The 72,089-nt window shown below is 40.4% G+C and overlaps 2 protein-coding genes across 3 annotated transcripts in view; both read right to left on the bottom strand.

Annotated features, from left to right (window-relative positions):
- mcf2lb (mcf.2 cell line derived transforming sequence-like b) overlaps positions 1-29,535 on the bottom strand; it is a 29,599-nt gene extending 64 nt beyond the window's left edge. Inside the window, 34 exon segments of the mRNA XM_055153147.1 lie at positions 1-316; positions 414-517; positions 2,666-2,772; positions 2,857-2,966; positions 4,840-4,905; positions 5,081-5,140; positions 5,262-5,354; positions 5,478-5,581; positions 5,657-5,729; positions 6,118-6,196; positions 6,273-6,365; positions 6,547-6,768; positions 7,328-7,387; positions 7,389-7,454; positions 7,525-7,617; positions 7,698-7,790; positions 7,863-7,932; positions 8,037-8,152; positions 8,256-8,322; positions 8,433-8,518; positions 8,609-8,670; positions 8,775-8,934; positions 9,483-9,674; positions 9,754-9,945; positions 11,368-11,487; positions 11,564-11,678; positions 15,761-15,885; positions 15,980-16,129; positions 16,808-16,924; positions 17,388-17,507; positions 18,862-18,952; positions 20,282-20,396; positions 21,159-21,242; positions 29,379-29,535. The exon segment at positions 1-316 is cut by the window's left edge and continues 64 nt beyond it. Of these exon segments, the coding sequence (XP_055009122.1) occupies positions 237-316; positions 414-517; positions 2,666-2,772; positions 2,857-2,966; positions 4,840-4,905; positions 5,081-5,140; positions 5,262-5,354; positions 5,478-5,581; positions 5,657-5,729; positions 6,118-6,196; positions 6,273-6,365; positions 6,547-6,768; positions 7,328-7,387; positions 7,389-7,454; positions 7,525-7,617; positions 7,698-7,790; positions 7,863-7,932; positions 8,037-8,152; positions 8,256-8,322; positions 8,433-8,518; positions 8,609-8,670; positions 8,775-8,934; positions 9,483-9,674; positions 9,754-9,945; positions 11,368-11,487; positions 11,564-11,678; positions 15,761-15,885; positions 15,980-16,129; positions 16,808-16,924; positions 17,388-17,507; positions 18,862-18,952; positions 20,282-20,396; positions 21,159-21,242; positions 29,379-29,535 (3,642 nt within the window). The 3' untranslated portion in view covers positions 1-236.
- Positions 29,536-36,909: 7,374 nt separating this feature from the next.
- On the bottom strand, positions 36,910-67,385 carry LOC110170537 (phospholipid-transporting ATPase IH). Of its 2 annotated transcripts, XM_055151514.1 has the most exons (30): positions 66,925-67,385; positions 55,701-55,823; positions 55,507-55,596; positions 55,108-55,188; positions 54,452-54,559; positions 53,132-53,260; positions 52,087-52,190; positions 51,930-51,980; positions 51,795-51,859; positions 51,625-51,706; positions 51,389-51,539; positions 50,351-50,548; positions 50,102-50,275; positions 49,456-49,622; positions 48,971-49,042; positions 48,113-48,186; positions 47,933-48,036; positions 46,924-47,105; positions 46,359-46,592; positions 46,091-46,268; positions 45,909-46,011; positions 45,656-45,801; positions 45,223-45,282; positions 45,013-45,140; positions 44,802-44,937; positions 44,364-44,387; positions 43,446-43,511; positions 43,051-43,154; positions 42,116-42,281; positions 36,910-39,471 (listed from the first exon to the last, which is right to left on the bottom strand). In XM_055151514.1, the coding sequence occupies exons 1-30, from the start codon at positions 66,961-66,963 to the stop codon at positions 39,199-39,201; spliced, it is 3,612 nt and encodes a 1,203-aa protein (XP_055007489.1). In that variant the 5' UTR covers positions 66,964-67,385; the 3' UTR covers positions 36,910-39,198. The 2 variants fall into 2 exon arrangements, with proteins under 2 accessions (XP_055007489.1, XP_055007491.1); XM_055151516.1 differs by lacking the exon at positions 44,364-44,387.
- Between the last annotated feature and the right edge of the window lie 4,704 nt (positions 67,386-72,089).

Here is a 72,089-nt window from a genome sequence, read left to right as displayed (position 1 = left end):
ATTGTGAAAAAGAGAATTAACCGCAGGTTCAAAATGTACTCTGACACATCTTAACATTATTACTGTTATTTATGACCAGACAAATAATAGAGACATGTTTTTGTGGAAATTGTACAATGATCAAATGGTACAACCATAGACTGTATGGGTACAACGTTGGCAATACAGCACAGATAGTCACGTGATGCTAGCATCAAAAAGGGCTGTTTGGTCGAGAACAGAAAGTGCACATGATCTCAGGGTTTGATGTCAGAAAAACCAGTGTAGCTCTCACTGCAACTGGACGACGTGCTGAGGTTTCCAGAGCCACTGCCCTCTGTAAAGAGCATCAATACCATATAATATAACTAGGCCTCTTTATGCAAATTAGAATATGTCATACTTTACTCATATCAAATCATTGGATGGCATACCTGAGCTGTTGAGGGACTGGCATGACTTAGACTTCCTGATGAGTGATGTAAGATTTGAAGCAGCAATCCAACCCTCCTTTGAAGTGCTAAGGTTGCGGACAAGCCTACAAAAAACATAAAACAAATATTATATAAAAATTATGACAAAACATACACTATGTACATTACAATTAAAATCACATAAGATGACAGGTGCCTAGAGTCTCAGTGGGAGAAACTTCACCCAGAAAGTTTGGCTGTTCAAACTTGGTGTGGTTTTACATGTGTGTTTGAACAATGTCCCTTTATCTATTAGTATGGATGCATAAACACATATACAAATGAAGTATTGATGATAAATTAGCTAATAATATATTTCCTTCTTTATATATTTCTCTTTTTTATATTACACAACAAAAAAACAACACAAAGTCCACATCTCTCTCCACACTAAACAAAGCTACAAAAAAAAAAAACACTAGGAAAAAAAACATCAGCTGTCACTCAAGTCTATCCATCCCATCCATTTTCTTCCGCTTATCCGGGGCAGGGTCACGGGGGGCAGCAGTCTAAGCAGGGACTCCCAGATTTCCTTCACCCCAGACACGTCCTCCTCCTCCGGGGGGACCCTGAGGTGTTCCCAACCCAGCCGAGAGACATAGTCCCTCCAGTGTGTCCTGTGTCCCGGAGCCTCCTCCCGGTGGGACACGCCCGGAGGCGCCCAGGAGGCATCCGGAACAGATGCCCGAGCCACCTCAACTGGCTCCTCTCGATGTGGAGGAGCAGCGGCTCTGCTCCGAGCTCCTCCCGTGTGACTGACCTCCTCACCCTATCTCTAAGGGAGCGCCCAGCCACCCTGCGGAGGAAACTAATTTCGAGCATTTGTATCCGTGATCTCATCCTTTCGGTCATTACCCAGAGCTCATGACCATAGGTGAGATTAGGAACGGAAAACTGACCGGTAAATCGAGAGCTTCGCCTTTCGACTCAGTTCCCTCTTCACCACAACGGTCCGATACAGTGACCGCATTACTGCAGATGCTGCACACAGATTCCGGGGGAGGCTGGGGACATGGAGTCCGAGTGGGCTTCGTTCTTGGTCTCTATTGTTGATGCGGCCGCTCGTAGCTGTGGCCGTAAGGTCGGTGGTGCCTGTTGCGGCGGCAATCCCCAAACCCAGTGGTGGACACCAGGAAGTAAGGGATGCCGTCAGGCTGAAGAAGGAGTCCTATCGGGCCTTGTTGGCTCGTGGGACTCCTGAGGCAGCTGATGGTTACCAACGGGCCAAGCGTGCTGCAGCCCCTGCGGTTGAGGAGGCAAAAACTCGGAGCTGGGAGGAGTTCGGGGAGGCCATGGAAGAGATTTTGGCAAATCGTTTGGGAGGGGGAAGCAGTCCTTCACCAACACTGTTTACAGTGCGGAAGGAGGCTGTTGACCTCGACTGGGGACGTTGTCCGGTGGTGGAAGGAATACTTTGAGGATCTCCTCAATCCCATCGTCATGTCTTCCAAAGAGGAAGCTGAGGCTGGGGACTCGGAGGCGGACTCGTCCATCACCCTGGCTGAAGTTCCTGAGGTGGTTGGCAAGCTCCTTGGTGGCAAGGCTCCGGGGATGGATGAGATCCATCCTGAGTATCTTAAGTTTCTGGATGTTGCGGGGCTGTGTCCCTCGTAGTGTCCTGTGGGGGGTGCTCTGGGAGTATGGGGTCCGGGGCCCTTTGCTAAGGGCTGTCCGGTCCCTGTATGAGCGGAGCAGGAGCTGTGTTCGCATTGCCGGCAGTAAGCCAGACCTGTTCCCGGTGCATTTTGGACTCTGCCAGGGCTGCTCTTTGTCACCAGTTCTGTTCATTGTATTTATGGACAGAATTTTTAGGCGCAGTCAGGGGCCGGAGGGGGGCCGGTTTGGGGACCACAGTATCTCATCTCTGCTGTTTGCAGATGATGTTGTCCTTTTGGCTTCATCGAACCAGGTCCTGCAATGTGCACTGGGGCGGTTTGCAGCCGAGTGTGAAGCGGCTAGGATGAGGATCAGCTCTTCAAAGTCCGAGGCCATGATTCTCGACCGGAAAAAGGTGGCTTGCCCTTTCCAGGGGGGTGGAGAGTCCTTGCCTCAAGTTCAAGTTCAAATTCAAGAGGAGTTCAAGTATCTCGGGGTCTTGTTCACTCAAGTCTAATTTTGTCTAAATATTTAAAAAATGATGTCCATATCTGCTCATAATCTCTTCCCTTCACAGATTATGATAATATATTTCAACAAAAATTATGGGTTTGTACCACTGTTTGTCTTCGCCCTCTCGGACTAACTGAACCATGTCTCCACTCTTCAAGGACAAATCTTCAGAGCCATTGAGGTCAATATTCACAGTGTACTTGCCAACACACTGTAGACATAGAAAACAAATGATTATTGTTGGAAAATTATTGCTATGCTAGGCTTTACTTTTTATTTTAAAGTTATAATCTACCAGTTTCTTGTCAGTTTCTTCCTCATTGTCTGAGTTTAGTGGATCTTCAGCACTGGAGTATCCATCCTGCTCCTCAGAGGCGTTCAGGGACATAGAGGCCTTGTTCCACCCTGTAAAACACAAAATAAAATAAAAATGATTAAAGTTTGGCCTCATCATTTACTTTTATTGTTTCTAAAAGCAGAGAAGGAGAAAGGAGATAGTCACTTTAAGTGTACCAAGGAAAGTTTAAGCAAAATTCTGGCCAGAAAATGAGGATCAACACATAAAAACTGTTTCCCGACCACCATAAATTTACAGAAGATGGAGACTAGAATGATGCAAGAGACTGCAATTAAAGGGCATTTCCCAGGGACTGCAGGACACCCATGCAAATTATATCTGAAGATTTGTCTAAGGCACTGTCTGAGGAAAACTTGAATGGAAAAAAAGACATGAAGTAAGCCTTTTAGGTTGAAAAATAACTTTAATTTTTCTGAGCTGTGACCATTGTACCTCTCCATTTACTGTGTATGACACTAGTGGTGCTGAACCAATTGGCTCTGCTCAGGTGAAGGGGTGGGGGGCCTGCATCTGAAGCACATGAAGCAATGAAGACAACCAGTCATCCCCCAAGAGCGTTAAAGCTATACTAAATTATACCACAGATTTAAAGGTCCTAAATTATGCTAATTTGACTCTTGTGAGATTTAAACATAGGTGGGACCAAGTCGTTGTTTTGCAAGTGTGAAGTAAGTCTCAAGTCTTTGACCTCAAGTCCAAGTCAAGTCCCAAGTCAAATACAGGCAAGTCCAAGTCAAGTCTAGAGTCACTAACCCATAAGTGCAAGTCAAGTCCAAGTCATCTGCTTTGAGCTTCAAATCATTTCAAGTCTTTAAACCAAAGTACCAAATATAGCTTTGGTTTTAGCCATTTATATGAATTTTAAAGTAAATGGTACTTAAAACTCATGGTATATTTATATATGAACATTTATATAAGAGTATTTATATAAGAAATGTCTTGTCAAGATCTTAGTGTGAATCATTACGGTCAGAATAGAAAGAATTCAGATTTAAAAGTGCTAAATAATGGTTATTTTGTCATGAGTGATCATGTTCTCTGTAGTTTTTTGTAGTTCTCTCTGTTTCACTGTATTGTACTGTATATTACTGTAGTACATTTGAGGATACCATATCACAGTATTTGAGTTACAACCAAAATTTACAAACAGAAGTGGGAGGCACTATAAACTATAAAGACACAAGTATTTTCTAAAAGCATGTATGTTTTTTTTAGGAGAAGCATCAAGTCTTCTTAAGTCACAGGCCTCAAGTCTGAGTCAAGTCCCAAGTCACTGACCTTCAAGTCCAAGTCGAGTCCCAAGTCTTTAGTCCATTTTATCAAGTCAAGTCTCAAGTCCTAAAAATAATGATTCAAGTCTGATTCAAGTCCAAGTCATGACTCGCAAGTCCCCACCTCTGGATTTAAGAAATGTTGTAATGGTATTAGCTAATCAAAAACATAAAGTGTCTGGAATTGTATTTTATTTCATTCACACATGTTTGAGTAATCCTGGTTTATTACTCTGTCTTCATCTCCAAAGCTCAATATGCTCTTGTGATGTCACGAAGCATTAGTTTTCAAATTAACAGCTACAATTTACCTTTAGTTCAATAGAGATTGGCAATTTCAGGGCTGAAATTGTCCAAATGATTCTAGCGAAGGTGTGTGGGGTTTAAAAACACAGTGGAGCACTTCCTGTATTAATATATGAGATCACAAGATGGAACAGAGTGTTTTTTGTTTGAGAAAAGCCTTAATATGCAGAGTTTGTGTGTTTAATATGTGTGGATGAAACAAAACACAACTCCAAATATATTTGTGATGAGGAATCAACATAAACATAAATCAGAAAATAGTGTAATATGGTCCCTTTAAAGTTAAAAGTTGTTGCACTATTGCAAAACAAAAAAAAAACACATTTTAAGAAGTTGTTTTTACCTTTGAAGCCAAATGGTGTGGGATCACTCTGCCGTTTTGTCTTGCGATCAGGACTCGGTGGAGATTCTAAATGACAACGACCAAAAAAATAAATAAAGAAGAAAGAAGAAAAAAAATAATTGAAGTATGTTACAAGGCCAAAGCTTAAGAAAGACAAATTGAAGGGGTTCTTTAGTATTTAACACTTAGACAAAGGCAATTTAACAGACACAGTGAGCACAGGGTCTAACACAAATAATACCTGGAGGTGGTAGAATCACCATGGGTAATGTAAAACTTTTATCATCAGTAGCTGAGAACTCTGTGAAGGGAAGCATGCAGTATTTGACCTACTATTTCATTACCACAATGATAATAGTATAATATCATTCTATATTGTATGTTTATCACTACTTTTGGATCTGAACGTGTCTCGTATTTACCTTTCGGGGCTTTGAGGTTACTAAAGCCCTGTAAAGTAAAGCGTTTTTTAGCGACAGCTGCTCTGTCTGAGGTAGGACTTATGAGAGTCTCGTCTGAGTAACAGGAAAAACAGAGGGAAAGACAGACATAATGACAGGACAGTGAGTTTACATATAATAGAAAGCAGAAAGAGAAAAATAATCAGACAATCTAAGAATTATTTGATTTTGACAAACCTTTTCCTGCTGGTTTCGGTGAAGAACAGTTGATATCCGGGCTGCCTGGCTCTGCTCTCCTCTCTTCTCCCTTCTTCAGTGACTTCTGTCCAGTCTTAAAAGGGCTGTGGATTTTATCACTCAAAGTAACTATGAAGCCTTAGACAAAATTCAACATTAGCCAATTCATGAGACCATACCTGAGGCTCACAGCTCCTCCTGTGATTGGAGGAAACTGGAAAACATGATCTGGTGCCCTCTGTTGGCTGGCCTCTGAAAGTACCAAGACAAACAAAATCATACACTGGATTGTTTCATTTCACACATTAAGGGTGCACTGCACAACTTTTTTATTATTGCTTTGCTTGGAATGTTCCATGATATGACATTAAACATATCCATTTAGATTTTAATTCATTACGGGTGTTTCTGTTGCTCAAAAATACAATAATTCCTTCTGTGAGTAGGGATGACTCTCCACAGATCTAAACTGTAATGTAGCGTAGTACCCACTTGTCTCCCATGGGATAGATAGGTTTAATCAATATTGTGGAACATTCTAGGCAAAGTAATAACATTTCCATGGAGATAAGCAGGTGTGACACTAGAAATATTAATCTGTGCACCTTTAAGAAAAGTAAGAAAGACAATAATTTTTTACCTCTGCATGCCTCGAGCTGTGTTGTCAAGACCTTTCTGATTTCATTCACCCAAACAGTCTTCACTTCAGCAGTGGGGGCCTATTATCATGCAACATTATTTTAACAAATCATCATTGTATTGTTAATTAGACATCTATTACGCAACAGATAATACCTGCACAATATAGACTTCTTCTCTGGAGTTGGACCAGATTTCAAACTTCTTGTTGTCTCCCTTGGCATTTTCAGTGAAGCCAATAGCATTCATCTATTAAACAACACAGTGGGAAGATTATACAACTGAAATGAACAGTCTCAGTCTCAGCAGATATACAACTGTGTATAATTCCAGAGTAATATTTTTCATGCAAATATATGTTAAATTCCTTTCCGACTGTACTGTATTGTGCAAAACCTTCAATAAAATTACATGACAAATAAAAACATACACTGAGGGACTGTTTGAAGCTGTAGGACGGGGCTTTCTCGTAACCCTCTCCGTTCTCCTCTCTTCGTTTGCAGAAGAGGAGGGCTTTCTCGTGTAGGAAGAGATGTCTTTGCATGGGTTTAAAGCGGGCCAAGTCTTTCACTTTGGCATGGCCTTTCTTGTGCTCTGTCCACACACTGAAGGAGCCTTGCATCAGCAGTTTGCCCAGCTCACTCAGATTGCCCTATGAAAAAAAGTGCATCTTTTAGTTTTTAATAATTATTAGAGCCTATATTACTTATTAATGGATTCTTGAGAGTTTAAAGTCATGTTAGAATGTGGTTACCCCCTCAGACACATACCCAGAGTTGTGTTTTATTCCATTTACACATGTTTGAGTAACTCTGATTTATTAGTCTGTCTTTTTACAAAGTGCAAAATGCTCTATTCCACCTTGTGATGTCATGAAGTGGTAGTTTTCAAGTTAACAGCTCCTTTTACTTTCAGTTCAGTAGAGAGAATCAGTAGATTGGCCATTTCAGGGCTTAAATCACCCAAATGATTCTAGTAAAAGTACATGAAGTTTAAAGAGGATGGAGCACTATCTATATTACCACATCACATCATAGTACGTTTTCAGTTTGAGAGAAGAACTCAGGCTAAATATGCAGGATTTGTGTGTTAAACATGTGTGAATGAAACAAAACACAACTCCAGGTATTTTTCTGATGAGGACACAACATTATAACAGAGCCTAATATGGGCCCTTTAAGCATCCCTGTGCCTTGTTCTGCTAGTCTCACCTCGTATCCTGTGATGGCAATAAGGTGCATGGAGTCATTAACGGCCTTCAGGATGCCCACGAATGGAGGTAAGAGCGTCCTGGAGGTCTTCTGCTCCTTCACAGCCCTTACTGTACTTCAGCATTTCCTGTAATTTTTCATACATTTACATATGAGTATCAATAAAGAACACTGGTTTTATGAAATGAGAGGTATACCTTCAATAGCAGCTGATATTTGGTAATTCTTTGAACAGGTTTGAGCAGATAAGAATCCAGTCCCAGTTTATGTTCTAACTTCTTCTGACACTCCTGGTAAGCATCAAGAGACAGTTATTTAATTACACTGTTGTGTACTTGGTAAAACATAGTGGACCATTTCTTTTGATTACCTGGAAAAAGGCACAGTCAGAGCACTGCCTCCAAAGGCTTTCTGAGCGGGGCTTGTTATGGCAGTACTTCTCATAGATCTGTAGGTCAGTCATCTAAAAAGAAACAAACACTAAGAACACAGAACCTCACAATATTCAGAGAAAAAATAAACTTAAGTTACTTACACGTTGAAGAAAACATCTTCCGACCAACTCTGGACAGTCAGTGTACAGCTCTAACTCTCGGAGGAAAGTTCTACAAGAGACAAAACATACATAGTTTAGCAAATAAACATTGCAACTAACAGAAACACATAGCTGTGCAGTGATATCAAATTCCTGCAGATGGCGCCCATTCACCTCTTATGGAAGTGGTAGATTTCTGGCATGTTGCCAAACAAAATCTCCTTTTTGTTTTGCAAAGGAGCAGGGATGAGGGGGGCCATTGCAGGATTATCCATCTCAGAGGCATAGCCCTGTGAAACAAAAATAAATACATTCATATACAAAACAAACTAACTGTTATTATTTTAATATTTTGTATTAAATTTTACAAGGATGATCTGATCTGGAAAATACCTGTAGGACACAAAGCAGTTCTTCCACATAGGCCCTCTCAGTTTCTAGCAGCTCATTCATCACATGTCTACAATGAAGATAGGAACATAATAAAAGACATGCTTTGTGAGAAATTATAATAGTTTTCATGGTGGCCATCTGGTGTGTAACTTAAGGAGTTTATGGTTTCTTCCTCACCTCCGGAGAACTGCCAGGTTTTCCTCTTCCTCCGACAGAGAGGCATGTCGGCTCGTACTGTCCCCATTCAGCAGCTGTCCATTTCCCTGAAGGAGAGAGGAGAAAATACAGATTACACTGATTGATATCTACATAAAAAATACACATAACATTTAAATAACTAGGCCTTCACGCACCGTTTCACAGATGATACTGCAGGAGTCCACCTCTGAAATCTTCTCCTGTTGTACTTTGTGAGCTGTGGCAGAGTTTAGTTGAATTATTAAAGATAACAGATGATGATAAAATCTACTTGAAAAATCTAAATCTTTATTTTTGTTTGGACAGTACTGATAAAAGTACCAGGAGAGGTGAGGGGGGATTTGATGAAAGCCTCTGGTCTTGGGGCGACAGGCTGGACTGGTCTTGTCTGTTTTGCTGCAAGCTTTTTCAAACTGACCCTCCTTTTATCAAACATCTCCAACATCGACGTCTGCTTTTGGAAGACCTTTTCCACTTGATCCTATGGCCAGAAAAAACTCTATATAAGAGGATGTATATTATTTCCAATATACTACGGCAGTGAGTTGGTGAGCTTTAAGCCATATTATAATATTGTTACCTCATCAAAACATACCTGGAAATGTGTTTTGTTTCATTCACACATGTTTGAATAATCCTGGTTAATTAGTCTGTCTTCATCTCAAAGCTCAAAATGCTCTGTTCCACCTTGTGATGTCATGAAGAGGTAGTTTTCAAGTTCACAGATACAGTAGAGATGGTCAGTTTCAGAGATGAAATTATCGAAATGACTATTGAAGGTGTATCGAGTTTAAAAACACAGTGGAGCATTTTGAGTATAACACATAATATCACATTGTGAAAGTGAGTGTTTTCAGTGAGAGAACTCTGCTTAAATATGCAGGATTTGCGTGTTAAACATGTGTGAATGAAACAAAACACAACTCCAAGTATGTTTGTGATGAGGAAAAAACATTATAAAATGCTGAAGGATTTTTCCATTTCATTTATAAACACCAGGTGGCAGTGCAAACATTTTTTTACACTTACTCTGAACTGCGGGTTAAGAACAGTCTCATATTCACTCCATATTCCACTAAGGTCTGTCAACTGACTCTGCTCTGAATTGTCCAAGTGGCGTTCAAGTTCCTTCAGTGCTAGCTCCGCCCCCTCATGTGACTGACACTTGTCCACTGGCTGGGACGCTAACAAGTATATGCCCTCATCACACCACTTTGAAGCCTGCAAGAGAAACAAAAGAGTAAGATATTATACACAAAGCAAGGTAGTAAAGCAGTAGTGTTTTGTGTTGAAGACTCACCCCGTCCAGATGGTGGTGTAGCTCCAGAGCCTTCAGTAGATGAGCTTTCTTGGCTTTGAAATTGCTGGATACATTTTCACTGGCTGATCTCAGGTCAGTGCATTTTGGCTGAATGGAGTCCTCTGAATAGTGCGAGTGTTGCACCAGCTCCTCACCCTCATCGGCCAAAGCTGAAGCCCTGTCCACCACCTCCTATAAATCAGAAAGCAATTAGTGAAACTGAAATTCACTGCATTTTATTTAGAATTCTAGATACTAGGGGTTTTCAGATTCTTGAATGCAGTGATGTCTGACTCTCCAGTTTTTTTTACATTGTATTTTGCCATGAAATATCTAAAAGGTAAGTGCACAAATGTTGAACCTGATTGTTTATTTTAGTGTCTAGACCCTAGAACTCTCTAGCCTGATTCATCAACCAGTTTCACTTCGTAGAAACCGTCTGACCTCGCAGCATTGGAATTTGTTCACTCGACAGTAGACAGGAACTTTTTTATTTAACCAATCACTCTTATTTGGTTGTGACGTATGTAATGCATCACTAACGGGGCTAACTGGTATATTAAGTTTTTCCCAACTCCTGTAGGAAGAAGGGCAATAACGTCTTTCCAGTTGATAAAATTCACCAAACATTCTCTTTGTTCTGGCTTTAAATCCTTGATCTCGGGAATCGTTGCCAACACAGAATGTATGGCTCTTTGCTGATTGGCTGATGCCCGAACTCGCACTTCCAGGGTTTTCGCGAACTGTCTAGTGTATTCTGATTACTGACCTAGTCACTGGAGAGAAATGAAACTGAGCGGAACTCTCAGGATTACAGGAAAATTCTGATTTTACCAATATTCATTTTAGCTGCCCCCCATCTGTATTAAATAGTAGAGGCCTAGACAAAGTTGTGATGTAATTTGAAACCCAGGAATTCACACTTATTTCAAACAATTCTGGAAAAATCCCAATGTTCTTAAAATTAAGCTGGTTAACTGTCAGAGTGCAGATTTGTTGACCTGGTTTATGGTTAACATCTCTACTTACTGGGCCTATTCATATAAAAGAAAAACGGGTACGGATAGTTTGAGAATCTCTGAAAGTTGTGCCATTATTCAACCCTAAAAACATGATTGCTGTCAGTTGTCACTGTCCACAGACTGTATATAAAAGTGACTAAAGGAGTGTGACGTTGCCCACAGAGTTTGTTTTTTGTCAAATGAAACTCACGAGGCTAACAGTCATAGGGGCGAATTCGGAGCACAGTTTCATATTAAGAATTTTTTGTCATTTATTTACGGACAAAATAGCTAAAAAAAAAAAAAAATACTGGGTTAATGCAAATATTTTAAGATCAAGATGATGAGACTCACTCCAGCAGTTACAGAGAGAGAGGTGACAGTTTTTCAAAGTAAAGTCAATTGGAGCCAAGTTCATGAAGCCGGAAGCACCCCCATGGTCACTTCTTATTTGGAACATGGTAGCTCGCGGGTTAGCAACATCCATTTATTTATACTGTTTATGGGTCTGTCAGACAGTAAATCTCCCACAGAGTATTATTGGCCCCTGCCCTCCATGTAAAATTATGACAAAATCAATTCAAGAACATAAAAGTAGTCTATAGTCACTTACACAGACTTTCTTCTCGTAGGTGGTGAGTTCACTGTAGATATGGTCCGCATGTGCAGGGCTGATCCCCACCTCGGAGAACGTTGCCAGCTTCTCTACCACCTGACTCAGCAGAGCGCTCACCTAAAACACCAACATCCTCCTGAGTTTTAGGTCAAAGGTCAGTTATCACGATGAGAATGTGGATGTTCAAGCTCACCTCTTTGTAGTTATGCTCAAAGTGGCACAGCTGCAAACACTGGTTCAGTTTAGTTTGGTGCCTCACCCAGAACTCATCAAATGCTCTTTCTGTCTCATCCAGCTGGGAGAGCAGTCTGGAGGTAAATCAAAGTAGATGAAGATACAGAAAGTTATAGGGGTGTCAAAGCTTATTTGGTTAATCGATAACTGTGATTATTCAAGTAACAAAATCATTTTAGAAGCAAAATAAAATCACTTTGTTTCAATCAATAGTCCCAAAATAGTAAAGTGCTTATTGATTTGGCTGTTTATGTCATATAAATTTTATCATTCAGAAAGTAAACAAAGGATTTCACTGTTTCACTGGTCATGCACAAATTTTACAACAAGCCAACGTGACTCTCAGCTCACAGAGTCATGTTTTAAAGAACAAGTTTTCTTTATTGCCTTCAGGCCGTCGCAATGGTGTCCCCTATTAAAAACAAGATTTGAGCTGTAGAGAGTAGAATCAATAAGTAGCATATTGTAGCTTATTATTAGTTAATTCTGCTATTAATTTGATGTAGTGCAGGCTTTTTGAAATTATTCTGTATATTAAAAAAAAAGTTTACTGGGATTATCACACTTAATTGTTATTGTGTAGTGACATAAAGTAGTTTCAGTATTATCACTTATCACAATATTTCTCTGTATCAATACATCATGCTTCGAAATGTCTTATTGTGACAGGCCTATATTGATACACCCCAAGCAAGGACATAAATGAATTTGTGTGAAAAATAAACACACAAAATAAAAACTGTATATCCATCCATCCATCCATTTTCGTCCGCTTATCCGGGGCCGGGTCGCGGGGGGAGCAGCCTAAGCAGGGACTCCCAGACTTCCTTCACCCCAGACACGTCCTCCAGCTCCTCCGGGGGGACCCCGAGGCGTTCCCAGGCCAGCCGAGAGACATAGTCCCTCCAGCGTGTCCTGGGTCTTCCCCGGGGCCTCCTCCCGGAGGGACATGCCCGGAACACCTCCCGAGGGAGGCGCCCAGGAGGCATCCGGAACAGATGCCCGAGCCACCTCAACTGGCTCCTCTCGACGTGGAGGAGCAGCGGCTCTACTCCGAGCTCCTCCCGTGTGACTGAGCTCCTCACCCTATCTCTAAGGGAGCGCCCAGCCACCCTGCGGAGGAAACTCATTTCGAGCGCTTGTATCCGCGATCTCGTCCTTTCGGTCACTACCCAGAGCTCATGACCATAGGTGAGAGTAGGAACGAAGACTGACCGGTAAATCGAGAGCTTCGCCTTTCGACTCAGCTCCCTCTTCACCACAGCGGTCCGATACAGCGACCGCATCACTGCCGAAGCTGCACCGATCCGCCTGTCAATCTCACGTTCCGTCCTTCCCTCACTCGTGAACAAGACCCCGAGATACTTGAACTCCTCCACTTGAGGCAAAGGACTCTCCACCCACCCGGAGAGGGCAAGCCACCTTTTCCCGGTCGAGAACCATGGCCTCGGACTTGGAAGAGCTGATCTTCATCCCAGCCGCTTCACACTCGGCTGCAAACCGCCCCAGTGCACATTGCAGGTCCTGGTTCGATGAAGCCAACAGGACAACATCGTCCGCAAACAGCAGAGATGAAATCCTGTGGTCCCCAAACCGGACCCCCTCCGGCCCCTGACTGCGCCTAGAAATTCTGTCCATAAATACAATGAACAGAACCGGTGACAAAGGGCAGCCCTGGCGGAGTCCAACATGCACCGGGAACAGGTCTGACTTACTGCCGGCAATGCGAACACAGCTCCTGCTCCGGTCATACAGGGACCGGACAGCCCTTAGCAAAGGGCCCCGGACCCCATACTCCCAGAGCACCCCCCACAGGACACCACGAGGGACACGGTCGAATGCCTTCTCCAGATCCACAAAACACATGTGGACTGGTTGGGCAAACTCCCATGAACCCTCGAGCACCCGATGGAGAGTGTAGAGCTGGTCCAGTGTTCCACGGCCAGGACGAAAACCACACACTGCTCCTCCTGAATCCGAGGTTCGACTATCGGCCGGATTCTCCTCTCCAGTACCCTGGCATAGACCTTACCGGGAAGGCTGAGGAGTGTGATCCCCCTATAGTTGGAACACACCCTCCGGTCCCCCTTCTTATACAGAGGGACCACCACCCCGGTTTGCCAGTCCAGAGGTACTGTCCCCGGCCGCCACGCGATGTTGAAGAGGCGTGTCAGCCAAGACAGCCCCACAACATCCAGAGACTTCAGGTACTCAGGACGGATCTCATCCAACCCCGGAGCCTTGCCACCAAGGAGCTTGCCAACCACCTCAGTGACTTCGGCCAGGGTGATGGATGAGTCCGCCTCCGAGTCCCCAGCCTCGGCCTCCTCCTCGGAGGACGTGACGGTGGGATTGAGGAGATCCTCAAAGTATTCCTTCCACCGCCGGACAACGTCCCCAGTCGAGGTCAACAGCTCTCCCCCCGCACTGTAAACAGTGTTGGTGAAGAACTGCTTTCCCCTCCTGAGGCGCCGGACGGTTTGCCAGAATCTCTTTGAGGCCGTCCGATAGTCCTTCTCCATGGCCTCCCCGAACTCCTCCCAGCTCCGAGTTTTTGCCTCCGCGACCACACGGGCTGCAGCACGCTTGGCCCGCCGGTACCTGTCAGCTGCTTCAGGAGTCCCCCGAGCCAGCAAGGCCCGATAGGACTCCTTCTTCAGCTTGACAGCATCCCTTACTTCCGGTGTCCACCACCGGGTTCTGGGGTTGCCGCCGCGACAGGCACCACAGACCTTACGCCCACAGCTCCGAGCAGCTGCATTGACAATAGAGGCCGAGAATGAAGCCCACTCGGACTCCATAACTCCAGCCTCCCCCGGAATCCGGGAGAAGTCCTCCCGGAGGTGCGAGTTGAAGGTCCCTCTGACAGAGGGCTCCGCCAGACGTTCCCAACAGACCCTCACTACACGCTTGGGCCTGCCAGGTCTTTCCGGCTTCCTCCTCCGCCAGCGAACCCAACTCACGACCAGGTGGTGATCAGTTGACAGCTCAGCCCCTCTCTTCACCCGAGTGTCCAAGACACGCGGCCGGAGATCAGATGACACGACGACAAAGTCGATCATCGACCTCCGGCCTAGGGTGTCCTGGTGCCACGTGCACTTATGGACACCCTTGTGCTCGAACATGGTGTTCGTTATGGACAAACTGTGACTAGCACAGAAGTCCAATAACAAAACACCACTCGGGTTCAGATCAGGGAGGCCGTTCCTCCCAATCACCCCTCTCCAAGTGTCACTGTCGTTGCCCACGTGGGCGTTGAAGTCCCCCAGGAGAACAACGGAGTCCCCGGTCGGTGCACTGTCTAGTACCCCTCCCAAGGACTCTAAGAAGGCCGGGTACTCAGCACTGCTGTTCGGCCCGTAGGCCGACACCACAGTGAGAGACCTGTCCCCGACCCGAAGGCGCAGGGACGCGACCCTCTCGTTCACCGGGGTGAACTCCAACACACAGCGACTGAGCTGTGGGGCAATGAGCAGGCCCACACCAGCCCGCCGCCGCTCCCCGCGGCCAACGCCAGAGAAATGGAGAGTCCAGCCCCTCTCAAGGAGTTGGGTTCCAGAGCCCAAACTGTGCGTGGAGGTGAGGCCGACTATATCTAGTCGGTAACGCTCAACCTCCCGCACAAGCTCAGGCTCCTTACCCCCCAGCGAGGTGACATTCCATGTCCCCAGAGCTAGTCTCCATGTCCGGAGATCCGGTCGCCGAGGCCCCCGCCGTCGACTGCTGCCCAGATCTCTCTGCACCGGCCCCATATGGATCCTCCTGCGGGTGGTGGGCCCACGTGAGGACGGCCCCACGTCGCTCCTTCGGGCTGAGCCCGGCCGAGCCCCGTGGGGGGAGGCTCGGCCACCAGGCGCTCGCTGGCGAGCACCCACCCCAGGCCTGGCTCCAGGGTGAGGCCCCGGTGACGCCAATCCGGGCGACGTAACTGGCCTTGCTCGTACACTCATCATAGGGGCTTCTGAACCGTTCTTCGTCTGACCCGTCCCCCCGGACCTGTTTGCCTTGGGTGACCCTACCAGGGGCATGAAGCCCCCGACAACATAGCTCCCGGGATCATTCGGGCACTCAAACCCCTCCACCACGATAAGGTGACGGTTCAAGGAGGAGAAAACTGTTTAATTAAAGATAATAGTGTTCTGTTTACTCCTCTCACCTTTGCACAGTGGCCAGGTTTTCCAGCTCGTCTTGGTTCATATTGTGGTCTGGATCTCTTACTACTGGCTCATTGATGCTTTCTAAAAGCTGACTACCTTGTCCCAAAGTCACCAACAGGTCCTCCTACACACAGTAATGCAATGTCAAAGCTCCTGTTTTAGCATATGTGAAAAAAATGTACATAACAAAATAAAGCACAAAGAAAGATTGTACCTACCTTCATTTTGTTTTTCTTGCTGGTGTGTGTGTTGAGTAGAGTGGTTGTGGCCTGAATTTCATTTGGAAGTTCAGTTTCAGCCAGCTCCATCCCAAATGATTGAAGCGTCTGTGCCATCTTCTTCACCATCAAAGCAAAGCCCTCAATAGCCTGATGAAAACACAAGTGTATCAATATATCTTCATTGTACTGTGGAAGGCACAACATATATTGGACAGGTATTTATCTCATTGAAGTCTGAATACACCTTATAATCTATAGTATACATGCTCAATTTGTCTCCCTTATGTAAGACTTCTCAATGAACAATGCTATTTGAACTTTGATGTAGCACCTTGATATTTTAGCTCCTTAATATTTGTAGCTTGTTTATTTCACAGTGACATATGTAGTCTGTAATGATTGTCTAGTTTGTTTTGTTTTTTAATGTCTCATGGTGCACTTTTAGTGTTTTGCACATTTTTCCAATGTGTTTTTTAACTACAAATGGCAAATAAACTAACCTAACATTATGGGGACAAAAAACAGATCTTTATTATTTATTATTAGATCAAAAACGTGATTTCAAGCTAAGACATGGGTAAAATTTTTTGAAAAAGTTGAAAAATTAGGAGCGTTGCCTAAGTGATTAAAAATTTAGAACACAATATTAGATCTTTTTAACGAAAACACGTTGCAAATAGCAGAAATCTGAAACCCACAAACAGTTTAAAGTTAGTCTAAGGTCTGGCAACTAGTGACTATGGTTAGGATCAGTCTCCAGGAAATAAACGTATGTCAAAGTAATGTCCCTGTTCGACATGTAAACCCAGTGTGTCTGGTGCGTACAGTGCGATGGGAGATCCACTTCTCATGGCAGTACTCCTGAGTCCCCCCGAGCTCCTGTGTGAGCTGTGACCGGTCAATATACGAATGAAGCTCTGTCAGTGAGCTCAGCATGATCACCTACAGATACACACAGGAGGTCCAAACACAAACATTTCATTTAGATTTGTTGGTACAACTTTATAATAAGTACACTGTAATAAGCATTAACAAATCACATTTAATTTAATTATCTCCATGGAGACAAGTAAGCCACATCAGAAGACCAAGTTACAGGTCAGATCTGTGGAGAAGTAGACCCACTGACAGAAAGAATGCAGTCATTTTGAGTAATAAAAACATCTGTAATTGAATAAATACAAGACATATTTGTTTAATGTTATACTGTGGAAAATCTCAGGCAAAGTGATAAGATCACCATGGAGACAAGCAGATGGCGGACTCTCCACCAGAAAAAGTTACAGAGTGCACCGTTGAGGCTAATTAAAGTGTAATTATTATACAGTGTAAATTTGCTTTATCTAATTTGCCTTATATATTCAGTGAACAAAAGGTAAGTGGGGAATAAAGGAGCTGTACTCACCGGCACTTTCATTTTGAAGTCATCTTTGTTCATCTTGAAGAGGATGTCGGACAGAGTGCGCTGCAGGAGGGTGGTGGGCCTCAGGACCAGGACAAGCTGGAGGTTCCCAGGGAAGGCGCCCTGAGACATACAGCGTTCACATTTACACTGGTGTCATGGGAGATTTGGTCACTCTAGAAATTACTAGCTCAGCAGCATCATTGCACGTGCTTTTGATATCTATATAGAATTAATCTTAAAAACATTATATTACAATTCATAAATTTGACCAAGCCATCACTTGACCAGTATTGTGTCTTAAAACTACAATTAAAATGTCGAGGTGTATTTTCCTTTTTCTGCTGTTTTCTGGTAGTAAATGTGTTTAGTTTGGTCCCCCAGGGAAACGCATGTGTTACTGCATGTCTAATTAAATAATAGACAAATCATTACTTTGCATAATGGTTTAAATTTTAAATGCATTTCATTAGTATAGAATATCTTTTTAAGCTAACAACTGACTAACTGACAATATATACTAATGTTTCATTGCTAAAATGTAATATATACCCATTATGGAGCAACTAAACCACATTTTTTTTAATGGACAACAAGATAATGAACACAATCTGACAGAATATTTATTACTATTGTACTTACTATTTAATTACTTAATGCTAATACTATTTTGCAAATTTGCCGCTGTACTTAACAAATATATTTTTGGTGTAAATGGGACTCACTTCTAAGAGTTTCCTCGATTTTGTGCAGCTTATCCCCGTGGCCTCTGCTGGTCTCAGTCATGGTCTACTTATTTTCTGCCCTTTGTTCTTTGTCAGATTTGGACTTGACGTTCACACACACAGCCATGAGCCAAGAGTGGGTTTAGCAACTAGACCACGGATCTGTGTGTAAAAATTCTGCCATTTAGCTTCGCTGCTGAATCACCCCAACACCAGTTATTACAGGGATGACTGACTGCACTATATTACAACGCTGTCAGTCTGTAAAGCTCCCCTTGTGGGATTAATAAAACTGGATTTAATTTGAAATGAACGAGTGCTTTCTCCATGTGTTTTGGGGCCGTAACAGCTTTAGGCAGTTAGGCAGTTAATATGAACATTGTAATCACTCCACGTTCAACAACCCAGAGATATTAGCAAATTAATTTTATCGACCAAGTAAGGTTTTATGTGCATTTACGATATAAGGGAATTGGTATATATATATTTCATAACAGTATTACAGCATTTTTACAATTTATTTACACTATTATTTTTGTACATATGGCAAGCTTTACTGGTGATGAAGATTAAGCTTACAGTGTAAACAACTCCAGCTGTTGTTATATTATTCCAACATCTGTTCTCCGCGTTGGTATTTACCTTACCGAAATAGATATTGAGAATAATAAATGTATTTACAGTATGTATGTTTTGTGTATGATTAGCAGAAAAACAAAAGGACCCAGGTACATGCATGTGGTGAAACTTACAGCTATCCGGAGCAGGGTCCCTTTTACAGCTGCCCATTTGTCTTGTCTCCGATCAATGACGAGGATGAAACCCACTTCTGTTGGGGATAAGCTGTAACACAAAAACGTACAATAGTGTTCAACCCAAATAAATGCAGTATTTCCAGAACCAGTAAAGCCCTGGGTCCAAAGAGTCCAAAGAGTGAAATACCCAGCATGGTAAGCTTTTGTCTCAGGCTTTTTGTTATGCCGCGCTTTATCTCCTTAGACAGCTGCTGCAGCACATGAAAGAATATACAAGGATTCACTCCCAGATATTCCCCCCCTTTTAATTCAGTCCTAGATGAATTTAATTAAAACCAAATACAATGCACCTTTAAATAATTGTCCAGAATATCCTCTTCCTTAGTAACCATCACCTGCAACACTCTAGTCGATGTTACAAAGAAAAACCCCAGACAAAAAACCCTTGTTCACATGACATGGAAAGCATGCTCTGTGATTGTCATGGATGGAGCCTGGAAGACCCTCAAAGCATCGCTAGACATTGCCCCCAACAGACAGCATTTTAATTATCCAATCACAGACCAGCACTAGATAAAACGCCGGCCTATTGCACACATGTTATGGAGTGATGAGCAGCTTCAATATCCAGTCAAGTGGCTTCAGTTTATGGGGGAGGGGCAGATTCAAGGAGTCTGGCTGAGATATAAAAAAGAAAACACACACACAAACACACTGGAGTTTCTATTGCAATTGCAATTTAACAAATATTTAATTACAGTATTTATATTATCAGTTTATTTGCAGATTTTTTATTTTTCTTATTTGCTCACCAGTTCTATTACATATTTTTGAAATGCTAATTTGAAATCCAGAGATTTATGGCTGAAAACCCCCAGAGGCAATAGCACAACACCAAAATATGCAAAATCTGCTTTTATAATCAGTGTAAAGCATTTCAGAATGCATTATTTATGGCGCATTCTTTGTTTTTTAGAAGCCAGCATTATGGACTTTATGATATGGTGTCATTTTTATTCAAACTCATTGGCCTCAGATGTCGGACACTGGCTTCTGGCTGGAGGCTACATGTGCCCTGTGAGGGGTGTGGGTCCCTCAGGTAGCTCAGCCATCTGTTGTCATGACAGCCATGAACCTAAATTAGTAAATGACCATCTAACTTTATGTACTCCCAGACAAGAAAAGCTAAGCCAAAAATATTTCACAACACATACATGTGCATTGATTTATATTTACATACCAATGCAATAGGTTCGTGTCTGTTGCCCTCTACAGGCAATATTTGATGTCTGGGTTTTGTGCCATTGGAATTAGGCTGTCTACATGACTAATGGTAAACTGCAGTGCGCTACCCAGGGCTATAGTGTGCACTGTGCAGTAACAATAGGCTGATAAATCCACACATGCTCAGATGTACCTGGGCACGCTGGTCAGGTAGGTGAGTACATTGTGGAACTCTCTGTCTGTTATCTCTCCAAATGAAGGAAACTCTGGAAACACGATGATGGGGCTACCATTGTCTCCTCTGCCACCTATAAAATAAAACACATACACTATTAGAAACAGTAATGTTTGCTGATAAACACTGATTTCAGCATCTTTTATTATTAAGATGTGCTATTTAATACTATCTGTAACTGACCACTGGATGTCACTGTAAAAATGTAAATTCAACATCTATTATCTCAACTTCAGTTTATTAGGACAGAATATAAACATAATTTCTGCAAATTGCATAATTATATTTCCAAATAAAAAGCATAACAATCCTGGTTAGTTCTCAGTGGTTAATGGTCACATTTTCTCTTCTGTTTACTCTGGTCAAACATACTGTACACATACTAAGCCCTCTTTGTGAAACAGCTGTCTGTACCATGGCCAGAATATCAATCTCTCTTTCTCCGCTTGTTGCTATAGCAACAGCAAGTGCACAGTCATGCTTCAGCGTCTGCTCTGATCTGAGACTGCAAAATGGTGCCGGACTCCACTGCAGCCCCAAGGTCAGCTCCAGCACGTACACATTTCACACATGTTTCACATATGTTTCACACATGTGTCTAGCTCAGCAATAGTCTGATGACAGCTGCCTCAGATATTCTGATCCAACACAAGGCTGCAGTGATGATGTGAGATAAGATTATTTGAACCATTGTTGGATTTTACAAATACATTAGACAAGCAAATATAATCAATGTCCTGAACAGCCATACACACATACACAAGAGAAACGCACATGCACATCTGCATGTGCACACACATACATGTTACACATACACACATACACACACACTCACCTGAGAGAAAGGCAAATCTCTTTCTGAGGTCAGGAGTGATGTCTGCAGCTCGGAGTGGACTATTGTCCAGTTGCATTATTTCATCTGAAAACACCAAACATGCCAGAGTCAGACACAGGTCTAGACATAAGTCTACCCAAAAGGACATTTAGGACATACAAAGACTAATTCTTTGTCAGTGGGGTCTTGTTTGGTAAAGGGTCACATTTTTATACAGCACATTTTCACCTTAAAGGCACTTGTATTTGCATTTAAGCAACAGGTAGAAATATGCAGCAAGTAAAGCACTCTCTAACATTTAAATGGTCAGATAAGCAAACACTGTAAACTTCCAAACTAGTACCTGTCTTGTGACATCTGGCAATGCCGTGCACCCGGCGCTGTGTCTAGAGCAGCTTTATTTTGAGAGCAGTATTTCTCTGTCAGTCAGTAAACGCTACATAGTCTCCTCTGTCCACTCTCTCCAGCTCTTCTTTGTGATAAGTTGGATGTCGGCTTACAAACTTCCCTATTCAGCTCTGGACCTTCTTTTGATTCCTGGTTAAACAAACCAAATGTCTGACAGTGAGTCTTTGTGACTGCTGGGAAAGCTATCAGGTGACTTGGCCTTAGGCTATCATTACACATTAAACTCTCTCTTGCTCCCTCCACACACAGATACTCAAACAAACTGTATCAACACTTGGAACTCGGGCTCAAACTTGTGGAACATGTCTGCCCGCTTCTTTGCCTATAAGCAAACATTAAACATAAATGTAAAACTTGAATCTGAATTACATTCCTTTTCTTCAAATAATTTATAAAAAAGTAAATAGTGTTTATTAGCATTAATAGAGGAAACTTAGTGACCTATTCTAATTTTCTCATTCAAAGGTTAAATGATAAACCATATTTATTCTAGATTTAAACCTGCATAAATTATTCATATTAAAATGAATTACAATGTATTTAATTCATGTGATACTTTCTATTCACTCCAAGATGCTTTATCCCAAAAAAATATGCAGCAACAACTGACAACAAGCATTGGGTAATCTCTGTTTGCTAAAGGCACCCTGTTTCATTTGATAGAAGTAAATAAATACTGACTACAAGTAAATGTAGTTGACAGGATCCTGACAATACAAGTTAGAAGTCCACACTGACAGATGAACCACATTAACACAACCTCCACATCCATCTTCCTGACTTCACCTGCAGCATGGGTGTGCAAACCACCACAAGCCCGGCATGTGGACCGGACAGAGACGAATGGGTATTTTTGTGATGCTTGTAACCTGCCACAGGATTGTGGCTTGGCTGAAGGTCAATTATTGCCTGGGGAGATGGGACACAAAGCTCCATGGGACTGTCCATCTGTCCAACGCTCACAGGCACGCTCCAACCCCACACAAGTTCACACAGGGAGCAGCAGTTTCCTCTTTCCACCAGCCACGCCTCGCCCCCAGCTACTCCCACAAGTATCAGCCCCCGCCCGCCAAGACCTGCACTTTGTTACCAGAAGACAGGCTATTCTGTTACTGAGAAATCCCCTGAAAACATGTCAGATTTCAGTCTCATTCAGTTCATACATAAAGCCTACAAACATTCTCCAGATTTCCTCTTACTGTTGTCTTGAGTGTCTTTTCCGTCATCTTCCACTTGTCACCCCTTAGGCAGTTTACAGAGACAAACATAATGCCAGTGTACGTCACACTATAGGAAGATTTAGTGAAACGGTTACAATATCCTTTCTCATCCTGTTTAACTGTTTTAGACACAATGTCCAGTATCGATGAAGTAACTGAATTGCTTCTGTCTTAATCATAGGTTGGTTAATTATTTAAGAATGTAGACATTTTTCCCATTCAGACTTGTTCTCAGAATAATACAGTTTTGCATACAATTGAACCTGATTAAAGACACAATGCTCTGTTTCCTGGTATATAACATGAAGAAATGCAGATTGTTGCAAGAGAAATGGCAATAAAAAAAGATACTGCAAACTGAAACTAACACTAATACTTTGCCTACGTAAGATCCTTGTTTACTATTTTTTCAGATATTTTAATAAGTAATTTTTTTATGTTAGAAATGGATCAGTCAAGGTACTGATTAGCAGGGAAAAACTTATATCTTAGTGTTTTCATAATAAAATGTCTATGTAGATTTTGTATACTAAGGAATAAGTTTTACACTCAATACCACATTCTATACTTTGGTGGAAAAAAGATAGGATTGCTTATAATATAATGTAATGACATAGACATTAACATTGACAAGACATACAGCCTTTTTAATGTCACCATTTGGTCGTATTACCATTAAAATAATTTATCATTTAATCAGCACCTGGTGAAATGAGTATCTAGTTTCAACACTAATTTTAGTATTGATTAGCATCACATTTTTATATACCTATTATCTTGGAAAACTCACAACAAAGAGTTCAACCAAGTCCAACAGTGCCTTGGTGTTGAATCGTAAACACAGAGCTGCATGAACCACCTGCTGCTCTCGGCACTAATGTTCTTTAAGGGCTTAACACAGAGGATTAGACTGCACTCACGCTCACGTTTGGGGCCACAGAGTCAAACATTACTGGGTCACTGTCACACCTGCACCTCCTCATACTACTGACTCAGATTAGGCACATGACCAGCAGAAGCTTCTCAGGGACACAAACAAGCTCATTCTCTCATTATTATTACAGCGCTCTGGTCTTTGAGGGTGCACTGTGTAACTTTTCCACCATCTGCTTGTCTCCTTGGAGATGTTATTGCTTTGTCTTAATTATTTCACAGTATGGAAATAATCTTATTTATCACAATGGGGAAGTTAATGGTGAGATCTATGTAGAAGCAAGCCTGTACATAGAAAGAATATATGTTTTTCAAGGTATTTTGAGCTATAAAATACCTGCAATTGAATGGAAAGACAGATATATTTAATGCCATACTGTGGAAATTCCAAGCAAAAAATGTGGAGAAAAGCAAGTGGCGGACCCTCCACTTTAGAAGTTATAGTGCACCTTTAATAAGTTACAACATTTTCTTGTTAAAAAAATAAAAATAAAGGTGCAATCTGTAATGTTTCTGGTGAAAGGTCTGCAACTTAATGCGATTGGAATGTTCCACAGTGTAGTTTTAACCTCCATATTTCCATAGAGACAAGCAGGTGACCTCATTCGTTACAGGTCAGATCTATGGAAGAGTGACCATGCTCATACCAACAACACAAGTCAGCAACAATAACCTATATTTCAATAAATTAAGTAAATAAATAAGTGACATGCCACAGTGTGGAACATAAACAAATTTTACATATTGTCACTACTTGAAGCTAGTTAGGTCTATCAATAACAGAGGAGGAGGGAAACAACAACTATAAGGGGCTTAAAGTCATGGTCATGTGAGGAGCTATTAATGAGATAAAGCCTTCAGACATAGAGACAAAAACACCAGTGGTTCACAAATGACTGTTGTTGTGATATAACTGTAAATTCTAAAATCTTGCATGGTGTCTAACAAAAGTATATTATCAAAATTGCAATCTTGTTTCTAAAAATGCTGATATTGCCTAACACCATGTACTACACAATGCCCAATATGGTTTTCCTTTGCCATTTTGTTCAGTTATGTCTATTTGCTACAATACTATACAAGCTAACATATGATAAACTGTAGATTTACACTAAATGGAGACACAATGTACTGTGTTTTATTACTGCAAGGTTAGCAGCACTTCAGAACCTCACATGATTTTTGTTGTCCCACTCCAAGTCACAGGGGACCAGTCTGTAGGAAAATATTGTGGATATAATAGTAGTTTTATAATGCTCAACAGACTTGTATAATGATGTCCATTGCGTATCATAACTCATGAATCTGCTTTGTATGGAAGAATGTTCACAACTGAAATGAACTGAAATGATGGTAGGTTAGGTGTTGTGTTTGGTAACAGTTACAAGTGAATCTTTAATAAAAGTGCTCATCATAATGGTTGAGTGGTAGAACTGGACTGTAGATGAAAATGGTGCATGTTGCCAAACAGTGTTATATTTATACAAAAGCCCATGTTAGTTTAACTCATTTCTAAAGAAGAACAAGAATATGCAAAACCCTGAACCAGAAAAAGGAACATATTAAAATGAAGCATATTATCAGCTGTCACCTACCACACAACAGCCAGTGGCAGCAGCGTGAGAGTCTATAGTATCTCTTCACCTCCTGCATGGATATCCTGACATGGGTGCTCCTCTCCTCCACTGGGTGTAAACAAACGTCTAGAGCCCTCTTTGAATCTATGCCACTAGATTCACTTTGAGCACATGTGTTCAATGCATCCATCTGACTTTCTGGATCTGGACCAAAAAGTAGAGAATCAAGCAAGTCCAGCTCCTCTCTTTTCACATCTTTTTTCCTCTGTTCTTCTGTCAGTTCTGAATCCAGACAAACCCCAGAGACCAGCTCAGCATCCTCCTCCATGAAGAAGTCCACCGTGTCCTCTGCCCCCATTGCTCTACTATAGACAATGTCCTCTTGACTCATGTACGTCTTGCAGATATTTCACAGTGACATCTCAGTAGCTCTCTTGTCATCATTTGTGTCTCTCACTAACTGCAGAGACTTTTGTCAAACTCGGGTTACCTTTACCTGCAACAAAGGCAGCAGTGTAACGATTAGCTCCGCCTTTTTCTCATGGCTACCCCACCCCTACAGAGAAGCCACCTGAACCCTCTCATTTCAATAACCCAGAAACACATCCACTGACAAAGCAATGTATAGAGTAAATTACGCATGTTGTGTCAATGCTATGACATACTAATGATATTACAACATATATTTATAATGCAAAAGTCCCTGTGCATCTTACATCAATAGACTCATTACAACGCCCCCATTCTTTCTGAGTAGTCTATTCAAAACACAGTCTGCATCTCCATTTAATCATTCACACACTGTAGTCATTGAAGCCCCTCTTCTTTGGCACGACCCTCACAAGACCCTATTATTACAAACAAGTGAAAGGCCTATCTCTTGCGTGATTCCAGAAAAACGATACTGTGTTTTAACAGAATCTGCCAATTACATTTGTCACTTTACTGTCTGTGTTGAGAGTTGTGTTGTGAGTGAGTTATCCAACTGTGACTGGGAGCATCAGTACGAGATGGTTCTCTGCAGTTCTTTACTTTATATTTAGAGAATCTTTATTTATGTAGGGAATTGGTTGGAAATTTGGTGGTTCCTTAAAAATATACCTGGAGTTATACACAAATCCTGCAAATGTGGAGAAATTTAAGTTCTTCTCACAAACAGAAAACACCTGTTCAACCTTGTGATTTTAAACACCATACACCATCACTAAAATAATTTGGATAATTTCAGCTCTGAAACTGACAATCTCTACTAAAGGAAGGTGGTAGGTGGTGGTATAGAGCATTTTCATCTTTGGACAACACAACAAACACAACTCCATGTATGTTTTTTATGAGGTAACACCATTCTAACATGTCTTATAGCTCAAACGAGTTCATTTTCCATCCTATATGTCCTTTAACTAACACATGTGTAACACAGGTGTTACTGAAGATCAGTTTTCTTCTGTGCATTTAAACACACACCAAGTGTCACTTAGGTTAAAATCTGGTTAATCTAGTTGAGTCATGGTTTTATCATGTATTTCCTTCTTTGCCATTGGTCATTAGTCCTGGTGGTACACGCAGACAGTAAACATGCTGTGTGCGATTGTTGTGTCTGACTCGTAACAAGGTGCAGTTTAAAGCTTGTTTTACGACGCAGGCCACACTTGGGTTTATCAGCGTAGCAAACTCAGAGACATATTAACTAAACCCATGAGATTACAAGAGTCAAGTCAAAAGGGTTAACCAAAAGCCAAGTCTGTCTTTGTCTGCTCAGGTAGTAATGATTTTTAGAGGTTTTCCAGCGGTCAGTAAGTTCGGATGGGGAAGTGTCAATGAAACTATAGAGTCAGTGTGCTACTTCCTGGAGCAATACAATAACCAGTGAAAAGATGCAATTTACATAAACAGAAATCCACATCAATTTGCATTGTAAACATAATAAAAAATGAAGTGTAAAAAAAGTGTTCCACAATGGGAAAATTCCATTATTGCATTGTAAAAAATATGCAATGGAGAAAAAAATTGTTTCAAAAAGTTTTGACAGTTGACTGTCCAAAGCTGCATGTCCGTCACCCGCCTCTCACCATGGAGATATAGCAAAGTTCCACAGTATGGCATTACACTTATTTATCTCTACAGAGACAAAAGGTGACACCACAGGGCCAAGTTACATATCAGCTCTGTGGAGAGGCAAGCCCACTCACAGTGAGAATGCAAGCCTTAACATACAAAACTACATAAAAATAATAAAATTCACCAACACAAAAGTAGAGTAAAATTATAAGGCTACAAAATGAATGTGTACAATTGGTTTTCCTATGACCAAATGAAAATAACAACTTCTGAAAGACATTTTTTATGACACAATGGAAGTCATAAATGCTGATGACTTAACCAGAATTTTGTCAAGAAATACTTGCTGTACTCTGACAGGGATACTAGTACTAGAGATGGATCAGTATGGGTTTTTTTCATGGCTAATAAATTGGAATCCAGATAAAATGGTGACTAAAAAGTAGGGTCGATTTAGATTATTTTCCACAAATTCTGTTATTTAAATTTACTACATACTCGCGCACAATTCTTTATTACCACACACCCATAAGAAGAGCTGTGTAGTCGTGTTTTCTGCAGTTGTCAGTTGCACTAAAGTGTTAAAATAAAAAAAGCTTAATGGGTGTTTTTAGGCAGCAGGTTGGGCAAAACTAATTATCGGCCTCAGCTGGAGATTTAAAGGTGCACTGCGCAACTTTTCTGATGGAGGGTCTACTACCAGCTTGTCTCCATGGCGATTATTGCTGTGACAGTAAAACCATGCAGTCTTAGTGGGAGCGGGCCCACTTCTCCAGAGATCTGCCCTGTAACTTGGCCTTGTCATGAGCATTGCTGTCTTTATGGTTAGTTAATTTAAATGCCATTCGGGGTGAAACATTAACATTAACATGGAATCAAGCAGGTGGTGGACCCTCTCTCAGAAAAGTTACACAGTGCACCTTTAATTCAGATAGCTGATATGCTAAAGAGTGCACATATCAACTTGATATATAGACCAACCTATATATATCTTACTGGCTATACAATGCTAAATATAAGACTTAGAGGATAGGAGTATAGTATAGTAGTCATGCCAGTACGTCAATAAAGCAAACGGCGTCCCCAGACTCACGTGAGTGGAGTTGCACCATCGGGATCCCACTGTCCGACGAAGCAGTGCTAGTCCTGCGCTTCCTCCCCATGACTATCTCTCTATGACTGCAAACCTCTCCGAAAGTCCTTTTAAAATTTCCAAGGTCTCTGCTCTATGGTTGACTGGCCAGCTCAGCAGCTTTGATCAGCACTTTTCAGACCTTCATACAGGCCACTTCACTGCTGGGGTGCTGCTATTTCTATTCTGCAGAAGAGTGGTTCACTGCGCAGGAAAAACACTGCGCTGCTGCCAGAATCTCAATGTGGGGAAACTGAGGCATCTGTTAAAGTAGTACAGACATGCATCCCCCAACACGCAAAGAAAACAGAGTAGAAGAGAGAGAAAGAAAGGAAGTCCAAAATAAACTACAAAGATCTGTGCATGGAGCCTTGAGAAAACTCAGAAAATTTAGCTCTCACAAGGAAGATACAAGTGTACAAACAGGGCTGCTCAATTAATGTTAAGAAAATACTAATACGGACTTGACTGACATTTGATGTTTGTCTACCTAGTGTTTTTTGTGTAGTCTTGTGTATGTGTGGAGTGTGAAGAGAGGGCTGGAGTGTAGGAGGGATTTCATTTTGTTTTTTGCTTGATCTAAAATAAAGATGAAAAAGAAAAAAAATAATACTAGAGTTTACACTTGAATGATGAAGTGAAACCTGAATTAAATTAGTAAGTATCTGACTGTGATTCAAAACCACACAAAATTAGTCATTATGTCCTTGGACCACAGCTGACCTTTCTTAACAGCATTATACATAAACTATAACAAGATGTGTGTCATTTTTACACCTCTCTAAAATGTTTACTTTCACTGTTAATACAGAATAGTAAAAGTATGTCTTACACTCTCAAAATAATAAACAAAGTTGTAATTTCTCACAGCAAGTTTCATGATCAATCTTACCATCCCACTCTCTCCAGGAGTTCTTGCGGCTGTCAGGACTAAAGGGGAATGGATTGGCCAATCCTGTAATGTCCAAGTTTTGTATAATTTGACTGAGGCGATTCATGATGCGGTAGGACGCCTCTCCTCCCTCCCGCAGGATCTCATGTAGAGACATAGGAGCGGCAGCCTCAAACTCGCAACTCTCTCACCCCTCCCCAAAAAACCAAAAACACATTCACTATATTAGCAAAACTCCGCAATGCACTAGCAGGCTCCCAGCAGGGCCCTCTTGCTCTCATCCTCCAGTGTTACATCTGCATTGGTAGCAACACAAGACCGGCGTCCTTCGCAAAGATCCATCCAGGATACCGTAGAGAGAAATCCAGGCATTTATAGAATAAGCTGAGTCATGGTCTTCAAAAAGCAATACCCTTCACACCAGGGGCAATGCAGTGACACTAACGCTGTAGCCCCTAACACAAACTACTACTGGGGCATTGGTAAAGGTTTTGAAGTATGAGGAGAAGGGGGAGGGATGGGGCCAGCCGGTGAGGCACAAATCCCCTTCTGCTGCTCTGGCTAATTATATTCAACTACTTCTTCTACTCGTGAACAAATCTGCTATATCCTGTGATACATGTGTAACTCCGACAAAGCTTTGAAACAGAGAAAACAGGAAACACCATGTACTTTTTTTTTGCAAATACAACTCAAGAAACAAACAAGCTTCTCTATCTTATAAATCTAGGAATTGCAATTAGTCTGTGAATATGTCTGGCTCGTCTTCAAATGTAAGAACAAAAGGTTAAGTGTTAAGAAATAGTAGCTTGTTTTAACACAGAATAATGGGTAGAAATGGGAGTTTTTATTGCAATATTCAAGTGGAGGTGCTTGGCGGTGAATCTTGCAAGCACATACCAGCATCGGTTTATGAGCTGAATAGAGATAAAAGCAGAGCTGCTCTCTCCCACATACTGATGAGGCTGATCCACAAAAGAAGTTCTCCCTCAAAGAAAGACTATGTTAGCCACAGTAATTCAATAACAACACAAGATACATTGTTTTAAATTAGGAGTGAGCTTAAAGCAGCCAGGTGTATGGTGACAGTACTAGGACTGGCCATATTGTGTTTTGGTTCAAGCCTAGTTGGAGACCTGCTGTATTTATCTCTCTTCACATCTGCTCTTCCTTCAGGGCTAATCACTAATCAAACGGAAAAACTAACTCTGTAACTCTTCACTACTGATCTTTGTAACTCAAACATGCATCTTAATGGTTATTGGGATGTACTAAAATGTCTAAAAATCACAATACATTTTTTTGCATTACAGTATCAATATGATAGAATCAAGAGTATTTTTTGGTATTTTTATGTTCTCTTTATCAGTGTGTGGAGTCCCTCTGGCTTTTCTTGTTAAATTTTAAACAACCCAAGTCAATATCACCTCTAAAACCCACAGGATGATGACTGGATGTAAACAGCTTTGTCCCTTTAAATCAGTGGAAATGGGTCAAACGGTCTGTTATAGAGTCAAGGAGAGCAGCTATGATTAGCACCATAACAACACTCAGACAGTGAGTAATGAGCGCCCTGTCTGCTCCTCCTCTTGCAAAACAATCAATTTATGGACATACTATGATTATGTCTCAAGAAGCTATTTAAACATCTCCTTTGTTGTTCAATCTCATCTTACCATCACAAATGCTCAGTGTTTATGTTTGTGTTATTATTACTTTTAAAGGTCCTATATTACACAAATTTGACTCTTGTGAGCTTTAAGCCATGTTATAATGTTGTTTTCTTCTCAAAAACATACATTGTGTTCAGCTCCTAAGCTCAAAATGCTCTACTCCACCTTATGATGTCACAAAGCGGTAGTTTTCAAGTTAACACCTTTTACCTTTAGTTCAGTAGAGATCGGAAATTCCAGGACTGAAATGATCCAAATGATTCTAGTGAAGGTGTATGTAGTTTTAAAAACCCGGTGGAGCACTTCCTGTATTACTACATGACATCACAAGGTGGAAGAGAGTGTTTTCAGTTTTAAAGAAGAACGCAACTCACAGAACAAAACTAAAAGTATGTTTGTGAAGAGGAAACAACATTATAACATAGATCAGGGCCTTTAATAGTTATATGATAAATAGCTGCCAATACTTAGTTGTAGAGACTTATGAACAACTAAATTTCCAGCTTCACAATTGGATTTCATTTCTTAAACTGTGTCCTTCAGTCTAACATTTCTTTTTTTTTGTTCTGGTAACAAAACAGCATAGGTGCAGGCTCTTTTGTTTGCACTGTAGTGTGTGGCTCTCTCTCACTCTCCCTTCCTCGCTGCTGTCTGGAGAGATCAGCATTACTCACTACTATGAGCCGATTACAGGTTTCACCCTCCTGCCCCTGCAAGACACTTCCTCATGCACATACTGGAGCTTGGACCAGTGTCTAGGAATGTATGAAGTTTATATCAATCTACCGAAAAGCACTATACACTAGCAGCTTGTGGTGCAGATAATGTTTGTACTGTATGTTTTAATGGTCCACCCACTCCACAATAGACAAGTAACAAATACATTTCATTGGAAAAAAGATGGCACAGATCTCTGTAGTGATTTGTCAGATGGATAAGTACACTCACGACCAGAGCTGGACTAAACCAGGTGGTTGTAAAATGTAATCCAAGGAATCTTGTTTTATGCAGTGTTTTTGCAATGGAAATGAACCAATTAATGCATCTCATCTAAGCTGAAAGTACAACAGGCCAAAACACTTTCATGCACTGGGTCAAATTCAGGGGACAAATCTCCCTACAGGGACAATAAAATTAACCTTAACCTTAAACCTTATATGCATTAATGAATTGTTCTTCAGCTAATTTTGTATGAGCAACCCAATATAAACAGGAGGATAAATATAGTATTTTCCCTGGTGCCCCATCTGTTTTGTGTGTATCTACATCCAGTGTGGTTGAGTAGTTGTGTGTTGGTATAAGTGGATTGAATACACTCACTATAAATGGAACAAAAGAGAGAGAACACAACAGAAGCACGCAAGTACATTTGATTTTTGCTAAGATAAAGCTGGTCTAGATCATTCAAAGATAATAGAAACAGAGCTGGATGCTAAGCTCTGTTGCACACAGTACTGCAAATACAGCAAATGTCACTTGATATTCGAGTTGTATGGTAAGTGTGCAAGTAAGCAATGTATAAAATATGGGTCAATGTGTCTCCTCGAAGCACCATGCAATGAAAATTCAAGCTGTGGGTGGAGCAGAGAATCAAATAATACAGGCCAGTATCTCATCTTCAGTAAGCGATTCATAAGCATTATAGGCTTGCTCATGGTAATAATACAACACAGTCAAAACCAAAAGCCTAAAACACAGCTCTAAACTGAGGACAAAACGCACACAAAGATCTGTTTGCTACATGTTGACACCTACCTATGGTTTTGATGACGGTCTTCAGTCTTTCCAGCAGCTCCCCTAATGCCATGTCCTGTGTCTTCATCCACAGGATCATCCTCCAGAGGGACAGCGGCAGTCCAGCTGTCCAGGCGACAAACGCTTTCCCAGGAAGAAGAGACAGCTTGCCTGCTTGATCCTTGGATGCCCTTAGGAAGACAGGAGAAGACGGAGCAGTGCAACAAGGGGCAGTAGATGTGTGGATGTGGCTAAAGGAATCTTGCAGGAGAGGGGGCGTGTGTGACAGCTCTGCACGGCTTGATGAGCTATAGGTGCTTTGGAGGATGCTGCAGAGACTAGTGCTGGTGAAATAGCAGGAGGCTTGATGGAGGGAAGGCGGAGGGAGGGGAGATGGAGACGCCGACGATGGAGGAGGAAGTGGAGCAGGAAGCAGGCTTATTCACACATGCATGCCCCTGCCTCAGCCCGCTCAGCTCTGGTGGTGCTGATGATGATGATGCTGCAGTCCTGGCTCACAGAGAGGGGAGGGGAAATGAAGGTCAGCCCTGCAGTCCTGTCTCAAATAATAAATGCTCTAGTGACATCCAGTGGACAGAAAAGGTATAGCATTGATAACACGTCCTGCTAAAATGAAAAGTATTTATAATGCAAGAGATAATTATACAATGGCTAAGAATCAATCAGTGCGTGGTAATTTGATCACCAAACCTCAATAAGATGAAGAGGAATGCGTATTTGAAGAATAGTCTATACTTGATGAAACTACCACACATGCTAGGTGTATTTGAGGAAAGTCAAAACCCCAAACTCCAACATTTGAAATCTGTTTAAACTTTCAGGACCCATATTACACTATTTTCTTATCTACGTTATAATGTTGTTTCCTCATGACAAACATACCTAAAGTTGTGTTTTGTTTCATTCACGTTAAACACACAAACCCTGCATATTTAGGCTCGAGTTCTCGAGTTCTGGGTAATTTTAAACGTGGAATGGCCAATCTCTACTGAACATAAGGTAAAAAGAAATTCAAACATGTGTGAATGAAACAAAACGCAACTCCAGGTATGTTTTTGATGAGGAAACAGCATTATAACATGGTTTAAAGCTCACAAGAGGAAATATAACACCTTTAAATATGGGTACAGTCAGATTATCCCAAACTAACAAAATGCTGGCCATTGATTTACCGCGACCACGTGTTAGACTGAAAAAAACATTGTAATCCGTGCATCTTTCGTCATTCGTTTTTCAAAATAAAACCAAATATAAGAAAACGAAAAAAACAACAACTATTTTCTTCATTATTTGTCTCCAAAACCAAAATGAAAAAATGGATAACGATTTTTTTTTCAGCTTTCGATTTTGTGTTTAAATAAATAATGGAAAAACACATAATGGCCATTTTCATTTCCTTAACTTTAACTGTGATGCCGGACTATCGCACCGTATATGGACTGAACCAGGACTAAACAGGTCTCAGTCCTGGTCTCAGTCCCGGTCTTGTCCCGGACTGGTCCCGGTCTCAGTTCTGATCACCCGACAGTCTACGTGGGCGCACCTCTGTCCTGATTTAGTCCTGGTTCAATCCTGGTTCAGTCCTGGTTTAGTCCTGGTTTAGTCCTGTTGTAGTCCTGTTGTAGTCTTGGTGTAGTCCTGGTTCAGTCCCGGTGTAGTCCTGGTGTAGTCCTGGTTTAGTCCTGGTGTAGTCCTGGTTTAGTCCTGTTGTAGTCCTGGTGTAGTCCTGGTTTAGTCATGGTGTAGTCCTGGTTTAGTCCTGTTGTAGTCCTGGTGTAGTCCTGGTTTAGTCATGGTGTAGTCCTGGTTTAGTCCCGGTGTAGTTCCAGTGTAGTCCCGGTTTCAGTCCTGGTTCAGTCGTGGTTTAGTCCTGGTATAGTCCTGGTTCAGTCCTGTTGTAGTTCTGTTGTAGTCCTGGTTTATTCCTGTTGTAGTCCTGGTTCAGTCGTGGTTTAGTCCTGGTGTAGTCCTGTTATAGTCCTGGTTCAGTCCTTGTTTAGTTCTGGTGTAGTCCTGGTGTAGTCCTGGTATAGTCCTGGTTCAGTCCTGGTGTAGTCCTGTTGTAATCCTGGTTCAGTCGTGGTTTAGTCCTGGTGTAGTCCTGGTTCAGTCCTGGTGTAGTCCTGGTTCAGTCGTGGTTTAGTCCTGGTGTAGTCATGGTTCAATCCTGGTGTAGTCCTGGTTCAGTCCTGGTGTAGTCCTGGTTCAGTTGTGGTTTAGTCCTGGTGTAGTCCTGGTTCAGTCCTGGTGTAGTCCTGGTTCAGTCATGGTTTAGTCCCGGTGTAGTTCTGGTGTAGTCCTGGTGTAGTCCTGTTGTAGTGCTGTTGTAGTCCTGGTGTAGTCCTGTTGTAGTCCTGGTTCAGTCTTGGTTTAGTCCTGGTTTAGTCCTGGTGTAGTCCTGGTGTAGTCCTGTTGTAGTCCTGTTGTAGTCCTGGTTTAGTCCTGGTGTGGTCCTGGTTTAGTCCTGGTGTAGTCCTGGTTCAGTCCTGGTGTTGTTCTGGTGTAGTCCTGGTTCAGTCCTGGTTTAGTCCTGGTTTAGTCCTGGCGTAGTCCTGGTTCAGTCCTGGTTTAGTGCTGGTGTAGTCCTGGTGTAGTTCTGGTGAAGTCCTGTTGTAGTCCTGGTGTAGTTCTGGTGAAGTCCTGTTGTAGTTCTGGTGAAGTCCTGTTGTAGTCCTGGTGTAGTCCTGTTGTAGTCCTGGTGTAGTTCTGGTGAAGTCCTGTTGTAGTTCTGGTGTAGTCCTGGTTCAGTCCTGGTTTAGTCCTGGTTTAGTCCTGGCGTAGTCCTGGTTCAGTCCTGTGTTGTAGTCTGGTGTAGTCCTGGTTCAGTCCTGGTTTAGTCCTGGTTTAGTCCTGGCGTAGTCCTGGTTCAGTCCTGGTTTAGTGCTGGTGTAGTCCTGGTGTAGTTCTGGTGTAGTCCTGTTGTAGTCCTGGTGTAGTTCTGGTGAAGTCCTGTTGTAGTTCTGGTGAAGTCCTGTTGTAGTCCTGGTGTAGTTCCTGTGTAGTCCTGTTGTAGTCCTGGTGTAGTCCTGGTGTAGTCCTGGTGTAGTCCTGGTGTTGTAGTCCTGGTGTAGTCTGGTGTAGTCCGGGTTCAGTTCTGGTGTAGTCCTGGTGTAGTCCTGGTGTAGTCCTGTTGTAGTCCTGGTGTAGTCCTGGTGTAGTTCTGGTGTAGTCCGGGTTTAGTCCTGGTGTAGTCCTGTTGTAGTCCTGGTGTAGTTCTGGTGTAGTCCGGGTTCAGTCCGGCATCGCAGTTTAAGTCACGGAAACTGAAAAAATGAATCGTTATCCGCTTTTTCATTTTGATTTTGGAGACAAATAATGAAGAAAAATTTAGTTTTTTCGTTTTCTTCTTTTTGGTTTTACTTTGAAAAACGAATGAACGAATACTACACGGATTGTTCGACAAACCTGTTATTAAATGTCCATATTGTGACTCCAGCATTAGCTCGCTGACTAGCACGTCCTGTGGTTTTGACTGTCTGCTCAGTGGTGCAGTGGCTTCTTGGACATAGCCTCCACTTACCTGACTAAAGCGCGTCTCACAAATGATAATGTCTCCGCGGGGTGGTGGCAGATGTCATCCAGCCCTGTGATCAATGTTTCTCCACAGGGGTCCTCACTTTGTTTTTATCTTCTTTTGTAGCATTTGTTTAAACCCTGAAAACACTGAAATATAGACTTATGTTAAAGGTCCTATATTCCACAAAATTGATTATTCTGAGTTTTTAGACATGTTAGAATGTTGTTCTTTGTTTCATTCACACATGGAATCCTTAATTATTGGTCTATCTACATCTCCAAAATTCCAAATGCTCTGTTCCACCTTGCCATGTCATGAAGCTTGTAGTTTTTACCTTTTGATGGACAATTTCAGGTTTGAAATTATCCAAATTCAAGTGAAGGTGTATGGAGTTTCAAAACACAATGGAGCATTTCCTGTGCTAAACGTGTGAATGAAACAAAACACAACTCCGGGTATGTCTTTGATGGGGAAACAACTATATAACTATTATAACAATTATAACATAGATCAGAAAATAGAGCACTATGGACCCTTTAAAATTATAGGGTTAAGTAGGCTTAAACCAGAAGAACCAGAGACCTAATCATGTTTAGTCTTTCTTTATTACAAGCAGAATGACAATACAGTGCTTTGCCCTTATTTGCTACAGACAGGCTGACAAAGGTCAACAAATAAACCTCTTTTAAAATCTTTATCGAAAAGAAGAAAATCTCCTGTTTAGTAAATACAGACACTGCTGTACTGAAGGGGTATGATATGACAGAGATCTTGACATTTCCATCTTTTGCCAAGCTCAGCATTGACAGGATGAGCACCTGCTGTTGTGCCAAAGGACTTAGAAAAGCAGTGTGACATTCTCTTTAGCAGAAAAGGCTGGTGCAATAGAAACCACAGAGGCTGACACTCAGTAACAGTTCAATCCAACAAAGTAATTTGGTCACTTTTTCTCACCTACTATTAATCTTTAAAAATAAATAAATTGTGAGGAAGAGTGAATATTTAAAAACAAAAAAGGGGAGAAACCAATTTGTTGTAAAAGTGCAGTGTGTGTAATCTAGTGATAAATTTCTATCAACAAATAAGCTCTTATTTTGGTTAAACACATTCCAACACAGTTAAAATATAGACTTTTTCTCTATACAAAAATAGCAAAATTAAATATTCACATTAAAATAACACAATAACACAAAATCAAGATGTGGAAAAAAATCTGCATGGGATACTACCAAAATTTTTAACTGAATAAATTATTGTTATGGCAACAGCACAGTGACATTGCAAACACTTAGGCTTTTCTGTTAGCCTATGGAGGTTCGAGAATTTGATCCCAAATGAAACAAAGAAACTTTTTACATTAAACCCAGAACTGTTTTCACTGATAAAATAATATAACTGTGCCCTATAAAAACATACTGCACAATGAACAAAAGCAAATGTACATGCAAAAATCCTTCAGTTAGACATTCAAAAATACATCAGTAGTTGTGTTATGAAAGATATGCTTTGGACAAATAAAACTGTAATTATAAAAGGTGTATCCATTTTAAGCTACATTCTTCAAGTGACGGACACAATGGACAGTTCAACATTCAGTCGATTTGATTGTGACATCGCCTTTTCAAGTCTCTGTCTTACCACCAACAACCACACCCCTTTTCACCAAAATATATTATATAAAAATTAAGTTACATCCAAACATCAACAGTGACTGCCATTGATAAATAGTACAAGACAACTCATTTGAAAACACAACAGAGGGGGGACCTTATTATGACAAATATGACAATAGCATTCCCACAGACATTTGCATAACCTAGAAAAAGCGTGGCTGCAAACACACACGCAAACAATGCCACAGGGAGAAGAGCAAGCCATTTAGGACATCCATAACAAAGAGCCCCAATGGTAGAGCACCATTTGGGAAACCTCCACTTTGTTATTCACAAAGCTGCAGTTGCTCAACATGACCACGTGATGGCAGGAGTGGGTACAGCATGGATATGGTTGAAATGAAATGGGAAGGGGAATATTTGAGTGAAGAGTGGATTAACTATAACATGCAGCCAAGATTTAGCATGCTACACTGGCTGATTAGCAAACAAGTAATCACAATAAACTAGATGGAAATTGACACACAGTACCAAATAGAAGTGGAAGGTATATCTGAACCATATTTAGGAGGTATAAACAGCTTTAACTACTATATGTATGAATGAATTAAGGCAGGGTGGCTAGAATACTGCACATCCCTCTAGAAAACACCCCATTTCCTTCTCCAGCTGAAAAGTGTGTTTGTGTCTAAGGCTTTGTATGTTTCCACATTTACGCCCTTCTCCTTTGGCTCCTAGCCTGCTGCTGCTGCGTGGTACCTGTAAGGCAAAGGTGTGTCACAAACAAACGCACACTGGACAGGCAGAAGTCATGCATGCAAGCATCCGTTCACACGCACACACATGCACACAATCGCAAGCACTCCTAAAGGGCTGAAACTTAAGGACTGCCCTTAACTTGGCCAGACCATGTTGGTACATTTAGATGATTACAAAGGGGTGAAGGAACAGGCAATGTCATGACTGAAAAAATATATACCAAAAGTCCATTATTTGACATGTGTAACAGGAGTGCTCAGTTATGCAAGAAAGTGCATATAGTTCCTCCTTATCCCAGAGGTTTATATGCAATTCCCACATTTGTGTAAAAGATTTGATGAAAACAGACATCAGAAAGAAAAATAAATCACCAAAGTATGTGGGTATGTAGCCCAAAAATACACAGGTGAATTGAACATGAAAGACGTGAACGTTCTCTTGTCCATGAGACGAGAAACGTAGTCGCACATTGTACGAAGCCACAAAATGAATTAGTTTCTGCTTCATACAGTTGTCTCTGGACCTGGGGCGTAGTGGGCAAATCCCGCCCCGGACAGACGGAGCAAATAGGGGCTGAGGGTGTACACGTCTGCCCCTCCCCTCTCTGTCAGGTGAGTCAGTATTTTTTGGGGAAGGGGGTCCGACAGGCGCAGTGACAGGGCCTCGGCTGTGCTCAGGTGCAGGTGGGAGGAGTTGGCACTCGTGCTTCTGTAGGATCGCGCTGACGACAGTGGAGTCAACTCAGCCACAACACCCCGCACCGTCTTCTCGTTTCCCTAAAAACAAAGAAAAAATGCTTAAGAGTGAAACTACACGATGTCTGCATACCCATTGCTGCATGCCCTTTGCCCGTCAAGATAATATTCAGAAGGTTTGTTTTTATGCTGTATCAAGCCATTTGCATATTATCCAGCCAACATATTAAAAACTGTAATTACATAAAAATAGTCAAAACAAGCCCTCTAAATATTTTTAAATATCCACACATTAATTGTACTTTTGGTTAATGTTAGACATGCACATGAAATGAGTGAAGCAAAAGCATGTTATTTCACCTGCAAACACTAGATGGCATAAGTGCATGAGTGTTGCGATTTTGCGGTTAAGTTGTATAATAACAACACACAAGTATTTTCATTTTGAAAAGCAGAGCTTTTCTGGATGCCCTTTAAACGGTTATCTTTGCACAGGGGGTACAGGGTTATACATGCCAAGGGCCTATTAGTCTTGTTTATAAAAATTTTTTTCAAATTCCTATAAATTCCAGTAATAGAAACAGGAAACGTTCAAGCATGCATTAAGCAGTCAAGAGAAAGTATCTTAAAAAATCTCCCCAAAGCTCAGCCTCAGCCCAAGAGCATGCCCAATACATCCAGCACTCCCACTGCTGTTACCATGGTGACCTCAGCTCAGCTACGGAGCAGGTCTACGATTTGCTGAGGTTTTGGGGGTGCTGTGGTCATGTGACATCATGGAGTCATAGGTTTTAGCAGCTTTGCCTCCACTGTCCTCTTCGCCGGTCCTATTAACAGTCAGCAGGTCTCTCTCAGTAGCTCCTGCCCCAAACTCATCCAGGACCCCCTGTGTCATTACCCTCTGTGGATAATTGTACAGGTAACATTATTATGAACTATATTCACTAGACTCTGTCAATATTTATTTTTATGTTGTTTTATGTATCTAAATGTGTTGAAGATTACTTGGAATGCCATGAACAAATAAAACCATTTCTAGGAGCTTTACTGTACTTTATATAACTAGTGTAATTACCTGTATATAGTACAAAAGGTGCACTATGTAACTTTTCTGGTAAGAGTCCAGCACTTGGTTGTATCCATGGAGATATGCTAGAGAGAGTGTTTTCCCTGTAATGTACCACAGTATGGCATTACACTGTATTATTATGTAATTCTAGCATATGTATTCTACTGTAAGAGGGCCCACCTCTCCACAAATCAGACCTGTAACTCGGCATGCCGCTTGTCTCCATGGAAATAGACAACTTTAAAATCATAATGTAAATAATTCCAGGCAAAACATCTCCATGGTTAAGGACCCTCTACCCAAATTATATAGAGCACCTTTAAATTCCCTTCAGATTTAACAGAACTGGACTTACCATATCATTTAAAAGATGAAAATCAATTTACACATTTAGATGATACATAGAAAATGAAACACCACATATAGGTTTGGATGAACAGTAGAAGGATACCAATAGTTTACAGGACAAACATGACGCCACAGGTTAGTTAATGTTAAAATGTTATTATACTGATTTACACAATGCCACTGAACATGCAGAGGTGGCGAGGGCTTAAAGAGAGAGTCACCTCCTCTTCCTGCTCCTGCCGTCTGTGTGAACCAATCAGAAACTCATTCTGCTGGATGACTGAGAGAGCATGAAGATGGTGGAGGGCTCCACAGTAAGGCACGGGCGAGTGGACTGCGGGCACCACCACACAGGCAGCAAAGGGCAAAAGGAGGATTTGGGGATAATGACAGAGATGAAAAGAAAGGAGACGGAAGTGGTGATGACAGGCGTTTAAAAGGGGGTCAGGTTAAAGAAAAAGGTGAGAGAAGAAAGGGAAGATGGCGTGAATTTGGATAATAGGGGTCCGTTAGGAAGCACAGAGGAGAGAAAAAGAAGAAAAAGCACAGCAGGAAGAATCTGTCATTTTCTACTGAGCTGGAGTCAAGCCATAAGAGGCAAAGGTCAAACTAAATAATGCTCAAAGATATTTTCCATAGGCAGACAGTTATCAAAAGTGGAATAGTGGTATGTCTTAATATTATGTAAGTTTTGTGTTTTTTGTTTAACAAGTCTCAAAATACAGGAAATCCATTATATTAGTGAATATATTAGTGACTGAAAAAGCATTTGACATCACAATATTCATTATAACCAAAATTAATATTGCTCAAAATACACTATGCTATTATCATAAGCATCAAAAAAAAAAAGTGTTGTTACTGTATGTATCTACATCTATAGGCCAATAATTGAAATAGACTTATCGTTCAATATATGGTAGCTGAAACAATTTTGGGGCTCAATATTTACGGTGGGTACTTTTTCTTTGCAATAGTGGGGAGCCATTGCCATTTAATAACTGAACATTTTAACTGCAGAGAGTACAATAAATAACTATGGCTAATTATCAATTCTGACATTTATTGATTGCAGCTCAGACTTTTTAATGATACTGTCTCTTTTAAAAATGGGATTACTGGGATTATTCTGCTTTTTGACATTGGCAAATATTTTCAACATTATCGTTTTTTTCTCTCTAGCAATACAGTGTGCTTCAACATTTGTTATCGTGACAGGCCTATACATCTATAAAGATCTAAAATAAGTGGGTTCACAACATTGTGTTTCTCTAGCCTGTGTAGATTTGAAAAGCACAAAGATGGTACCTGTGCGCGCTCAGTCGCAGTGGGACAGACAGCCCTGCACAGGACCTTCTTGATGACATCTGGCAGAAGGCTGACTGTAATGAGCAGGATGATGCTGAGCCAGGCTGGACCACTGGAGAGCATCTGCATGAAAACATAGTACATCCTCTGGTAGTTGAGGAACGGCCTGGAAAAGGAAAAAGAGAGGGTCAGTTTGGATCTAAATAGCAGAATTAAAGGGATGTAACTATAGATTAGATTAAATTCAATTCATTACACATGTATAAATACAAGGTAATGAAAGGTGGTTTAGCATCTAATCAAAAGTGTAAGGAGCAGCAAGTGTGATACATACAGAATGGAGTATATACAATGCAACTTTGACCAAATCTCAGGGTACGGTATTATCATAATATGCAGCTCACAGTATGATATTTATGCAGTAATTCAGAGAACAGATTTAGTGCTATTATTGCCATATTTCAGAGAATTAAGATAGTGCTTCAAGGTCCTATATTACACAACTTGGCTCTTGTGAGCTTTAAGCCATGTTATAATTGTACATGTTGTTAACTCTTCAAAAACATACCCGAAGTTGTGTTTAGTTTGAGAGAAAAACTCAGCCTAAATATGGAGAATTTGTGTGTTATTAAACGTGTGAATGAAAGAAAACACCAGTCTGAGTAGGTTTTTGAGGAGGACACACCATTTTAACTTAGATCAGAAAATAGTGAAATATGGGCCCTTTATTTTTTCATATTGTCTGCACTAAAATCCCTCTGTTTTATAGTTGTTGCCAGAAAAAATGCATTTAAACAAATATTTAATATATTGTGAATGCCCACAATATTAATGTGAGGCTTTTGACAATACATTAGTAAACTATTTAGGTTATAGCTACATCCCTTCTGAAATGTGCTGACTATGTGAGACTATAGTAAAGTTATAAGTTATACCAAATAATGCCTCCCCAGAGAAGCGAGAAGATGACGTAAAACAGTAATGACCCCCAGATGACAAAGTGATTGATCCAGGTCCAGTGGTGTGTATCCAAGGCAAGCTAAAACACAGAGAATATATACATAGTAAACACTCGCACAGGTCAATAAAGTCAATGCCAGTGCCTCTGGGCTTTTAGTGTTGTGCAAACCCAGTCACAAGTGCAGTCGATCATTTATGTAACAGCCTGGTTAACATGTGCAACAAGCTTACACCTATGCTCTCCACATACACAAATGGAGTGATGTGAAGAGTCAATTAAAATCTCCTTTTCAAAGATGCGGACGGGGAATGAATAATGCAAAACACCAAATAAGACTGAAGCATTATTATATTATTATATTTCACATACCTTTAGTGTCACGGTGAACACAAGCACAGTGAAGACTAGAGTCCCAAATGTCCAGTTGCCAAACATCTGTAAAGGAAACCAAAATATAGAAAAATATTCTTAGTTACTTGAGTAAGATATTTTATATGTAGGCTCTCTAGCCCTAAATGTGATGCTGTATGTACAGTGTAGCTTTTCTTTGGGTTGATTTAGTGACTCATTTAAACAGAAATAGATTAAATGTTTGTGTTTATGATATTAATATTCAAACACATTTTTATTTTAGTTTTGAAAAGACAAAATTATATTGATATTGAGCAAGACTGACCAATATTCTGAATATTGAAACTGTATTTTTGCCATATCGCCCAGCCCTAATTACAACTACAATTTTTACATTGTTAATGATGATTCCAATGTATGTTCTTAATCAATTTCTTTAGGCAAAACTTACAAACCACTTTAGGTGTAATACTGTATATAAAGGTCATATCTGCCAACATTATCAATCCATGTTTTAGTTTTAGTTAGTAAGTTAGAGGCTCTCTGAATGCATATGTGCATGTACATACACATACAGATGAATACATTAATCCACAAACACACACAGACAGAAAAACAAACAGATGTTGAATACAGATCTATAATGCTCATACTAGTATTTCTTTTTCTAGCACAACAAAACAGAAGGATAATGTGAGGGAGGATCTAAGGTTTCTACTATGTAGTACGGATCAGGTGCCAGTGCAGGATTCAGGGCTTTACAGAGATTAGGAGGAATAATGTCATGAGAGGAAACTTCACTGGAATGACAGTGCATGAGTGGTGGTGAGAGAGAGATGGGTGAGGATGAAATGGTCAAATGAAAAGCTTAAACGGTGCAGCAGAACAAAAAAGAGGCGTAAAAGACAGAGCTGACAGGGAGGGAGACAGGCTTACCATCTGCGTGTTGGTGGTCATAAGCTACAGAGAGGGAGCAAAATAAAGAGAGAGGAAGCAGAGAGAGAAGGGGGAGAGAAGAGAAAAGAATCAGGACAAAGGGCAAAAAATGAATATCAGGATGTTTTAACTTAAAAAACAGGACCAAAGGCCATCCAAACTGTTGACATGGTACAAATTAACAATACAGAGAAAGATGCTATTGCGTTGTCGATATGAATGGCATCCTACTGCATGTTGTTGGCCATTAGGAGTGCTGCAGAACAAAATCTCAACTGTTAAAAATTGGCAGCACAGCATCTCCACAAATCTTCCATGTTTACCACTAATGGAAATGGAAATGAGGTTTCCTTACAAAATAGTTATGTTTTGTGTTCTTTTCAACCTCACAGACACTGATGAATGTATAAAATACAGGAAAACTGCTATAACTTGTACCTGGCCATTGCTGGTGAATGTGGTGTTGTCAAACAGAAAATAGGCACCAAAGAAGAAGATAACTGCGTCAAACACTCCCAGACACGTCCAGTAGAGGAACACCGGCCAGCGGAGGAGTGAATTCTTAGCAATATCCCTAGTTAGGGCACAGAAACATTGAGTTAGGTATGATAATATTATGGGAGTTTTGACAAGGGGACAGGTTTTTCACCTGTACAATGAAGGCTCCTTCTTCAGTGTGTCTACAGACACATGCTGCTCCACTAAACTGTACAGGAGGATGGGCAGCGAGGTGAAGCTGATGTTATACAGTGTTAGGTACGCTGTGTCATAAAGAGGCTATGGACAAAACACACAACCAATTCTCAATACAGGAAGATTATCAAGCATTGTGTATTATGATAGTACAGTAACAACTTACTTGTTGAGAAAACCCACAGAAAAACTGATACAGGAACTGTGGGAATATGAAGCATACATTCTGGAAAGAAAGCAATTTAAGTTTATTTAAAATAGTAAGAACAGATTTGTTATGTAAAAGTCTACACATTTCTGTTTATGTTGTGATTGGATGCCAGATTGTGCGCTATAAGCTAAGCTTGCTGAGTGGGCCGTTAAGAAGGGGTCTGTAAAAATGAATCAGTTGGCAGGGCAGTGCCTGTGTGAAAGACGCCCACACCAATCACTGAAGCCACAAATCCAGGAGTGAATGTTGCACTGGGGATTCATGAATCCCGTAATCTGTCACAGGGGCGCTCAAATCCGATTCTGTGTAACACGGTGTTCCCCAGGGTTTACAATGCAGTGATTAAAACACATGAGCTATGGATAACACTATCTATTTGGTCTTATACCTTGTAGAAGAAGTACTGAACAAGTTCAGCTATTCGAATGTAGTAGTAGTGCCCATGTACAAGGAGTATCTTCTTTAGGTGCTTAAACTTTGGGATGGCATAGTCACTGTTTCTTGCTGCCTGTCGGCCTTCTTTACCCATGATTCCTTGAAGGAAGAAAGAAAGAAGAGAGAAAAAGTGTTTATAGATGTATTTTCAGGTACTGGTCAAAAAACAAACATGTTAAAGTAATTTAACATGTATTTTAACATACCAATGCCCACATGTGCCTCCAGGATCATGCTGACATCATTGGCACCATCACCAATGGCAAGAGTTATAGGGTGCTCTTTAGAAGCTTTTATTAGTTTCACAATCTGTGCAACATAATGGTTCTTAGATCAATATACAACATGTTTAAGCATGTGAAGATTTGAGCAGTGAGCAGTTTTTCACCTGAGCTTTCTGCAATGGGGCCATGCGACAGCAAAGGACAGCACTGCAGTTTCGACAGATCTCGAGAAAGATCTCTCTGTAGTTCCCAGAACCAGTGCCCTCCTGGCTGGGCTTCAGTACTGCAGAGAGTGTGGCCCCATCTATGATCAGGCCGAAGTCCAGGCAGTCCACTGACAGGCTGCAGCAAAACACAGCATGAGGCAATGCACATGTTAAGTTTAATTTTGTTTAATTTATAATTCAAGTATAAAAGAGCATTCAAACCTACCCAGAAATTGAGCGCTGTCTCAGGACCGTTCTGTTGAGTTCAAAAAGAACATCATGCAGACTCTGCTCCTCTGTGCGTTTCTTAGTCAGCTCCAGGATTTGGGTGCTGCGACGGAAAAGCTTGCTAGCGTAGCAGGTAGCCGCTGCCGTCTCCATCTTGTCCCCCGTCAGGACCCAAACTTTCATTCCAGCCTTGTGCAGTGATTCAATGGTGTCTGCAGCTTTCTCCTGGAGCCTGGGCATCAATAAGTCAATAAAGATTTCAGCCTCCAGTATGCTAGGTTAGAGCATCCATCAAAACTTCAATCAATCAATTACCCTTTGGAGACAATTCATCAATGCCTGACCACCCCGGAGCACTAACCCCTGCCATGTTTTCAATCAGACAGCTCCACTGGTTAGGGAAAGCACTTACACCACCTCAGAGCCTTGTTTTATTACTGCTTTTATTACAGGGCTCAAAGTCACCTAAAGGTTTTGTTGACAGTACTTGAAATACAGTGATTTGTTTCTGTAAGAACCAATGCTGCCCTATTTCCATCAAGTCACTGATGTGTTTGACTGACCTGTCCTCCACCGCTGTAGCACCCAAAAGTACCAGGTCCCTCTCGATGATGTCATAGGCGTGTGCCAGCCTCTGCTCCCTGTCCTGCAGGGCAAGCTTGGCTTCTGTCAGATGGAGACACGCCTCCTGGTACTCAGCGTCAGACAGGCTCTTATAGGCAACACACAGTGTCCTCAGCCCCTCCTGACAAAAGAAAAGAGAGACATGAGTAGGTACATTTACATAGCCAGAAACAAATCTGATAACTAGAATAATCAAATAATCCACACATAATATGTCATTATTGCTGTGCGTTAACATGCCCAAGAGAACTCGCATAATCAATAATACTTAGTGACATGTGACAGTAAATCAGTGGGTTTTGGCTGTATTTGTAAGACATACAACAATGGATTTTGAAATAACTTTCGAATTTTCTCTCTCCTTTTAAGATTTTGCAACATTATTTTGCCCTTCTTGCTAAACCTGCACATATGTGAAGAATCTGAGGATCATCGGCTGTAACAGTTTTACATAACATTTCAATAATATTATCATTTCAGAACAAACATCAATATCCAAAATGAATTAAATTAGAACAAACAGATTTTAAACTGAGCATTGAGAACATTATGTACTGAGTAGAGTAGCAGTCGAATGCAGAATTCTTGGTTGACTAAAGACATGTCTTGCTGATCGATTAGTTGACTAAAAAGGCAGCATGTCAAAAGTTCTTTAAACTACCAAAACCAAGACCAAAACTGCAAGACTAGAACTGCATGGGGAAAAAAGTACTAGGAAATGCAAGAGTTAAAAAAATCATGAGTTTAATTTTCCTTTTAACATATAAATATAAAAAAACAAAACAAAACTAACTTCTCTTTTCTGCCATTGTCCCATATAAACAAAATGACTAAGACTCCATCCACTGATTAACTGACTAAATGACTAAAGACCTACAGTCCTAGTATTGAGTCTTCCAAATTAAATATAGTGTAATTGAGTGCATTTATAAAAGACAGTGAACTTGCCACAGCGTTCTGCTCCACATGGGCTTTAACCTGCTCCACTTTCCCAGACACCACCCGCGGAAATATGGATGAGTCTGCTCCTTTACAGAACAGCAAGACTTCTCCTGAAGCACAAATAGTCATTATTTAGACAAACTAAGATTGGCTGCAGGGCTAATAATAGGTTTATATATATCCCACCTGAGCTTGATCTGACTATAACACTCATTCTTCTTCTTACAGAGTCAAAGTTCAGTACGTGTAACAGCTCAAATCTGCAAAACAATAGAAATATAATCATTTGAGTCTTGTGGTGGTTATTATTCACAAGTTAAGATGCGGTAGTATGTATTCTTGGTGCACTGCGCAACTTTTCTGCTTGAGGTTACACTACCGCATGTTATTACTGTGCCAGGAATGTTCCACACTGTGACATTAAAACTATCTATCAAATATTTATCAATTACATGTGTTTTTATTGCTCAAAAAGACATTGAAAAGGGCGCGCTAGCCTCTTCACAGAGCTGACCCATAACTTGACCCAGTGGCATTCTTGTTTCCATGGAAATAGAAAAGTTAAATGCTGTGGAACATTCAGGCAAATCAAGAAAATACCTATTATGCAGGCCCTCAGCAAGAAAAGTTACACAGTGCATCTTAAATTTTATGGATGTTTATGCATTCCTAACAAGAGACCAGTATGCTGATAGTTCTGCTCCCATTACATCTAAATCTTCAGTTATGCTGAACGAACCACCCCCTCTTCCCACCTTCACCGTGTCTTTAAATAGCTCACTATTGACAGGAAACTGCTGAGAAGGATGCAGAGGAAAACCTTGTTATATGGACACTTGCTCCAGAAGAAACTAAAGCCGCAATAATATAATGAAGCACCATTGACTTTTCAAATCTTTTAAACTTTCTTGTGGTTGCATTTTGTGTAACATGATCTGATCAGCTTCTCTTCAGGCTGACAGCATGTGACCACAACTCCATAATCCAAATGACTTGCTTTTTATCCACAGGGCTGTAACCGTAGGAAACACTTAGAGGACCAACCGTTCAATCTCATCGTCTTTGTTGAGTATCTCCATGTGGTTGTCTCTCAGGCGCAAATAGGTGTAGCCCAGCCTGGCAAGGACAAAAAAGAAATCCACATTAGGCTCAACTAATTATAGTATTATTATTAGACATAGGATTATTTTACTCAGGCAAAAAGGAGAAACTCAAACTAGTATATTAGGGCTGTATAAAGAAAATCTCAATCAACTCAAGACATGCCCTGCGCCTTGATTAGTCAAATAAAAGGGGACTATACAGTAGTAGTATTCAGCATCTTCATAAGTAAGTCATATTAATCTCTTCAGTCACCCCTAAAACTCCAGTTAACTCACTCCATTCTTTCTCCTTTTTACTGTGGTCCACATACATCCTCATAATTTTCAATAAACAACGGAAGATTAATCAACTAAATTAAAGGCTTATAGCCCTAAAAACCTTTCTGAGTAAAATAATGTTTAACAGTCTAAAAGCAATATGTGCACCTTTTCATTCCCTCCACTAGAGCGACTTCATCAGGTGAGGAGGAGATGTAGAAGGAGGTGGGTCTGCCCTGGTGGATGCCCCTCTTGATGCCATCCACTGTCTCTTCCTCTTTGACTTGAACTGTGTGGCACAGGCACAGCGCCCGGAAAAACAAATCCTCATGTTCCTGCACACAAAGCCAAACATGTAATTCTTTATGAAACTGTGTATGGGCAAATCTTTTTGTTCATCTTTCATATTTTATGGTGGGCATTAACAGAGCTGTATGTGACAACACTGTTTCATGTATATACATCTATTACTGTGTTTGCAGACCTTTCTTTCTGTTCATCATAGTTGGACCCATGGCTTTATGCTTTCACTGCACTTTCCTTTTATTAAATCTAAATAAATGACTGCTATTCTCGAACAAAACCAGTGCTCATCACTTCTGTGCACCAGAAAAATCATTTCTGTGCACAGTCTAAGAAACAAAATCTATTCGTTTAACAGAACACAAACTTTGTTTTAACCCGAAGGCATCAATCTGTGTAAAAACTTTAATTAACAATGGAAAAAATGACTGACATCTTTGTTTGTATCTTGGCTAATTAAATAAAAATGGCTTTGGGAATGTTTTATTTAGGAAAACATATCTATGCTTACTCTGCGGTATCCTCCAGGAGAAGAATCAATCATGTCTATACTGGAGGCAGCGCTGAGGATTTGGCCGTTACAGATGGCATGTGGAATGTAGACGTTCCCATCCACACAGCACTCGATAAACTCCATGTTGTTTTCTGTCAGGGTGCCTGTCTTATCAGTGAACACATACTCCACCTGGGAGGCAGAGACACATATTTACACATGGATAGTTCAATCAAAAGAAAGCTTGGTATACTGCATTTTACACACCTGCCCAAGTTCTTCATTCAAATCTGAAGTGTTGACCTGTGCTCCCTCTCCCAGCTCCTCATCAAACATATCTTCGTCCCATGTTATGAAATAGGAGCCGAGGAACTTCTGCATCTCTACAGTCACGTACATGGACACGGGGATGATGTAGTTAAACAGCACCATGAAGGCCAGGAAGTCTGTGAATGCTCGAATAACCTGAGAAAATAAGAAAAATGTGTTTTTGGTTTGTTCTGGGTTAAATTAGTCGAAAGTTTGTCAGGTGTTTCAGTTACAATCAATAGAACTTATTGTAGTGACATGGAAATGACTAGAGCAAGAACCAGACATAGCATTAAAGCTTCTTTACCCTTCTTTATATCTTCTTTTTTACCCTTTATTTTCAAACCATGAAGAGGGAGTACATTTTAACTAGTTCCTAGCTCTCAAAATCCCCAGGCACATTGCTACTATTCAAATGAAGGAATTTTAGGCACGTGTAAATCTTAAGATGTTTTTAGACTGCTTTTTAATGGGTTTTGCTATTGATCAAATACTTCAATTAATTCTTCAATTAGACACCGACAATGCAGTCATACACAGTCAAAGACAAAGCATACACAGTCAAAGGCAGAGCATGCAACTGACACAATGCATACAGTGCTAATTCTCAAATCTTGTCCCTACACAAAACAGCTACAGATGCAGAAACAGTGAGCAGTCTGATTCATTTTGGGATTTTTTTGGGTGGTGGTAGGACAAAATATACTCATTTACAAGAATAAAGTCCCACAACTTTACGAGGACAAATCCGAGATTTGGAATATGGATTTTTTTTTGTTTCAGCAACAAAGTCAGAGAGAACAGACTAAAAAGTCTCAAATGGAAAAATGACTATACCAACAAGGCAGGATAAAGAAGTTAGAGCTGCAGATTGGGGGCCTGAAGGAAGAATTGACGGATGAAGTATAAAAGGAAGATAAAGTTGCCATGAGAAAAGACTATGCTAGAAATATGGTTAGCTGAGAACATTATAACAATAGGATATATAGTAAATACCACATGTCTCTGGCGCTCATGCTCTGTCCGATGGTTGTACCAGGGTTCATCTCGGTCAGGTGACCACTGCCAGGCGTACTTCAAAACTGTGTTGATAACTGCTTTACTTATTAAGATGCACAAATATACGATAAGGAAAGCATTCATGGACCTGCGGTGAGGAGAAGCAAAGGTTAAGAAAACAGAGGCTCACTATAATAGAAGATTAATTTGCATACAAAGAGAATTGATCGTACTTTTCAACAGCTGAGCGCTTTTGAGATTTGGACTGGTAGTTTAGTGCCATCTTAGTCTCCATACCAGTGTAGACTGCAACAGCTGAAGGTAAAACACATAAATAACATGAATTTATAGATTACTGTGTGGGCTAATTTACTATAAGGTGAAATAAACAGTCCATTACTACCATAAATATGTTGTGTGTTTTTCAGTGTTGCTCCTCTAAGAAGCAGATTTTCTGCTCCAAGTGGTCTGCAAGGTTAAAAGAATAATTTAGTTGTTATCTCCGTACAACACTGTAATCACTGAGCACAAAACTCACCTCGCCACCGGCTCTTCTTTGTCCTTGTAGATATTGATGCGTCCCACGAATCTAAAGAACAGCGAACTTCAATTAGGAAAATGGCTATAGAGGAAGAGCTATGTAATATGTCTGATGGGTGTACAAAGGTGCATTAATGGTAGCATGTCACACTCACTTGTAGAGGTCAGGCTGCGGTTGTTCACATTCAATAGTGGCATGTAGAGAATCCACCTCCTGCTCAGTTCTAAAGGCCATGGTATCTGGTACAGCATAATAGGTCTGGTGGAAGAGAAGGAAAAGGACAACAGAGAGAAAATGTCAAACTTCAGCCACTAATGAGAGCAGGGTTCACCGGACTCCTCAGAACGGCCCCCAGCAGCTCCGCTAAATGACTGAGAGGAGACGGGAGGCGAGACTGAGAGCTGCCTCCCGGGTCAACACCAGACGGCATGCAGTGAGGATGGCCACATTGGCGGGTGAAGGAGGGGGTGAAGAAAGGGGTGAAGGAGGGGGGCGGGGGTGAAGGAGTAGGGTAGGAGTGAAAGAGCCGGGTACAATTAAGGAGGAGTCTGGAGTGGACCAGCCAGGCGTGTAGCTGTGTGTGACAGTGACTGACATTGACAAAAGAAATCTACATGCTTCTATATGAATTATTATTGAAGACATCGTTACTATGACTTGATAATTTGATTTATTTAGGCCTGTCATGATAATTACTATATCGACTTAGTGTTCAATATATATGAAAGCTTGTACAATATTTTTATATGGTCAATATTTATCTTGGGTACTTTTTCTTTGCACTATTGGAAAATGTTTGGTTATTTTTTGGTTATATGTTAAGACTTAAGTGATAAAAGATTTAATTAATAACTTCTATGATTCATTACAGATGCAAGCTAAGTACAAAGTGTTTCATTCTGCTGTTTATTTATTGCAGCTCATGTTCTTTAAACAGTATTGTACATTTGGAATATTTCTTCTTGTTTAAATCTGCTCTTGGGTCAATTAGTTTCAATAATATCGTTTATCATCTATATTTACTTATTACTTCTTCTACTTCTTAATGACACAGACATTATTTAAGAATTTCAAAATGTTTTAAAAATCAATCTGACAGGAAAACAGATCCTGAAAGGTTTATATATGTATATGTGTTTTAAATTATGTTCCAAATGTGGTGGAAAAAAATTTGAATAAAAGTGTATTTGTTACGGCACCTTATGACTGGACTCTCCATCCAGACTGGCTGTGGTGACGTAGCAGGTCCCGTCATGGTGACTGGAGGAGAGAAGGATGAGGTCACATGGGAACGTCTCATCCTCCCTCACCATGACCACATCCCCCACCTGGAAGAGCAACAACAGCCAAATAAAAATAGCATAATAGCTTTAAGATCAATAATAAATGAACAGTGCCGTCAGTGGATATTTTAGTCAACACAGACAGTCAAAACCTGTTCATTCTTTCATTTTCCCTTTTTTCAAAGGATTGTGAAGTTGCATAACGGATTATGAGAGTGGAGCAGCTTTAGCTTGGTTAAATCCCATCTCCACGGTGACCAAACACATGACACGCACTCTGATTTTGCATGATTAATATATTCATTATTATTCCTGCACCGTATCCGCTCTAATCCCTTCCGTTTGATCTCAGGTACTGAGAAACCTTGGTACACAAAATGACAAGAAACAAGATTTCTGGAAAAACAGGACATATTTTAATCCATAAGAAGCGGGAAAAGTTGCTACGGCAACCTGCACTAACCCCACCGTCTCTGCTCATTTGACTGAAGCAGCAGACACAGCAGAATCCAGTTTACCTGCAGCTATTAAACAGCACAAACACAAAACCCAACTAAAATGGACCTCATCTATACATCTGCATAAGAGCTGAGTTAGAAACTTCCATTATACATTCCCATAACAAACTCAGTTTCATTCATGGAATTCTCATGAAATGAGATCAATTTACAGTGGCCTCTGGTGAGGAGAAAGTAACTACTACATCAGAGTCTCATACAACACTGGACCACACAAGAAACTCCATACTGCCAAAGAGGTGGCAGAGGGTGGTGGCGATTGACGGACCATGACACACACACATGAAATAAATGTATAAATATTCACCATTCATCTCAAAGAACCATGGCACTCAACATAAAAACAATGACTACAATAAAAATCAAGAGGATTATCACTGGGCATTTTCATGTATTAGACTGAGCCAATAGCCATACTCTGATTTGTGTTGCATCAGAGTGACATAAGAGTGGATGATGACAGAACATTCACATTTATGAAACACACCAGCCCCTCTACATGCCACGGGACTCAAACCCCCACAAGGATACTCTCTTCCTCTACCACACTTCTGGGGCGATTAATTGGTGGAAAAGCACGGAAAGACAGGAAAGAGAAAAACAAAGTTGAAGCGGGCCTCAGAGAGCTGTGTATGTGAGGGTTCGAGTGTGAGTGTGAGTTTAGCAGTGTTGCTTTGTGGCCCCAGGTGCTGTAGTGCTCTAATGAGGCCAGCCTTACCCGCAGCTTGTGGCTCTGAGTCCTCACCACCTTCCCCCTCTGCACCACGTCCACTGGACATTCATTTATCGAGCAGTCCGCCTTGTGTCTTAGCCAGTCCTCATAGCCCTGAGAGGGTTGGAGCGAGAGAGCGAATTAGTGAAGAAGAACAAAAGAGAAAATGAGAATATAGATTATTGCATCTGTGAACGAGGCCAAGGCGCAGTCAAATATCAGGGGGAGAGGTGAAAGTCATAGGCTATAATTAACTAGGATTGCACTTCATGAGTTTAGTGGCTGCTTCCTGGATTTGTAGCTGATATGCCAGGTTTTAGATTTATGTCCAGGGAAAACTCAGGCTTCCTTAGCCAGAACAGATCCATCCATCACCCACAGTGGACCATCCCTCAGTATGGGACGGACGAGAGGATATGCATGTCCCAGGGGCACGGGGCGCTCAGAGAGAGTGATTAACAGAGGAGACTATTCATTATCATATTTCTCACATCACCAGACAGATTCAATGGCATGTCCTTTGGCTTGGGAGAGGAATGTGTATCCGCGGATAATAGAGCGGCCCGTTGATGGACCGCAGAGTGTGTTTGGAGATGGGAAGAGAATGAGGCAGAACGAGAAATATTTTCCAGGAAACGTGAGCGCATTTGTGTGTGTCCTACCTGTTTTATGGCGGTGACAGTGATAACAAAGAAGAGGGGCAGGCCGCTGGTGATGGGGCTAGTGGGGGTGTCGATGATGAGCTGCACGGTACAGAGAAGAAGAGTGGAAGAGGGTTACAGAGGGAGGGCGAGGAAAGGGCAAATACACAATAATTAGTATTATACATCCAAGAGAGACATAATTGTTTTACTATAAAGACAGGGGCAATTACTGACTTTTTAACTCTTTATATAAATTTAGCTATAGTACTAGTAATTTTTTCTTGAAGAGGAATAACATTACCATACATGTTTGTAGGAATAAGATGTAAAATGTTAATAACAGCATAATTATTATTCAGAATAATATTCGCAATAACATTACAGTTGTAATATTTAAATAATTGACTGAATACATACCTGGACCAGAAATATGACCAAGAAGTAAAAGTTCGCTATTCTTCTAAACTGCTCAAACAGATTTTTGGGGATGAAGTTCCAGAAAGTATACTGCAAGACAGGAGGTATAATTAGAAAGTGTGATGTTTACGTTAACATATAATTGAACTCAATGACAAAGTTTTAAATAACAGTAGTCAGTGGCGCTGCGTCACCTTGGAGGAGACTATGCGGTTGTCGGGGTAACGCTGAGGGATGTAGGCCTCGGCTCCTGGTGGGGGTTCTTTGTGCCCGATGTACACCGTCCGATTGTCCACCCAGTTCTCCTCCCCCACACACTGCAGGAACAGATATAAATAGCATTACAGGTAGCATTAAAATGGGTTAACACATTCTTCATCCAAGGGAGTGTGTTGTGTGCCTATAACCTAGATATAATGAATGTGATCATTAGCCTACTATTTCTGCATTGACTGAATCATTATAGATATTTTTCTAGTGCAAACAAGTAGAAAATGGCACATTTCATAAAGGGCACAGACTGTAGGATAAGTACATGTTTGTTGATATGCGGAGGCGTCAGCAGCTCTGAGTCACACAAGAGCAGATTTGTCATTTTTCTTTTTAGCTCTTCCAAGACCTGCCTGCACTCTGTATTTTTTTTACTCTGTCTATTCAGAGACCTGGAAATAGAATAATAGAGCATATTGAATTATATGTTCAGAGTTTTCCATCTTCGCTGATCTCTCACCTGCACAATATTACTACTAAGTGCCTCCTCAGGGATAACAAGTGCATTCTGGGAGTTCAGCACTGCAAATATTTTTTCAAGGTGTCCTTCATTAGAGTGTACTGTGGTAGGATGTGAGTGCTCGGGACTCAAGGGACCCCAAATCTGTCTATTAGTTTTATTCTGGTATTTTCTAGAGCCTGCAGTTTAAGTGGAAATAATATTCTGACATTGAGCAAAGCAAATGTGTTGATGATCACCAGCAGAAACAAGCATTTCAGAAAGTGCTTTAAACATCCTCCACATTTTGGCTGAGACTAAGTGTACAAATGCCAGAACCTTAAATGCATTTGGGCCAGGAAATCAAAGCTCCAAACTAGTGCCCTACTTTGAGATTAAAAGAGAACAAATCAATCCTTCTTTGGGGAAATCTAGTAACCTACGCAAGTGTGGCCAAACATAGCAACAGTGATTAAGAGGCAGTTGGCACCAGAGCAGAAATAGACACATGCAGCCAACAGAGTCAACAGGCCTGAGACCCTCCAAAACACCAGAGTACTGGCACGACGCAGGGGGTACACTGAAATGAGAGATGGAAAATGATGAAGGGAATAGAGGACTTAGGCTATCACAACAGATAGCCCACAGATTAAAATTACACTACTACTCAGAAAGAAAACACAGTAAATATGAACTACCAATGTGACATTGGTGCATCTGTGTTGCCTGACCAGCCAGTTGCTTTTGGATTCGAACAGAATGTAGAAAGGACTGGCTGGGATGGGACAAGGAGAAGGTGAAAATCTTCATCCAAACTTGAGATGATCCAACCACAGCTGCTAATTTGAAGCACGTGTCTCTCAATTGTGGAAGACATCTCCTCTCAATTTTAAGTTTTTTTTCAGAACAAAATATATAAATTCTTTTATCTGAGGTAAGTAATCGTTTAGTGCTTTGATTGTTGATTCTATAAAAATCTGCGCTGTTTCTCAGTCCTTTATGTTGTTTTCCCCCTTTTTTCATGTAAGCAGCCATGTATTTTTGATGCCTATGGACCATGTGTTTCTCTGATTGGTTAATCTGCCTATCATATCATCACATCATCCATTAATCAATCACGCCCTGTGATTTTTTCCCTTTTTTTCATATTAGCAGCACCATACTAATTGGCATTTATTATTTGCAGGCTTTAATTGCTACAAAAGATTGTAAAAATCATACACACACAGACACACACAGAACTATATTAGAACTAAAAGTAACCAGTAGTGTAAAAACAATATGAATATATCATGACTTAACCTCAGACTTAACCCTTATCAAAGTTGAGTTTAAACTTTTAGTATTGTGACTCTCCTTGCTCATCTTACTGTGTCATCACCTGCTCATCTCTCTGAAGATAGATAAAATTATTGCTATACTGGGGAACATTCCAGGTCAAGCAATAATAACTCAACGGAGACAAGCCGGTGGCGGAAAAGTTACACAGTGCACCTTTAATATTTAAGGACAGGGGTGTCCAAAGTGGGGTGGTGAGATGATCTATTTTACTTAAATTCTGTGTTGAAAATTATTTGTCACTAAATTATTATTAGTATTGTCAGTAAAAGAAAGCACAACCCTCTATTCCTCTAAATAGAACAATAATTAATACAACCTATTGATAAATACAACTTTTTTACTTTAAAAAGTTTGGCCCTTGGACTGCATATATATATATATATATATATTCATTTTGGCCCACCAAGGAAAAAGATTGGGCACATCTGCTTTAGGATATAAAAGTAGCTAAGAAGGATAAATTATGTTTCAAATATCTGCTTTTTAAAACAATAATTACATAAATATTTCCTACTTTATTGACATGCATGCATCTTACTTTTTAACTTTCTGGCAGAGATCATGCAATGACTTCATCCCCACAGCTGCTATTCCACAAATCTGTACTCAGTAGATTCTGATCCTGTCATATTTCTGGTAGTTCTATTTCCTCTCCATTGTTCCTTGAATGGGCTGAGCGTGTCTCACTCTGCAGCGTGACAGTGGAGGACAGAGATAGAGAACGACATGGGGAGATTTCATTGTGGTTTGTAGTTATCTGATCATTAATCCCCACTGATCCGTATCCAGCCCAGTTCTACGGTTCCCTCTTCACTGCTCGGCTCCATCAGACAAAGTGGCTGGCTGGTTGGTTGCGGGACACCAAAGCTTTGTCTTTATTAACAACAGAAAAAAGAGCTTTGGGCAGTGAGACTACTCTTACATCACCATTAATCTTCAACAGGAGATGACAGGCCTGTGTAAGGATTTGGTAACACTAAAATATCAAACCACTAGTACAGAGACTTTTGCTACTGTACAGATACACAGTACAGGCCTGTCACAATAAAAAAAAACATTTGAAGTGCGATATACTGTTAAATAAAATAGACAATAAACGATAATATTCAGATAAATGTACGCCACTCACACAATAACCCGAGAGCAGACTTAAACCACAAAAACTATTTTAAGTGTACAACATTGTTAAAAAATCATGAGCTGCAACAAATATACAGAAGAATGAAACACTTTAGCACTTAGTTTACATCTGTAATGAGTCATAGAAGTTTTAAATTCAAAGTTTTAAGGCTTAAAGGTGCACTGTGTAACTTCTCTAGTGTAGGATCCGTCATCTCAATGTCTCCATGGTGATATTATTGCTTTGCCTGGGACGTTCCACAGTATGGCATTAAGTGTTATATTTATTCAATTAACAGGTGTTTCTATTTCTCAAAAATGCCACCAAAACTTACATTAATACTCTGAGCTTCCCCACTTCTCCACAGATCTGACCTGTAACTTGGCCTAGTGATGTCTCCATGGAGATAGTTAAGTAAAATATCATAATCTGTATAACATTCCAGGAAAAAAACAACAACATCTGCATGGAGTTAAGCAGATGGCAGACCCTCTACTAGAAAAGCTACACAGTGTACCTTTAAATCTCATCATAAAGCCAAAAAATAACCCAAATTTTCCCAGTATTGCAAAGAAAATGTACATGCGATGTATACTGACCCCCAAAAAAATTGTTCTAGCTTTCATATATTGTACGATAAATCGACAGACCTTTCTACAAAGCTTTACTGTGAGTCAAAGTTAGATGTTGAGTTTGTGCCAAAGTAATAACCTTCAGGAAAAGTTGTACTTGCACTTTTCCAAATGCTGCAGTGATGGGCTGACCAGTGACTGACCATTCGCTTGTTTCGGTCGCGAGTGGCTGGAGCCTATCATTGTGGACAGTGGCCAGGTAGTTGCGAAGGTGATACAGGGACAGCTCACTCTATACTCACAGCAGGGCAGGCTAAAAATAAATGTACTGATTCATTTGATTTCTTTGAATGATGGGAGAAACTAACTTCACAGGTCAGCACAACCACAATCTCTTTGGGATACGCAACGCTTTCTGAAGTGAGTTCAAAAGTGACTTACTTTCTGATTGGTATGGCTGATAAACATTTTACATTAAAGGGGACATATTACGCTATTTTCTGATCTCTGTTATAACGTTGTTTCCACATCACAAACATACATGGAGTTGTGTTTTGTTTCATTCATGCATGTTTTTGATGCCACAATGATGATAAAAATGTTCTTTTTTAGATACTAGTAGATACTAGACATTAGTCATTATCAATACAAACAATATTTTCTTTATTACACCATGTGTTCTTATACAAATTCTGATAAAGCTCAAGATCATTCTAAAACTATTGAGGAGTATTTCACTTCAAAACTATTCAATAGTCTGAGTACTCATTATAGAGCTGGGTGATATGGGAAAAAAATGAATCAAGATTTTTTTCCTCATATTACTTGATTGTTTATTCAATTTTATCTAGTCTCTTCAATAACAAAAGAAAAATGGCTCTTAGCATTGAGTTCATGAACATACAATACAATCCAGACTTTAATCAGTGCCATTTAACACAAAACCCCCTTTTTTCCCTCTAGAGTTAGAATTCTGCTCTAAATCATTGATAATTGGACACAACTAATTCATTAATTCTCGATCTTTCAATTAATTGCCCAGCCCTAATTGATTACTATCTTGATTTTTTTTAATCATTCTGACCACGCTACATCAAACTAGTATTCATTACCCTACACTACCTGAGCTGTAAGAGTACTCCTCGCTTTACATCCTTGTGTTCACTTAATCCGACATGATATAGCCATGTCATGTACATCAGGGGGGTCCTTCCCGTTACAAAGATGTAATAAAACTAACCAGTGTCATTATAGGTCCTGATTAAATGGTTTGTGTTTCATCCCATCTCCTGCCTCTGTGCCCTGGACACACACTGGCCATGTTGAGCTGTCCCCCTCATTAACCCACAGATCAAGTTCCTCTGACTGAGCTCTTCCTTAATGAACTACTCATGGACGGGGCTGAAATGTAATTACAAAACACACAGACACGAGACAGGCTGTGGGAGCAGATGTGAGCCCTCTGAGAGTAGTTTTAGTTATGAAAGCTCTTAACAGGTAGGCATGATTACATAATGAGAACTTTTACACTTCATTACACTTTGGAAAGCTGATGTTTAACCTCTGAAGGGGTATTTTTGCTGTGAATAACAACAGCCATAATCCCATCATCTATCAAGTGATCCCATTATAAAGCAGCGATGAGTGGAAAAAGATAAAAATACAGTATTTAAAATAAAATATAAAGAGTGCTTCCATGCCTTGCTTCCAGTTTAAAGCTCAGAGAAATGAGAATGGTTAATGGTTACAAAAACTTGACTCTTGTGAGCTTTAAGCCACGTTAGAAAGTTGTTACTTCATCAAAAAGATACCTGGAGATTTGTTTAATTCACACGTTTGAGCAATTCTTTATTATTAGTCTGTGTACATCTCCAAAGCTCAAAATGCTCTGTTCCACCTTGTGATGTCATGTAGTGGTAGTTCTCAAGTTAACATCTACCTTTACCTTTAGTTCAGTAGAGATTGGCAATCCCAGTCCTGAAACCATCCAAATGATTGTGATGAAGGTGTGGAGTTTAAAAACACAGTGGAGCACTTCCCGTAATACCACGTGACATCACAAGGTGGAACAGAGTGTTTTCTGTTTGAGAATAGAACTTAGTCGAAATACGCAGGTTTTGTGTGTTAAACATGCGCAAATGAAACAAAACACAACTCCAGGTATGTTTTCAATGAGGAAACAACATTATGAGAGAGATCAGAAAATAGTATGACACAGCCCCTTTAAATGAGGGCATCCATCCAGTCTGAAACCTAACCAACATGACACTGGACACTAAAAACTCCTATATATTGCTGATATGACTTCAGAAGGGTAATACAAAGTAATTTTGTATAATTTCTTTAAATGGGTGGTTAATCCAAATTCCGCTTTTAAATTGGTGTATGGACTCTGTTAATGCACTTGAACATCCGGTACTACTCTATTAATCACAATAACAATACACCATCAAGCGAGGCAAAAGAAATTATAATTTGTCCCAAGTCCAAAGGAATATCTAAGGCATTGACAGGGCGAACTTCAAAAAGCAATTTGACAATACACTTTCGCTTTGCCAGTAATATAGAATATGAACTGCACCATTTTCTATAAAACTCTGGAAGGTTGGGTCTAGGCCAGGGCTAATCTGTTACATTTTGGAGATGAGCCAAAAAAACACTGCAATATTTATTCAGCAAACATTAAGTCTTGGAAGACGACTACATTGTGGGATCTTAGGTGCATTTTTCAAAGCAACGTTATTTATAAGAGACATCTTACCGAAAACAGTTCAAAAACACTGCTACTAATGCCTGCCTCATTTATATGACAAGTATACAGGGAGGAAGATCAAAGGCAACAAGCTTTTTTAAGATGGAACTGTTGTGGCCCGAGTGCCGTATCCCACTTGACTCACGGTGAACTGACTGTTACATAAGTCTGTAATCCAGCCGTGCCATTTCTCTCCCCTCCCTCTCCTCCAACTGTCATAATCGTTATTCTCATTTTGTCAACATTTTAATACAAACATTACACTGTTTCATATACATTAAATCAGGAAGTATTCATATTGTAAATCAGTTTATTGACTATAGGTTTGCAATTAAAGTTTTTATCAAAATGGAGATTCAGTAATTTTTAAAGGGCCCATATTACACCATGTTCTGATCTATGTCATAATGTTGTTTCCTCATCAAAACCAAACCTGAAGTTGGATTATGTTTCATTCACACACATTTAACACATTTTGAGTTCTCCACTGTGTTTTTAAAGATCATATACCTTCACTAGGATCATTTGCATAATTTCAGTCCTGGAATGTCCAATCTCTACTGAACCAAATGCAAAAGGCAGTTGAAAACTAACGACAGACAAATAATAAAGAATTACTCAAACATGTGTGAATGAAACAAAACACAACTCCGGGTATGTTTTTGATGAGCTAACAACATTCTACCATGACTTAAAGCTCACAATTTTGCATAATGGTCAATGATAAGATTGGTTCTCTGTCATAGCCCTAATACTGAACGTGTTTTCTCCCTATAACAGCAGGCGAGGTCCAGCCACGGTGTGTTTTTGTCACCTACACACACTGCTTGTCCACTGAAGCCCCATCACAGGGGGGAGTGAGGACAGGAATAGATTGCCCTTAAACATTTGTAGCAGGAAGCACTAATGTGGCAAACAGTAAACCCGGAGATTGTTTAAACTGAAGCCAAACAGTTGTAAAGTTGCTGGAACCCTCTCTAAAGCTCTTCAGCACGCACGGCACGCTTCACATCAAAAATGCCCTGCTATCTTTTATCTATTGAGATTAAGTAAGTATAACAGCTATACATTTGCAGATAAGTGGAATGTGAGGTGCAGGGTCAAGGGGGGACAAGGAGAGAGGAAGCCAGGGCATGGTACAGCAATGATGGCTATGCACATGGCAATTGAAATAACAAGTGGCTACTTAGAGGGAGCAAAATGTGAACTGGTTAGCATTTCAAAGCACTATTTTAAATCAACACGGGCGCCATATGTTAAGATGATACTGAGCTTTGCCAGTTTAACAGTTTGAGTGACACGAGAAATGTGGAGGGCAGTTGTAACTTTATGGTAACAGGAAACTACGTGTACAGCAATACTGTCTGACAGTCTGACAAGTAGGGGTGTGCAAAAATATCAAAATATCATTATATCGTATCGTTTAATGTGATGATACAGTATTGATATCGTGGGCTGCTGCATTGATATATCCCCAAGAGCATTTTTTGGTATATTTTACTGAATTATTTTGTTACAGCGCTGCAGTTTTGTTGTTTGTTTGGAAGGAAACTTGTTTATGCAACACATTTAACATATTCACTGTTTTGAGAATTAAAATGTGCATGTTTCATATGAACTTTGCACAAGACGTGGTTTAACAAAGACCTTTAGTATCACAGTCATGATTTAGCCGTTAATTTTGTTGAACCGTATCGAATCGATTTGAAATATATTGTATCAAAATTGAAAGTGCACTGTATCAAAATATGTACTGTATCATGGCCTATGTATCGAGGTATGTATCGTATCGGCAGCTTCTTAATGATACCCAGCCCTACTGACAAGTATTAAAAATAAATAATGGTACTGAATTATATAAGGATGGGCATTTTAATGTCTTATTAAAAACAAATTAAATGGCTTATAATTTCCTGAACATATACAATACTTTTGATCACTGCTGTTTAGTACAAGTTTCTAAACTATGCTCCACATGCTTTACTGACTGTAGACCACTTGATTAAAAAAATAATAATAAAAAAATAAGATGATCATTGACGATTGTAAATAATCTATTAATTGCAGACTTACAGGGATGCACTGATCCAGCTTTTTCAGTTCAGATACATATTCTGAGACTTTATGGGCCAGCAACGAACATCTTATTACATCCATTTATATGTCCAACCAGGATATCTAGTGTTTTACATACATAATCAGCAAATGAAACCACAATAATATAGATCATTGTTCAGTCACTGCCCACACTTGGTGGTGGTGGCAACTTACTTCAGTGGCCACAACTGCCCAGAGGCAAACTGAAAAACACACACAAGTTCTTTTATACCAGACCAAGTTTGGACATAATTTTTTCATATAGTTATTATTAGATGGTTGTCATGTTGCTAGTTTTTTTTATATTACAGTGAAGTCAAAGCTATTTCTGAAAAAATGACAGAAGGTCCAAAGCCTACTTGAGATCTCACGCTGGCACTATTATTAGACAGAAGAGGGACCAGGAGAGGGGCCTAGATACAGTGGGCGTACACACACATGCACGCTCCACTCACACGTGCGCTGCTCTATACGGTAAACAAGAGAGTGGGGAGTCTTTAAAGTCAGCAAGTTATTAAAAGAAAGGTACAAAACAGATTTAAGTTATATTACATAATACCAAACCCCCATTTAAACATTCACTCTGCAAAATACCATGGCGCAGGACTTTTTACTGAAACTACTATTTCTGGAAGTATTTGTTCAGGAACGAATGTAGAGTGTAGGCTCAAAAAAGAACCGGGATTTGTATCTTGACTATACAAAATGTCACACAGATAGATCACAAATATGTGTTTGAGAGTGAAAACTGGTTTCTAGGCCTGCCACAATTAATACTATATTGATTTATAGTTCAGTATATGTAATATTCTTTCCACTACTGGGAAATACATACTTATTTTTTTGGCTATATGATCAGATTTGATTTGAGCTGTAGAAAGTTGAATGAATCACTTCTATGACTCATTAAAAATACAAACTAGCTACTAAAGTAAATCTGCTCTTGGGTTATTGTGTCATAATTTGTGTCATAAATTAGTTTTAATATTATCAGTTCTCGTCTATATTTTCTTCAGCAATATATCATGTTTCCAAATTTGTTATCGTGACTAGCAAACCGATTTCATCATAAATGGGGCCAATAAGGTTCTTCGCACAGTATTTGTTTTGTCTTTAGTCCCTGGACTAAATGCAAAGTCTGGCTAAAACAGCTGCTCTCCCCTTGGCTAAGGACATCACACCTAACCACCATTTAATATCATGTTCTAACTGCAGTCATCTCTGACCCTCAAAGTAAATGGAGTTCTGTGGTTGTTCAGGACGACCACTTGTGAGCTTTGTATGATGTTATATTCGTCCTTCTCAAAATCGTTACAAGAGCAGCTACTGAGAACATGGCGAGGTTAATGGGGGCTACACAGACAACCAAGTGTACATCACCCATCCATCCGATTCCCAATCAATATCCAGATAATTGAATTAATGATTAATCCCTTGCGTACTTAATCATGCTGCAAAGCTGGACGCGGAGGGAGAAGGCCGGACAGGAAGGGGAGAGATGAGGGGTGTGTTGAATGACCGTCCTGCCTCAGTCGTAGATCTGATTTCCCCTGATATTAGTACTGCCAGAGCATTCGTCAAAGTCCTCGTGCACAGTCTGCTGCACACACACACATACACACACTAACAATTGTAAAATATACAGAAATAGCATGTAGTTATCGGGTGCCACATGAGCCTGTTTTGAGGTCATCCAGGGGGTCCCAGGCTGTAGCAGATGTGATGGTGCTCCAGACTCTGATGAGGGTTGTCAATGCTGGTTCCAATAAGACACTTTTTCAGCCTAATTCAACCGCCCACCAACCAGCTGCTTCCTATCCTGGCAGATCATCAAAGTCAGCCCATTTGGACCATGGTTTCACTTCTGTAACAGGGCCATGCAATGAAACTTCAAACTCACTTTTAAAACTTACCAATTGTTATTACTGTACTACATGACATAAAATGAGTCATTATTTTACCAAAAACTATTTAAAGGGCCCATATTAAACTATTTTCTGATCTATGTTATAATGTCATGTCTTTATCAAAAACATACCTGCACTTGTGTTTGTTTCATTCACACATTTAACACACAGATCTTGCATATTTAGGATGAATTCTTCTCTCAAACTGAAAACACTTTCTTCCACCTTGTGATGTCATGCGGTAATACAGCAAGCGCTCCACTCTGTTTTTAAACTCCATACAACTTCATTAGAATCATCTGGATAATTTCAGCTCTGGACTTGCCAAATTTTACTGCACTAAAGGTCAAAGATAACATAAGTTAACATGAAAAATACCACTACATGACATCACATGGTGGAACAGAGCATTTTGAGCTTTTGGGATGTAGACAGACTAATAATCAAAGGTTACTAAAACATGTGTGAGTGAAACAAAAGCTCACAGGAGTCAATTTTGCATAATAATAATAATAACAGCCTTTAAATATCAATGTAAGTTTAGCTGAACCAGTGCAACTTTCTGAAGACAGAGGCAGTCTATGGAGATGTCCAAAGAGAATCCTGTGCCACGGTAGTTTACTATGTATTTGCGTTGAGGCCTACAAAAACAACCTAAGTGGGACAGCCAAGTTCATCTCTATGCTACACATTCGCTACCCATCAGGCCATGTGTAGCCACTGGCAAATTCCCCATTCAACTCCACAATAACATTGCAAAGCCTATAGTCAGTGCCAATTCAAAGCATTGATGTAATCACAATAACCAAATGAGTACAGCCAGAGCATGCCCTAATTTTTCAAACCCAATAAAGCAAGAAGTAAGAAATCGTATTACTATGAGGTAAGAGCTACAGTTGTGTTGACAGACGGGCCCTTACGTATCTGGTGATGATATTCCGTAGACGGCTGAAATCCATCCTCACGACGGTGGCGACAAACCGTGCGCCAGAGACGTTCAAACTCTCCGCAGGTGTGCGTAAACGCTACCTAACATGGACTTTTACGCGAGTATCCATGGCTCCACCACCACTGCCGCTGCCGTGTCCGTGAAAGCGAGGAGTAGTAGCAGTCTCTCTCAGTCAGTCAGTCGCCTCTACTGATTTTCATGGCATCCCTGCGAGGAGCCGTGAAGCGACACACAGCCAGCCCAGCACAACGCGGACTCGGGTCGCTGGCTACATTTCAGAAGCTCCCTCACCACGAGTCGAACCGCGTTACCGTATTGTGTGTTGAATCGCTTCTCCACGTGGCCTGTAAGTTTTTATTGTGGCTTAAAACGGTCCCTCATGGTGTATGTGTTGAAGCGGTGGCCCTCGGTGAAAGCGGCGAACGTCCACACACTGCGCGCAACCGGAGACGTCGACCGCAGTACGCATGCGCACATTTTCTATGGTCTGATTTGGTTTCTGCTCCATTGGCGCCTTCAGAAAGCTCACTATATAAGAAGCACAACACTACCCCGCTGTCAGATATACTATGATGGTACTTGATGAGCACATAAAGCGGCATGCGTGTGTAATAACCAGGAAATAACGAAAGCTCTTAGGCTGTACTGAATCATGTGTATTTATTCTTAGTTTTCCTCACAATATCACTAATATCATTGTTATTTCATCCTTGTAATTGTCCACCAAATAGCCCATTTCATACTTGAGTTGCGATTGATCCAATTCCAAGTATTTAATCACCTTTATATCCTAGCTTTTATACATTAACACCTTAATACTGAGAGCAAAAAGGTTCCTTATTATACTCAAAATACAGGATTTCATTGTTCCGCGTTGACACAAGTGTTTAACAGACCTTTCAGTTGTACTAACATTTCCAATAGTGTACCGTATATTTAACCTTTAAGTATATTTAGACAGCGGTATTTGACATGTTCTAAATGTCAGACCCCTCAGCACTACACTATGCACACACCCACAGCCCCAGCCAGTCATGTGATCTGACTGAATCCTCGCATCTGTTCCGTACACAGCCTGTTTATGCAGAATAAATCAGCTATCAGATGGATATTACATAACTGCACTAAATCTCTCAGAATCCTATATCAAAGTGCAGATATTACAAACTTAATCAGCCGTAACTAAACACAACAATTAATTTGAAATACTAATAATACTAATAATACTATTACTAATACTAATACTAATACTTTTTAAACCATTTCTCAGGGGAATAAGAGTGTGGTTATCTTTAGCCTAGACATTTCATTTGTGGACATATGGCATTCAATTAGCGGAGACTATTAATAATAGATGGGGATGAAGCACTTTCAGACCTGACTTGCTAATGCATAGAGGGGCTGTTTACGTCTCAGCACTATTCTGTTTGCACTATAGTGGTTAAGACAGAGGGCTTTAGGAGAGACATCACATTATTTTAACCCTAGAGGAAAATAAACTATTGTTGACAGATGGTAGTTGAACTGGCCAGTCCTGAATGTGTTGCAAAGGTGGATGTTTTTCTGCTCGCGATTATAGTTGAATGGTTAAAGCTGTGGAAGAACTGGGTCATTGTTGACAGCCTCCTTCTGTTTCAGTGTGGGTGAGGGCAGCCGCATATGGGCCACACACTTTTGTTTTCTCACAGTGCCTTTTTGATCCAATTGCTTTGAGCATCTTGGATATTAGGAAACAAGTTATTTTCAAACATATTTATATAACTACATCAAATCCAGTGTGCACTCTAGTTGCTCCTTCATGAAACAGCAAAATATACACTAACACTTACAGTATATACACTATCTTATATCTGTAATCACTTAGAAAAATAGAGGAATAGCTTTTACTCTTACACTAATTTCTGTTGATGCTCTATTTACAGATTACTGAGAACATAGAAGAGCTATAGCCAAACTTTAAAAAAGTAATATGTAATGAAACACACTATTTCGACGATTTCCAAAATAAACCATTGGGGGTTGTTTTTTGTTGTTAACCATCATTTGGTTGTGTTTTTTTTAAGATAAACTTGGTGCAGTTGCTGTCCTCTCTCATTAAGGATCTGAAAGGCAATTTGCTTAGCAGCATGTTCCACAGAGTAGTAGCTTGTTTTACTGCATCTGGCTCATGTTTTGTGTATTTATCGCAGCTCCTGTTGCAGAGTGAGTAGCTGACTGTGTACTATTGTCAGCACAAACACTGGATCCTATTGTGCTGCACATGTGCATTCTCAATGTATCAACTGACCACAGCAGGGACAGAATTAGTCTGTGTGAGATAGCTACAAGGAGCTGACATCATGGCCTTTAAAATATGGTCTTTATTTAGTGTAAAGTATACCCAAAATGTCTGTGACTGCAACTTCTTACACTGCTTCTTTTTCATTTAGTGCACCTACCCATGGTAATACTGAGGCTAGTACCTGCTGTTATTATAATTATTACAGTTACAGTTTGCATACTAGAATACAATTGTTCCAGGATGTCTAGGTGTGCAAACTCATTTGTAGCTGTACAAGTGTTTACACACTTATATTTAGTATACAGACCTGAGAGCTTTATTGGTGCACTCTAACTTTTCTGGTGGACAGTCACCTGCTTCTCTTCATGGCTATGGCTTTGCCTCTATGGTCCATATTGCATAAAACATCTATTCAGACAAGCGTGCGGTTACAGGTCAGGTTTGTGGATACTATAACCTGTTTAGTGTAGAATACAATTTTTTCAAGCAATGAATACCTCAGAAACAGAATAAATTAAAAATAACTTTAATGTGGACCATTCCGGTGAAATAATATTATCTCTATGGAAGTAGAAAAGCAGGTGGGGCCTCCTACCAAGAAAGTTACATAATGCACCTTTAAGTGCATTTGTCTATTCATATAATACAGGACAGTTGTATAACAAGTTGAATTAAATAAAATATGCCAGATTATTGCAAACAAACTCCCTCTGTTGTCCCTAGACAGGAAACACAGCATACAATTACAAAACATTACAAAATAAACTGTTAAAAGTGCTCACAGACTTGATTTTCCTTCACCCACTGTTTAAGGCAGGCTGCAATTAGAAAGTGGACATTGGACATATTATTATTATTATTATTATTATTATTATTATTATTATTATTATTATTATTATTATTATTTGTATTTGTGCAAACGTGATTCACTCATATTTGTTAAGTGAAAAAAGAAAGAAAAAAGGAAACCATGTTGCTGCCACTTGCACATTTACACAGCTTCTTATAAACTATTACAAGCAGCCACCAATCACCAACACTAAGACAGAGGACATTAAATCTGCTATACATTTTTGTTTAGAGGATTTACACAAGTAGAAGTCTCCAATTCTTTGAGGAGATGCCTTTTTACAAACTGGATCGAAGGCAGGGACCTGAAGAAGGACTATGATGCCATCTAGTGTTGAGTATGGAGAAACACAACATAAGTTTGCTGAAAGCACGTAGTTATTTCAGCTCAGCGCTGTTGGTGTAGATTCAGGTAATTTGGAAGCTAATTAATTGCTTTGATTAGTTTTAATTGGAGGGCTACTGCAGTATGAGTTTACCCTCTATCACGGCAAAACAAACGTAACAGAAGGCACCAATTAGGCCTATAGTGTTTAGTCTACTGTTAATTAGGCCTATTAATTATAGCAAGACGATTCAACAGCTATATTCGACTGATTTGTTGTTACTTGAGTGAACTTGTTTTGGAGTGTGTAAACTCACATTGATGGTGTGTTTTTGCGCTACAGGTGCGCGAGCTCCTCGGCCCACGCCAACGGTGACAGCGGCGGCGCCGAGGTGCACGTTGGGAGTAAGCAGCGAACGTACCCCAGGACGCCGGTACCTATATGCGTAAATATAATAGGTGTGTTTTTCTCGTCTCTGGTGCGAGTGTGCGTCACATGTCTCTTTTCACCGTGCCCACCGCGCCTGCCAAGAGAAGGGCTTAAACCTGCGTCTGGAGATGGGGAGCTGTGGAGATCCCAGGGAACGTATGCTTGGCACCGTGAAATAGGATTTGGGAAGGGGCCGAAGCAATGAAGCGAGAGGCAGAAGAGCAACTGCCAAGTCCTCTCTACGGATTTGGTGCCCCCCTCCTCACCCCATAAACATATTCATATGTGTAGACGGGGCGGAAAAGTGAGAGGATTGTGGATAGGAAGGCAAAGAAAAGGGAAAAGTATTATGGTGAGAACGGTATTTGGAGTAGTGACAGTGAAGTCTGAGGCATTGACCTGAACATGTGTCAAACTTAAACAGTTGTGTAATTCAGGTGAAAAAGTATGGCGCCTACACAAGCTTATATATGAGAGGTTTATTCCAGGTAAAATAAAATACGGCAGAGTAAATACAAGGACAATACAAGGACATCAGGTCAGCACACACATACAAATAACATCACAAAACAAAATACAATCTTAAATGTACAATCTCACAGACATCTTAACAAAATTTTAGTAAAAACGTCCCTCTGAGTGGATATGAGGAAGAGAGTGAGGAAGAATAGTTCAAGTACTGGGTAACAATGAAAATGTATTTTGAGGGTTTGGTGCTTAAAGAGCTGTTGGAAAAATGAAAAAGTGAAATATACAAATGTCTTTGTACCATTTGAGTTAGAGACAGTCATACCCCAACAGACTGAGAAGGCTTATAAAAGTATCACCAATAGGCTGTTAAGTTTAACTGTAAAAAATGCAAAGACAAAAGATAAAGAATAAATTAAGCTCAAAAGCTATGTTCAAAAAATATAATTATTGGTTTAGAATATCTGACTAGTGTTAAGCATCAATAAAAGATAACATTCAAATTGATGTGATGACATGACATTTTAATGCAGGAATTAATTAAATACCAATTATGACCAAATGATACTGATGTTATAGATTGCTTTGAAATTAACTATTGACTATAGCATATGCTTACCAGTATGCGAAGGAACAAAATATGCAAACACAAGTGTTTCTAAATTTGTAAACTAGTCACAACAGACATTAATTTATACAAAAAAATAATCTAGAAGTTTACAGCTGTAAAATGAAAAATAAATAAATAAATAAATATGAACTTGAAACCTTTAACTTCACCCC

This window comes from Boleophthalmus pectinirostris, unplaced genomic scaffold, assembly GCF_026225935.1.
Source record: "Boleophthalmus pectinirostris isolate CB_2022bp ecotype Guang Dong unplaced genomic scaffold, ASM2622593v1 HiC_scaffold_1, whole genome shotgun sequence".
Taxonomy (NCBI): Eukaryota; Metazoa; Chordata; class Actinopteri; order Gobiiformes; family Gobiidae; genus Boleophthalmus; species Boleophthalmus pectinirostris.
The sequence above is the reverse complement of the archived record's forward strand: the minus strand, read 5'-3'. Positions and strand labels throughout refer to the sequence as shown.

Excerpts from the sequence above, each read along its gene's own strand:
- LOC110170537 (XM_055151514.1), bottom strand. The coding sequence starts at position 66,963 with ATGGATTTCAGCCGTCTACGGAATATCATCACCAGATAC. Across the intron at positions 54,560-55,107 it reads CTGTCACCGCCATAAAACAG|GGCTATGAGGACTGGCTAAG; the intron begins GTAGGACACACA and ends CAACCCTCTCAG. Across the intron at positions 48,037-48,112 it reads TATAGTCAGATCAAGCTCAG|GAGAAGTCTTGCTGTTCTGT; the intron begins GTGGGATATATA and ends TTTGTGCTTCAG.